This window comes from Glycine soja, chromosome 9, assembly GCF_004193775.1.
Source record: "Glycine soja cultivar W05 chromosome 9, ASM419377v2, whole genome shotgun sequence".
NCBI classification, from domain to species: Eukaryota; Viridiplantae; Streptophyta; class Magnoliopsida; order Fabales; family Fabaceae; genus Glycine; species Glycine soja.
The window spans coordinates 47,772,187-47,843,438 of NC_041010.1; the positions used below are offsets into that span (position 1 = coordinate 47,772,187).

The 71,252-nt window shown below is 32.7% G+C and overlaps 8 protein-coding genes and 1 long non-coding RNA gene across 11 annotated transcripts in view; 6 read left to right on the forward strand and 3 right to left on the reverse strand.

The window, feature by feature from the left end:
• The first annotated feature begins 6,794 nt into the window (after positions 1 to 6,794).
• LOC114367604 (WAT1-related protein At3g30340-like) lies at positions 6,795 to 12,614 on the forward strand. Its single transcript, XM_028324793.1, has 6 exons — positions 6,795 to 7,002; positions 10,062 to 10,118; positions 10,387 to 10,503; positions 11,139 to 11,541; positions 11,736 to 11,887; positions 12,164 to 12,614. Exons 1-6 carry the CDS (start codon positions 6,812 to 6,814, stop codon positions 12,393 to 12,395), a joined length of 1,152 nt encoding a protein of 383 aa, XP_028180594.1. The 5' UTR covers positions 6,795 to 6,811; the 3' UTR covers positions 12,396 to 12,614.
• Positions 12,615 to 21,430: 8,816 nt separating this feature from the next.
• LOC114425581 (sugar transport protein 10-like) lies at positions 21,431 to 23,431 on the forward strand. The gene is made up of 3 exons (XM_028392524.1): positions 21,431 to 21,964; positions 22,032 to 22,655; positions 22,755 to 23,431. The coding sequence occupies exons 1-3, from the start codon at positions 21,506 to 21,508 to the stop codon at positions 23,208 to 23,210; spliced, it is 1,539 nt and encodes a 512-aa protein (XP_028248325.1). The 5' UTR covers positions 21,431 to 21,505; the 3' UTR covers positions 23,211 to 23,431.
• A 2,782-nt stretch (positions 23,432 to 26,213) lies between these two features.
• On the reverse strand, positions 26,214 to 28,161 carry LOC114425378 (transcription factor TCP7-like). The gene has a single exon (XM_028392293.1). It carries the CDS (start codon positions 27,934 to 27,936, stop codon positions 27,214 to 27,216), a length of 723 nt encoding a protein of 240 aa, XP_028248094.1. The 5' UTR covers positions 27,937 to 28,161; the 3' UTR covers positions 26,214 to 27,213.
• Positions 28,162 to 32,354: 4,193 nt separating this feature from the next.
• Positions 32,355 to 33,658, forward strand: LOC114367561 (peroxidase 5-like). Its single transcript, XM_028324758.1, has 2 exons — positions 32,355 to 32,701; positions 32,774 to 33,658. Exons 1-2 carry the CDS (start codon positions 32,486 to 32,488, stop codon positions 33,542 to 33,544), a joined length of 987 nt encoding a protein of 328 aa, XP_028180559.1. The 5' UTR covers positions 32,355 to 32,485; the 3' UTR covers positions 33,545 to 33,658.
• Positions 33,659 to 36,512: 2,854 nt separating this feature from the next.
• Positions 36,513 to 38,021, forward strand: LOC114425381 (transcription factor TCP7-like). The gene has a single exon (XM_028392295.1). It carries the CDS (start codon positions 36,738 to 36,740, stop codon positions 37,458 to 37,460), a length of 723 nt encoding a protein of 240 aa, XP_028248096.1. The 5' UTR covers positions 36,513 to 36,737; the 3' UTR covers positions 37,461 to 38,021.
• Positions 38,022 to 41,241: 3,220 nt separating this feature from the next.
• Positions 41,242 to 43,242, reverse strand: LOC114425607 (sugar transport protein 10-like). Its single transcript, XM_028392547.1, has 3 exons — positions 42,709 to 43,242; positions 42,018 to 42,641; positions 41,242 to 41,918 (listed from the first exon to the last, which is right to left on the reverse strand). The coding sequence occupies exons 1-3, from the start codon at positions 43,165 to 43,167 to the stop codon at positions 41,463 to 41,465; spliced, it is 1,539 nt and encodes a 512-aa protein (XP_028248348.1). The 5' UTR covers positions 43,168 to 43,242; the 3' UTR covers positions 41,242 to 41,462.
• Positions 43,243 to 49,545: 6,303 nt separating this feature from the next.
• LOC114367358 (peroxidase 5-like) lies at positions 49,546 to 51,239 on the reverse strand. The gene is made up of 2 exons (XM_028324523.1): positions 50,903 to 51,239; positions 49,546 to 50,605 (listed from the first exon to the last, which is right to left on the reverse strand). The coding sequence occupies exons 1-2, from the start codon at positions 51,119 to 51,121 to the stop codon at positions 49,835 to 49,837; spliced, it is 990 nt and encodes a 329-aa protein (XP_028180324.1). The 5' UTR covers positions 51,122 to 51,239; the 3' UTR covers positions 49,546 to 49,834.
• Positions 51,240 to 54,482: 3,243 nt separating this feature from the next.
• Positions 54,483 to 56,148, forward strand: LOC114367331. The gene is made up of 2 exons (XR_003657167.1): positions 54,483 to 54,897; positions 55,666 to 56,148. It is a non-coding gene; the product is annotated as an uncharacterized LOC114367331 (long non-coding RNA).
• A 3,338-nt stretch (positions 56,149 to 59,486) lies between these two features.
• Positions 59,487 to 71,252, forward strand: part of LOC114425383 (myosin-1-like) — a 14,930-nt gene continuing 3,164 nt past the window's right edge. Inside the window, exons 1-19 of one of the 3 annotated variants that reach the window (XM_028392298.1) lie at positions 59,487 to 59,823; positions 59,897 to 59,998; positions 60,549 to 60,948; positions 62,164 to 62,265; positions 62,360 to 62,503; positions 62,598 to 62,748; positions 62,859 to 62,886; positions 64,264 to 64,429; positions 64,979 to 65,042; positions 65,176 to 65,189; positions 65,358 to 65,442; positions 65,946 to 66,049; positions 66,185 to 66,323; positions 67,101 to 67,219; positions 67,699 to 67,851; positions 67,974 to 68,063; positions 68,180 to 68,257; positions 69,042 to 69,200; positions 69,636 to 69,842. In XM_028392298.1, coding sequence (XP_028248099.1) covers positions 60,565 to 60,948; positions 62,164 to 62,265; positions 62,360 to 62,503; positions 62,598 to 62,748; positions 62,859 to 62,886; positions 64,264 to 64,429; positions 64,979 to 65,042; positions 65,176 to 65,189; positions 65,358 to 65,442; positions 65,946 to 66,049; positions 66,185 to 66,323; positions 67,101 to 67,219; positions 67,699 to 67,851; positions 67,974 to 68,063; positions 68,180 to 68,257; positions 69,042 to 69,200; positions 69,636 to 69,842 — 2,187 coding nt within the window. In that variant the 5' untranslated portion in view covers positions 59,487 to 59,823; positions 59,897 to 59,998; positions 60,549 to 60,564. Of the gene's footprint in view, positions 59,824 to 59,896; positions 59,999 to 60,253; positions 60,373 to 60,548; positions 60,949 to 62,163; positions 62,266 to 62,359; positions 62,504 to 62,597; positions 62,749 to 62,858; positions 62,887 to 64,263; positions 64,430 to 64,978; positions 65,043 to 65,175; positions 65,190 to 65,357; positions 65,443 to 65,945; positions 66,050 to 66,184; positions 66,324 to 67,100; positions 67,220 to 67,698; positions 67,852 to 67,973; positions 68,064 to 68,179; positions 68,258 to 69,041; positions 69,201 to 69,635; positions 69,843 to 71,252 lie in introns of those variants that run through there. The other 2 variants (XM_028392297.1, XM_028392300.1) reach the window with 2 other exon arrangements.

Genomic DNA, 71,252 nt, shown 5'->3' on the forward strand with positions numbered 1-71,252 from the left:
TCAAATTCTATTTTCCTATATAGATAAATTTGGTAGCATTAAAAACAACATTGTGGCTTCCTTTGTTTAATTGTTCACTTTCTGTTTGCAATTTCCTGGGCCAATTGCCTTTCAGAGAGGAATTCAGTTCCTATCTGAAGCATACTTAGTAGTTGAATTATGTAAGCAAAATTTGTAAGGGTGGTGTTGTTGAATTTTTAAGTGAAGAAATGAAGTGTTAAGATTAAGGCAACGTGACTCCAAAGGGAAAGGGATTTTGTTTGGTGAGTGATGGCCATTTATTGATTGGTATGATGTGCTGCCAAACTGATGTAGTATCAGCTATGTACAAACAAAAATTGGTATACCAACAGTACCTCATATGGAGCATGACAGAATTTGTATAGGATAATTATGTTTCGCTTTTTCAATTATTAGTTGTATGAGACAAATTATTAGAGACCACTCAACTACACAAGTTATTGAAATTCAGTATTTTTACTCATCTTTAAAGAAATGAATATTATCACCCAATTGGTTCTCAAGATCCAGAAGATGATTGGGAGAAGAATCCCATGTCAATTAATGCAGTCACCTTCTTCATCACAAGGTTAGGTTGTCTTTTTCGTTGCAACCAAAGTTAAAATTATAATACCTAAGAATTATATGTACTATAAATTGAATCTAACTCCATATTATTCTAAAAGTGGTTATTATTATTATTATTTACACTAAACCTTTTATTCATAAAATGTAAGTGGCTTTAAGTTCTAGTGACCTAAGAAAATCTTTTCTCACACTTTGGTACGTAGTAAGTCATATATATCCACTGTGCGTAAATATTGTAAAGTATTCTATAACTGACACTACTTCTCATAAAAATAAAAAAAAAAAACTGACACTACTTTTATTGTACGGTAATGTGATATCATTTTTTTAAATAGCGACTTTGGTCAATGTAGTTTGTACTGGGTGACAAGTTTTTTCCTAAACTATAGAAATCATCCATTTAGTTCACAAATGTTTACATGTATGGATAATTTAATCCAACGGTTAAGCATCTTTGTCTTCATTAATGTTTTAGGTGACATGGCATGTGAAAATCGACGTGGCACATCCATGTGTGTAAAAGTAAACAGCATGCACAGGATCAAGCAATGGTGGAGCAATTTGTCAGTTTACTCATTTTGTTTTTACATCTAAAAGTCACTACACAATCACACAAAATCACCATTCAGGTTTTTCTTCATTTTACCATTGTGAGAGAGAAGAACCTGAACCCCAACATTCTTCATTGTTCTCCTTCTTGTCATTTGCATTACTGGTAGCCAATAGCGATGACGCGATGTTAGACGGTGGCATTTCGTTTGTGGCCATCATTTGAATATGATAAGTTAAGGTAAGGTCACATTTTGTTATTCTATTGCACAACAAATGTGTTGATGAGGATGCTCTGTTTGAACCCTCTATTTCCCAACCACAATTTGAAAGAATGTATGTATTTCTTTATGCATGTTAGAAGGGATTCAAAGCTTGTTGGAGATCATTTATTGGTCTTCATAGATTTTTTTGGAGGATATTATGGGGGCGAATTACTGTGTGTTGTTGGACATTGAAATTTTTCCTATAGCATATGCTATTGTCAATGTTGAAGATAAATATAATTGGAAATGGTGTTTGACTTTGTTACATCAATATCTAGGTGAAAAAAAATAATTTGGTTTGAACTTTATGTCTAACGTTCAAAAGATAGTAGTCTCACTTATTTTTTGCATTCATGCATGCATCAATAACTATCATTTGTGCATGATTCGTGGACCAATCTATCAATATATATTATAGTATGGAGACCACTCTAACATTAAGTTTCATACATTAGGGCCCAATTTGTTAATAATGTGTTTCAATTGTAATTTATTTTGACTGTTACTTATGTTTATATGCAATCACGCAGGGTTTGGTCCCAGTAACTAGAGGTTTTTCGTAATGCTCCTCACAGGTTGTGTTATGTCTTTATGGAGGAATTTTTCCAAAAATAGAAAGATAAGGAGCTTAGGGTTTGACAATGTGAAGGGCATCAACTGTATCAGAATTTGACCAATACATGGAAGCTGTGAAGAGGAAGAATGATTAGGTTACTATGGTGTGAAGCTTTCCTTTACCTAAAAAAAATCTATTAAAATTAGTACAAAATTTAAATTTAATGTCTATAATTGATATATAAAAAAAGATATTTTAGCGAAAAATATTGATTATAAGATCACATATTTAGTTAAAATTTTATTTCATGTTGATATTTTGTATACATAAATTAATTTAAATCTTTAATTGAGTCAATTTGAAATTTGAATAATATTTAAAATACCAACTTAATTTTAAAAAAAAATTAACAAAGTGTATTAAATTAAAATTTGAGAGACCCCTTTAATATTTTCGCCTTAAGCCCCTTCCAAAATATCTGTACACTACCCTGCTCAACCTTCACATATTATATATGAACTCAACGTTAACGAAAATAAAGATAACTTAACAATTGAATTAAATTGTACGTGTCTATATCTTTATACTAGATTAAATTGATTATTTCTATAATTCAAGAACAAAATTCTCACCAAGTGCATTACATCCGCTTTACAACAAATTGTTTTGAAGGGGAAAGCGTTTAAAATTTATTGAAGATGTTTTATAACAAGTATATACCCATTTTGGTTGCTATGAGAGTGGTTTCAAGTTCACGTTGACATTGATTCCTCAAAAATGAAAATTTTAAATTTAGTTTATGAATGTAAAAAAATTGGTTGATTTTGTTTTAGGAAATTGATTGTGTAAGAAGCTTGCATGTAGAAATCAACGTCATGCGGAGTCATTAACCAAGAAAGTTTACTTTAATTGGTTGCTGTGAGAGTGGTTTCAAGTTCACGTTGACGATAATATAACAAGATTTCGAAGCACAGAAAATTGTTTTGGGATGATATTCGTATATTATCTATCAAGCATAAAATGACGATCGAGCTTTTTTCCTTCATTTTTTCTTTTTTTCTATTTCACTCTTGGTATTTGAAAATTACGCTAAACTTCAATTAATACTGTATCCGAGTCAAATCGGTATATGAGAGAAAGGTGGTATCAGCTTCCCTCCTTTAATTGCCAAAAATTGGCATCTTGTCGGAATAAAACTAATAAATAACTAGCTAGCTAAATTCAGAAGAAAAAAATTATTCTAAAGAAAATGGAGACCAAGTCATATCTGTCTCCATCTGCTTTCTAATGATGCTTGAAGCCACTTGCACAATTAATCAACTATTATGTAACAACCATTTCAAATTAAGAAGCAAATAAATTAAAATTAAACCGAGTCAAGAGAAGTTAATTCTGATATCAATCGATAATAATAAAATGAGATGCTAAACGAATTATTCCAGTGATCCAAAACCGGCAGAAATCTCATCCCAGTGTTATAAAGGCAAATGGAACCAACAAGAATGAGTAAAATATTGAAAATTGGCCCTAAAAGTATTGACACGAACTTTATGCTACATACCACAGATTTGGGTACGCTTGCAAATGGGTTCTCTGTAGTCCAACTTTCGGCTTTAATTAACAATTTCTCGTTTTTATTCATTTTTTAACATTCTTTTCATTGACTATTTTAACATCAAAAATATGATATTTTCTTTTTCTTAAACTTAACTCAATCAAGATCTGAAATATTTGAAATAAGATCATGCCGAATTGACTTTTTAAAACAATATACTTTTAGGACAAAAGTTAATATTTTCAAATAAGGCACAAATTTTTTATTTTTTTTACTGTAATAAAACTTTTATTATCAATAAAAAAGTCAAAAAAAATATTTTTTTAAGTGAATAATAGATACTAAACCATGTTAGGACAACCCAAAACATGACTCGGTCTATTTTCAAAATCAACACCTATCTAAATCATCTAGAGTCATCAAAATGGACTCAAATCTATGGGACAACCTAACTCACCAGGGGTTTAGGTTGAGTTGGGTTTGCAAAAAAAAAAAAGGAAAATTTTTTATAAGTTCAGATACTGAACTCTCTACTTATTCGGGTTGAACTTGTGGTGGACTGGATAGTCTCACCTAACCCACCTAAAAATTAACCTAGTGTTAAGCTTATTACTTTTTTGTGTTTTTGTATTATTATTTTAGTGATTTGTAATGTTATTTTAGACTTCAAAGCAACAAGTTATAAATTTCAATGTTTTTTTAGTAATTATGTTTTGTAACGTTGTTTAAGATTATTTTATTTTAGACTATCATGACTATTTTGGCTCTCATTCCATCCATAGCAAGATACTTTGATATTTTCTAGCTTAATGAAATTTAAAAACAATTCTATCATTTATTATTCATAATTTTGTTAAATATTCAAATTGATTTTTTCTAAAAAAATTGATTTTTTGCTAATCATTTCTTTATAAAAAAATAATTTTTAGTTTTAGGTGAACTACATGATGGCTCGAGGTAAGCCAAAATTTTCAAGTCTCCACAAAAAGTGAGCTAGGTTGGACTAGCTCGTTTATAAGGTGGGTCAAACCTAATGGGTCGACTTGGTCCATTTTGATAGCTCTACTCAAATCGAGCTAGATAGGCTCATGCTCACCCCTACTTATATCTAATAAATTTTAAAATTATTATTCAACAACTTTAGATTAATGATAAAAATATTAAAATATTTTTTTTAAAAAAAGTTTATCAACTCCTTGCTTTAGACTAATGTTATGAAATGATATAATAGTTATCAAAATTACACTAGTATAATTTGGTCATTCATCTTTTTATAGTATTCATTACAATTTACTAAAATAATGACATTTTTTTCTCTTTTTAGACTAATATACTATTTTTTTTTATAAATATTATTTTTCTTTTAAAGTCTTCGTCATTGAAATAATTACATTTTTTTTCCTTTTTTAAAATAATATTACTTACTTCATTTGTTAGTATCTTTTTATTTTACAATTTATTATTGTTATGTTAAAGGTTATAAATATTTACATTTGTAACCAAATTAATAACCTTTATTCTTTTTTATTATATTGATTTGGTTATAATTTATTTGAGGAATTAAATTTTATTCATAATTAATCTTTGTATATCACATAAACTTATACTACATAAGAAATTGATAGTTCTTCTAAAAAAAATTGATAATTTTAATTTTAAGACCTTTTTTTATCGGCCTTTAATTTGAGGCATACTAATAACTATTCTCCTTTTTTTTTATTGTTATTATTCTTTTTTTCCTCTTATCTCATCTTTGTTCTTGCGAATGTTAGCTCTAATTTAATTATGGTTTTAAGTGAATGAATATAATTTTAAATTTATGAAATTAAACATCATTATATAAAGTTTGAAAAAATAAACTAAATACTATTAAGTTGTACCAAACTTAATAGATTTTAGATTTATTTGTTAAAATAAATAATTAATATAATTTTTTTATTACAAAATCATCTAAGTTATATTTGGCCCCTAACTTTTTTTGTTGGGTCCACCCCTATAAATGATAATTTGAAAAATAGATTCTCTGCATTCACACATTCACGAATTAGAACCATTGAGTGAATATCGATTCTTTAAATTAGATTTGTTAAGATAAATTATGAATGATCTGGTCTTATATTTGATGGTTGCACCTAGCTAATGCCTGAATGCAACAATTTCATGGTAGTAGGGAATCTGGACTTGATTATTTGTGATAAGTGAAAAATTATTTTACGTTGTTATAGTAAAGCTTATTTTCTCATTTTTAGTATAAATATTTCTATATTATCAATGTCTTAGTGCATATTTAATTTTAAGTTCATAATTAATTTTAGATAATTTTTCACATGTTTGATTTTATGTTAGAGAAGAGACTAAAATTAATTATAGATTTAGAATTAATTTTGGATTGAAACAATTTAAGTAGCTTATGTGTTGGATAAAAAACACATTAAATACGTGTTTGATAAAAATTGATTTTGAATATAATTGATTTTACAAAATTGATCTTAATTAAAATTAATTTTAAACTAATGCAATTTATGTTTTGAATTGAATATAATTTTGTATAAATTTTTCTATTTAACACAAAAGCTACTAAAAGTTATTTCAATTTATAATTAATTTTGAACAAAATCAATTTTAAGATCTTCTGTAAAATTTGATTTAAAATCAATTATAAACACAAAATCAATTTTTTAACGCCTAATCAAACACACATTGAATTGAACTTCAAAATCAATTCTAATTAAAATCATCCTAATATGAATCATATTACTTTGAAACTTATAAGGTACAACTTAGGTGACTAGTAGTTTGAACTCTTTAAGCATGTGATAAGGGTTTAATTTTTTATTACATGAATAGAGCAATATTTATGGAAAAAAAATATTCCTTAATTGATATTCTACTTTTCTAGGAATTAATTTTATGATTTTTAACCGTAAAGATACCTTGCTTTGATAATAAAAAAAAAGAAGAGTTAATTCTAATAAAAATTAATTTTATCAACCCACCAAACAGTCCAAAAGGCAAAAGAGTGTTGGTGAGGGGCATTCATACCAAGAATGAGTAGACGTGAGTGGTCAGGCTTTAGAGATCCGATTAGTAGTTACAAGTAAAACGTATGTTCCCAATAATAGAACGAATATTGTATGCTATTTCGTAAATTCCCACCAAAGAAATAAAAATGAAAACAATTTTTGGAATGGAATATATCGTGACTTTTAATTTGTTCCTCTCTTCTTGGGAGCTAATTCCTCTATATATAGTGAAGAAACAGACAATAAACTGTAATTAAGAGAGAAAAAAATAACCATGACTTTGTTGAAGTTCCATGAAGTGTGGAAGCCAGTTTTGGTGATGATTATAGTTAATTTAGCTCTGGCTTTTGTCAATATATTTCTGAAGAAGGTTCTTAATGAAGGAGTGGACTACTTGACCATCCTAACATATCGACAAGCAATTTCAGCCATTTTCTTGACACCTATTGCTTGTTTCTATGAAAGGTACCATCTACTTCACTAAATTCTTCATTTTATTATGTATCAATGCTCTCCTTTCTCATTCTGAATCAAAGTTACTTTTCGTCCAATTCAAATTAACTTTTAATTTCTGAGGAATTTTCACCTAAAATAAGTATTTGATTCCCATCTCATGCTAAAAAAATCTTTATATGTTTATCAAGAATTTAAATGTAAAAACTACTGAAAAAAAAAATTAAGATGTTGAAGTTATTTTAAGGTTTAATTATTCTACGGTTTTATACTTTTACTAGATTTCAATTAGGTAGTTGAACTTCTTTTATTTAATTGGGTTTTTGAACTTTTCTTTTTAACTAGATTTTTCTGTTTAATTGTCCTCATGAAAAACTAATTATAAACACCTAATTAAAAGTATAAACAATAGAATGATACTTTTCGTAATGTGTTATAGTACAAATTAATCAATTAAAGAAACTTTAGGGAAAACTTAATAAAAATTCAAGGATCCAATTAAAGAAACTAATTGAAAATCCATCCAATCCGAGGACAAGTTGTTAAGGGTCCCAACTTTTCAACCTTCTTGCGACAAGTGATAATATGTGAAAAGTTCAGCTTTTTCTTTCAACATTCACCTTTCTTACTTCTTTCTTTTTGCTTACGTGGGAGAACTTTTTTAATTAATGAATGCAAATATGGAGTCCGTTCATATTATGCAAAAACATTTTGAAATTTGTGATAACATATTTGTCTGGGTAGAGAATTGTGATTTAATTTTAAAATTATAAAAATTTAAGTGATGATCTTATTTTAAACAAAAAAGTTTAAATATCGTTAAAATTTTCTGAATATTATAAAAATAGTATTGGTATTGTTATTCTGTAAAAAAAAGTTTGGGTTTGTTATCACTAATTTCATTATTTTAATATTTTTATTAAAAATAAAAATGGTTGAAAATTTTATTTGGTATTAAAATTTTAGCAATTAATGAGTGTGATTCTTAATTATTTTCTATATACACAATTATTTGATTTATAAAGATAACATAGAAAATCATTTAGTAATTCATTTACATCATTCACTGTAACAAAAGATATTACTTTATCTGTAACTTCTGATTTAACTATAACTAAAACATTAAATTGTTAGTATTTATTATTTTAAGTTTAAATATTAATTATTTATATGAGCAAAAATTATTTATGCATAAAAGAGAGATTACTGCATAAAAAAACAGAAAAGAAGTACAAAATAAAAAAATATAATATATTCTATAGATAGGAAAAATGCGTATATAATTTGCTACGAATTATAGCATATTTTATATATAGACATTAATATTTTTACTTATTTATTTTATTTAATTTGATTGATTTTTTTAAAAAAAAAATCAATGCATTACTATTTTTATACATTATAAAAAAATTTATTTTATAGATGTAATTTTAAATTATGTTGAAAAAAAAATAAAAATATGATAATTCACTCAATAAAATCTGATTGACTCAAATATTAAATATGTTTAAAATGCATAACTTTATTAAGATTTGAAAAAATATATATATATTATGTTATTTTTTTTCTACATTTTAATAATAAAGACAAAAAAGACCTAGCATGGCCGTGTTAGGAAACTAGTTTGATAAAAGTATGAGGAACCACATATTAATTTACCTTATTTTAGTTAATACAAAAATAATTTTATTTTTTTTATATTTTTATTTATATAATATTTATTTTGAATTTATCTAATTTTTTTTGTGACAAAATTATATTCTACGGGTAAATATTTATTTTTGTCTTTGAACCTGATAGACACTAATGATTAAGTTCTTAAAAGATGAAAAAAATAAAATTTTGTTCTTAAATTTTTAAAAAATGTGACAAATTAGTCATATTGTTAATTTTCTATGTTAACTCAAACGGTTGTCCCTACATGATATTTTTTATGGCTTGGCAAATGATAGTCTCCATGTGATTGTTATGTGTCATATCAACGTGGTTGTCATATGTCAAAAAGTAATTTTTCAATTTGATCTCCAAACTTAATAATTTGTTGACATTTTAATCCCTTAATTTATTTAGGTATTTTTATTTTGATTCTTGAAATTACTTTTAAAATTTTAATTAAATCTAATACTACATATAGATTATTAGCATAATGACAATAAATAACATTTATTTACATTGATAATAATTATTTATAGTGATGGAAATTGAATGAAATAATTATCAAATATAGAAATAAAAAATATTATATTTTATATTTTGAAATCACTATTAATTTATTTATTACATTTTATTAAGTTAAAATTTTATTCAAATAATATTATAACGGTGACACCAACAATAATTGACACAAGAGTATGCAAGAAAATGGTTTTAACACTTTTATTTTTGTTCCTTTTGTGATTGTCAAATTTTTTTAATTGTCTTTTCGTCATCAACATTATTCCATAAAATAGATTAATTAATTAATTAATCCAACATTTTTAGGTATATTAATAGCATATAAGATAATAACTTGATTAGGGTAGAATATCTGATTTGAAATCTTATAGAATCTTATTAGTAATGTTATAGATTTAGCACTTACTATTGCAATGTAACCATTGATAAATTAGTTTCATATTTATAGTATAATTTAAATAATAAAATTGAAAAAATAATAAAAATGAGCAAATATGATAATATTTATACTAATAATTTTATGCAACATGAGACTTAATTGAAAATTTAAAAGTGCTTTCAGTAACTCAAAAGTTAGAAGGTGATCAAGTTCAAAAACTAAAATGATAATAAGTTATTAAATTCAAAGATCAAGTTAAAAATTAAATAAATGACATGTGACAATCATGTGTATGTCACATCATCATCCAAAGTGTCATGTAGGTAAAATTGGTTGAGTTAATAGAAAAAATTAACCATGTGACTAATTTTTTATATTTTTTTTATAAATTTAAGAATAAAATTTTAATTTTTTATCTTTTAAAAACCTAACTATTAATACCCAACGAATTTGTTGTATAGTATCTCTAGAATGTAGAAAAGATATTAGATGGTCATTTTTTAATTGTACTTTACAGGAAAAGGAAGCTGGAGGGTCACATAATATGTCTGCTTTTCCTAAGTGCTGTTGTGGGGTAGGTACTCTATAATCTATACATTTGCTAGCTTTAATTGAAAAGAAATATTAGTAAGAAGTTTCTTAATATTTTGTTTCTGATATTTTTTATTAGATAAAAGTTATGTTAGTTTTATCAGATAAATAAGTTGAGTTTATTTTTATATAGTAATTTTATTTTTAAATTAATGAAACTCACATGAATTTTAATCAATAAAAGAAAATGTTGAACAAAAAAGTATTTGACATCGTACTATAGCACCCTACTTGTTTTGTTTCATTTTCAGGGTAACACTCACTCAATACCTGTACCTTATTGGACTAGAATATACATCTGCCACGTTCGCATGTGCATTCCTAAATATGGTGCCTGTATTCACCTTTATTATGGCGCTGCCACTGGGGTAAGTCAAACATAGATATTGCCTAATTACGAAATAAAATTACGTTAGGGTTCAAGTTGATAATTTAAATTTTTTTAGGTGTAATTAATGCAAAATTAGGTGATAATTTAAATTTAACATTCAGGGCAATCAAATTATATAAATAAATAGAGTTGAATGAAAAGAAGAAAAAAACTTAAATACTAACATTCAGTCCTTTAAGGTTTTTATTTTCTTTCCGTGTAAAACTTTTAAAAAAAAAGTATATAGTGCAACGACATTAATGGACAATCCATTGACTTGCTTAGTCATTAGCGAGATTGATGGAATAAACACATGTAATTTTTTTAGATTGTATTTTTATTCTCTCATCAATTAGATAAGTTTTGAATAAATGAAGATTTAAAAATACAACTTAAAAAAGATATATATGAATGTTATATCAAACTCTTTGATTACATAATAAGTTAATGAGTTGTACCTGTTAAGTTATGAGACAACATGAACTAAAACAAAGAAAAAATCTTTAAAAAAATTAAAATGGAAAATAAGGTATTTTATAGGGATAAATTAAAAACCAAAAAATGTCTTGTGACAATTTTATGAAGCAAATTTTTTATATTACTCTTATATAGATTAAAACTTTAAATTGCTAGGATAGAGAAAGTGAACATGAAAAAGCTGAGTGCTAAGGCCAAGGTGTTGGGAACTTTTGTGTGTATTGGTGGAGCTTTGATGTTGATCCTTTATAAAGGAGTGCCCTTAATCAACCAACAACCAGAGCACATAGCAGACAAAGGCACAATAAGATCATCAGCCTCCAAGTTAAAGAAATGGATCATAGGTTCACTGCTTCTAACTGCAGGATGCTTCTTGTGGTCTTCATGGTTTCTTATACAAGCAAGCATTAGCAAAAAGTATCCATGTCAATACTCTAGCACTGCCATTTTGTCCTTTTTTGCTTCCATTCAATCAGCAATATTGACTTTGGTCATCGATAGAAGTAACGCCAAATGGATTCTCAAAGGAAAGTTAGAGATAATGACTGTTGTATATGCTGTAAGTATAATATAATATCCTTTATCACAAAATTTATCATTTAGAAATGTTTATGAAAGTTTCTTTTCAAATTATCTATAGTTCAAATCTGAATATCAATTAGCATATTGTGCAAGATTAATTCAACAAGCCTGAATTAATTATCTATACAAAATTTTGCATTCAAATTTTGCTTTGTGTGTGTGTGGACATAGGGGCTGGTAGGATCAGGCTTGTGCTATGTGGCAATGTCATGGTGTGTGAAACAAAGGGGTCCAGTTTTTACTTCAGCATTTACCCCTCTTCTACAGATGTTCGTGGCTGTGCTTGATTTCTCTATATTACATGAGGAAATTTATCTTGGAAGGTTGATTTTAGTTATTTTAATTTGAGTTTAATGATATATTGACAGTGTAAAATAATTCTACATAACATTGTCATTTAATCACAAATCATCATTGTTATGATTTTTAAGATAATCTTGTAAAAGTTAACAAATTTATCATAAATAGTGATTTTTGATTGGATGATTGTAAGAGCATTGTTCTATTTTTTACCCTGTGAGTGTAAAACTATTTTGTTATTTTTTCCCCACCTTTTTACACTGCATTGCCCCTAATGCATTCCTATCTGCAATAAACAGTGTTGCAGGATCAGTCTTGGTTATATCTGGCACGTATATTCTACTTTGGGGTAAAAGTAAAGAGGAAGAACAATGTGCCGTGAAGGGTACTCAAGAAAGTCAAGAAGATGAAGAATGTAAGAATAATTTGGAGGCCAGTTCAAATGTACCTTCTAAGCTAAGGCCTAATGAGGAACAAGGATTCTCTGAATTACAAGTGAAGCAGCTAGCTATTACAGTAACTAGAAGTTGATAAAGTTTTAAGAATTTCATGCTTGAGAGGAGATTAACAAATTTAGCCTAAGGACTAATTTGTCAATTACTCATGTCAAGCATTGCATGTCAATTTCTTAATTACAAAGTTTTTATCTACCTATATGTAATGTACTAGTTTTTTTTTTTTTTTAAAAAAAAAATTCATATGTAATTTACTAGTTGATAACTTGATATGCACATGCGAAACGTGAGTTCCAAGTTCACAGGGAGAGATATTTTTTTATGAATATCCATTATAGTAATGGTTTCCATACTGTGAATTGAATACATGATTGATGGATATGTGTAGACAGCTTTTGCTTAAAAACAAGATGCAAGTGCAACAATATTGCCCTAGGAATTACGAAATCCATTTGTTGTTAAGCAAATTAGAACCTCAATATCTACTCTATAAGCAATTGTGGAAAACACCGAACATGCATTATAAATCTAAATGGTTATGCAACTCTCCAAAACTATAGGGAGTATTTCCTCTTTTTCTAATTATAAGATTTTTTTAATTAATTCGTGTCTTTTAAGAAAAATAGTTAATCACATTAACTTTATCAATGAATTGTATTATCATTAAAAAATTATCATTTTTTTTATCTCTTTATTCACTTAATTATTTCTCATTGATGTTTGAAGAGAGAATCATTAAGTAAGGGTATATAAGAAATAATAATTAATACATATAAAAATTATAAAAAAATAAACACATTTTTAAAAAAAGTCTTATAATTAGAGACAAAGGAAATATAACTGTATAACCATAAATGGTCTGCTTTGAGACACACAAGTGTAATTACTCAATCAATTACCCAATCACATGCCTAATACATGGAAGGAAAAAGAGAGATACACCATTTCGTCATTAATATCCTCAAAGATGCTCCCATCCTTAGCCTTGTAATTTTGCTGCAACTGCTATCTAAGTACTAGTTTCCATCAATTTTATCACTAGAATCTTGGGTAGCATAGAAAAGGTGCTGCTCGCGATCATGTTCCTCAATGGCATTTGCTTTTGTTATGGCATTTCTTCTCCACATGTCCAAATTTCTTGCAGTACTGACACTTTAGCTTTCCATAATGCCAATAGTCTTTCTTCATGTAACTTGTTTTCTTGCATGAGTCACATGAAAGATATTTGTTTTCATTGTTCTTAATGAAATTTCTAGAATTCTCCTTATTTTTAGAAATTTCTTCATTTTTTTCTTTCCTCCATGTTCTTTATTTTGAGACTGTAATTTGAGCTTTGATTGAAAGACATTTCTAACCAAGTCTTCATCATGCATACTCAATCTTTGCTCATATGCTTCAAGTGATCTTATTAATTCTCACTGAAAAAGTGGACAAATCTTTGTTTTTTTATTGTAGTCACAATTACATCATATTTATAAATGATGAAAATTAGAATTTTTTAATAATTTTCTTGTCAAAAGTATCATTCTGGTATGCTCTCATTCGACCTACTATTTCTTTTATCCTAGAATAGTAGTCTTTTATAGTCTCGAAATCTTTCGTTTTTATTAATTCAAACTCATGTCTTAGAGTTTGAAGTTTAACTTAGCACTTCCTTGGAAATTCTCTTCCAGAGTACTCCATGCATCATCTTTAGCAGTTGTAGCACCATTATTGTTGGAAAAATAGTATCAACTATGGCTTGTTATAAAATAAATAAAGCCTTTTTGCTATTTTTCTTCAACTTTTTTTTCTGGGCTGAACTAAGAGTTGAAGTGTCTATAGAATTATTAATCCTTCTTTTATAATATCCCATCAGAGCAAAATAATGTCTTTATTTTTGGGCTCCAAAAATCATAATTTTTTCCTGTAAAAATAGGAATAGAAATAGATAAGGGTTGAATGGTATTAGCCATAGATTAAGAAAAAAAATATTCTAAAACGGTGTAGAATATAGTAGGGTTTCCTTTTAAAATAATTGGGTAAACCTACGTCAGTATATGACCAAACGTAGCCTGCATATGACTAATAGACTAAGGGGAGTGTTTATTTTATTGTTTGTGTTGTGGTATGAGCAAAGGTTGCTATTGGGAAATAGGTAAAAGTATTTTCAGTGAGAATAATGGAATAGTATAGAGAAGGTCTTTCGTAAGAGGTGGTCTTTGGAAATGCCTCATTTGATTGATTACAAGAGCTTCACACCATGCCCATATATAGGTATAGTCCACGGAGATTTTATAATATAATTTATTATTATTATTATTATTTTGAAAGTTCTAGGACTAGTAAATGTAGAAACTTCCTGTACATAAAGGATGCTTCTTGAAAATAAAGTCTTTAGTCTGTTCTAGATATTCTCTCACTAGTAAAAGTTCGTAGCATGTTTCCGACAAAGCTGAACTTGAAAATAAGGGCTGGCTTATTTGCAAAGTCTCGTGTTAAAGTTAAAGGGCATCCAAAAAATGGAACACCAATTTCATTTGTATTACCTGAACCTTAAACTACCCAATTTATAGGGATCAATGAGCATGCTATGCACACCATCTTCCAACGAGTCAAGAGTAACTCACAAATCACATAACACACTTGTGCTCCGGTTGCGTTCTTATCACGTGCCACTTCTTCTCCTTGTTAAAGAAAGAACAATATGCCGTGAAGGTGAAGAATGTATGAATAATTTTGAGAGCACTCCAAATGTTCCCTCGAAGCTAAGGTCTAATGGGGAACAAGGATTCTCTGAATTACAAGTGAAGCACTTAGCTATTATGGTAGCTGTAGTTGATAAATTTTTCATTACTTTCATGCGAGAGATGATCAACAAATTTAGCTTGAGAACTAACTTATCAATTACTCGTGTCAAGCGGCACATGCCAATTCCTTGAATATAAAGATTTTTATGTACACATATATGTGATGTACTAGTTGATTTGCACTTGTAAAGAAACGGAATTCCAACTTCATAGGGATCTCAACATACACTTACAAATATCCAGACAACCAGAATAAAGAAACTTTTTGATTGCATCCTTTTTAATAGGGGAAAAAAAAAGGAAAGAATATTGTTGCAAATTTTGTTCTCCAAGTGCCTGGTCTATATCTTCGCTAACGCTCCTTACTAACGTTCGTCCACAGGTTCGGAGGCATGCAAAGTTAAAACACTTGAGTAAACTGGACAAAAAAAAAACTTGTATAAACAAAAGATAAGCACATTATCCATATGGATAAAAATAAGCATATAGAAAAATCATAATAACAGTATAGTTAAGTCCACCACAACAGCCATATCACACAAGGCAGAATCAGGAACAATTAACACCAAAAAGGAAGTATAAACTATAATTTTAAAGATTTCAGTTATCAATTAGATAAATAAAGACAAAGGAAACTAACGTGAAAAAAAATTCATTTTGCATGATCAGAGTCGAATGCTGAATCTTTTAAATTTTACATAAAATATCAATATATATGGCATGAACAGATCTGAAAAGAAAAAGAACTGTTAGAAAGCCACCTTATTTGAGGTTACCCCTAGCCCACCTTAATTGCAGCCTCTTTAGGCTGTCTTGATTGCAACCTTTAGCACCTTAGTTGTGCTGGTGTGAGTAGGTGTGTCTAGAGATAGGACTTAATTAGTACTCATAAGACTTCGGCAGTCCTTATGAAACAAACTGATTTTGTAGGGTTGAATTGGTCCTTATGGAAGAGGTTCACAAGTCCAAATTGCCTTAGGCATTAGATCAAACCCAATCCCACAACAAGAAGACCAGCCACTCTCCCTACATTGCAAGACTTGGACAGAGCTTGTTCATAAAATTTATCAATGTCAATCCTAAGTCCTAATCAAACTCATGCATTAGGACTTACATGACTAACCAAATTTTATATGTCCACGTCAGGAAGTGGCAATGTGGCATATATTTCTTGTATTCCATATTCCTTTTCACTGTTCTTAGTCTTTCCTCCATTCCATCCCATTCTACTAGTAGGCAGAGTTCAGCACAAAAATACTATAATGCAAAGCTTAAAACATGTTGTGGCAGTGACACAAGAATATTCAATCACTAACAATTTAACAGTTGGAAACAAAGGAAACTCAACAAAAGTTGTTCAATGGTTTAAGCATACTTAACTTCAAATTTAATAGTTATTTATTATGCCAGAGTATAGGGAACAAAAAAAAATCTCAAATAACATATTTAACTTCTACAAATGCGAACAAGCAATCAGAAATTGATATATCATAATCCACTGGAACAGGGTGAAAGGAACCTACAAAAAAGGAGGCGAAGTGCATGAGGCTCCCACTATTACAGGGTGTGGAAAGGGTGATATCTATGCAAACTTTCCCCTGAGAATGGAAAGGCGGTTTCCATGACTAAAATCCATGACTTCTAGGAGAAGAAAATAAGGAAAAATGAAATACATTTCTCAATGAGCTAAAATTAACTTATGCATAAGTTAAAACAATCATCTTTTAGAGAAGCTAATATGAGAGCTTCTACAAATTAGTTTATGCAACCTAATTTAAGCTTATGAAGAAACTCATTTCATTTTTCCTTCTTAATTTCTTCTCCTAGAAGTGTTTATGGAAAAGTTTATCCAAACAGACCCCTAGTCACAACTCAAAAGGTAGCAACCTTTGCCATTGCACTACGGCTTGCGCTCAAAAGGGAACCTATTCATCCTTCTAAGCTAAGTATATTATCAATTTATTAGAATTAATAGAAAAATAGAATTTTTCACATGAAGACAATATTTATCCTAACAAAAGCACAGCATAGATTGAGAAGAAAGTAAAGAAAAACACGTGTGCCACTTACTGTGTCCAGTTGCTTAGCAAACCACTGATTTAGCTCTTTTAGACAAGATGAATCTCCTAGCAAGAATTGATTGAAATCTGAGTATGCCAAATATATACCATCTTCTGCATTTGAAAGTAGTTAAACTCATCAGAAGAAAGATCAAAGCTTGTCATATGAGTTTTCAGCATACCATACCACACCAATCACCGTGTCTTATTTCACTAGATAGGGTTAGCTACATGTATCAAATGACACCATTGTGCATTTTGAAAACCAAATTTTCAGCAAGATGGGACTTTCAACAAAATTTATATCTCCTTGGAAGCTGTCCATTTCAAATCCCTTCCATTTAACAAATTCATAAACCAAAGCAGAAAACATAGAACAATGAAATTATCATTTGATCTCACAATGGCTGACACGGTTTAAAAACAAAGCTTCTAATAAGATAAAGCTGATAAATTTCAGACTGTCACTTGTGAATCACAAAAATGAACTTCATAAAAACGAGTAGAACGAGGAAGTAACATCCGAGAGAAACAAAGGAAGGAAATATTACCATCTCCTGAATGGTAATGAGCCAACTCATGCGCTTTGGAAGCAATTCTTTCAAGAACGCCATTCATCAAAGCAATAAAAAACAAAAAACAATAGAACACCATGAGATGATACAGATTTCTCACAACAAAATATGAATAAAAGTTCAAATTACTACTGGCTTTCATTTGTTACTCAAGCCTGCAAATGAACTACTAAGAATTATAATTGCACTTATGGCTTTCCTAAAAAGTACATGATTTCTAACAAGGAACATGTTCAGACTTCAGACAACATTATTGATAATTGAATCAAAATTACTTACATGGGAAACACAATAATGGATAACAGAGAGCATGAAAATAATTCATTATAGCTGTAAATTCCTGACAGAAAGGCTATCATCGGTGTCCATTAACAATAGAGGTTGCAGCAAGGCGTGGTCGTCTTCCTCCCTGAAAACACAAAGATCAACACAATGTCTTTCAATCCTTCCTCGGAATTCCAACAATAAAGAAGAATAGAATAAATACATGACCTCTAACAGCTTCCCTTCTTGCTTGAAATAGGGAAATAAAACATTCATATTATGATTAAGCAAAGCCAATTCAGAGAGAGTAACTGGTTGAGTTCTCCCAGAGAGAGGGCCAGTGCCTTCCTACTCAATGCTTCCCACCCCAATGCCTTTGTTCTAGTATTTATTTATTCATACTGAAAAATTAGAGTTGAATTAGTATAATGTATTAATCACGTAAAAAAACATTTTATATTATTATTTAAGGCTTAATTATTCATTTCATTTTTATAATTATAAGATATTTATTTTATATAATTTCTATAGATAAAATTTTTTTTTTTGGATCCCATTAATTTTAAGGGTCATTATGAAAAAATTCACATGGATTTTGATGAATAAATTAAATAAGAGTTTTATTAAAATTCAGTACAAAACACTTTTATATGACAAGAGATGTTACATTTAGTGGCATCAGAGCAATTCGGTCCTTGTCAAAATCTAGGGTTGTGGATTTGACTATTAACTTGCTTATTGTGTGTGTTCTTGCATTCTTTGTTGAAAAACAAAAGTGAACAGATTTATATATAGGATCTTAGGATAGAAATGGTTTAAGGATGACGACAACAACATGCATCTCGATTGAAGTGAAGACTTTGTTGAAATTGTCTAAGTCTATTTGGAGTTTTACATTTGTTAGCTATGGCACAATGATGCAAGAAGTGCATTCTAGGGAACACTTTGCCTAAGGAAAGACCTGGTATTTAAAAAGATTGGTGTGAATCACCTCTCCTTTCTAGGAGTTGATTTAGGGTGTACTAATTGTCATATGATTCTGAGTAAGGACTAAGACAATTACTCTTGCTACAGGAAAATGGCATCACAAAGGCTACTTGAGAGGATGACTACGGCGGTACTTGAGGTCGTAGCACAAAACAACCAAGTTGAATTTGCTGAATATCGAGAATTGAGCTATTCCATGTTTGTTGGAGAAGTTAAACATTGGTGGAGGAACACTAGGTAGCAATTGATTGCAAAGGAAAGGCTAATCAACTCAGAGGTATTTCGCCAAAAGTTTTTAGAAAAGTATTTTTCCAAAAGATTTTAAAAGGGGAAAGGAGATTGAGTTTCTTGAGTTGAAATAAGGAACAATGTCTGTGGGTGAATATGCCACCAAGTTTGAGGAGTTATCAAAGTATTGTCCTTATTATTGGGACATGGATGAAAGGTCCAAGTGGTTGAAGTTTGAGAATGGATTGAAGCCTCACATCAAACAAGTTGTGGAGTACTTGAAAGTTGTTCAATTTCCGGTATTGGTGAATCATTGTCGTATTTATGAAAATGACATGAAGGCAAGACAAACTCAATGGGAAAGGAAATTCTAGAAGGATAAGAAGAGAAACTTCACGAAAGTCTAGTCTTGTTTGCAAACTCAGTTAATCTCTCTATAGACTAAAACAATCTCCTCAAGCTAGGTTTGAGAAATTTATTCATATTGTTTAGAGATTTGGTCTGAAATTTAGTCAACATTGATAACAACACCATTAAGCTAGGCACTAACAAGGAAAAACAAGTTTCCTAAAAACATTGAGGACTTGCGTCCAAGCATTTTGGTTGTAGTAGAAGAAAAGAATAGGCAATCAAAACCGCAAGTAAGGAAGAGGTAAACAAGGTAAAATGGGCATTATCAAATATGCCATATTGACTTTTGTGACTTGATTCATCTTTCATTTGTATGTATACAATTGGGAAGAACTTGATAATAAATAATAAAAAAAAGGCTCCATGGAAGTCATTCCTCTAGTAATACCAAGGTCATATCCAAACAAATGACTTTAGAACAGGTGACGAACACAAAGGTAGTAGTGACCTTAATTACCTTCAAAATGTCTTTCACCCTCCTGCAGCAACAATAGCTCATCTTGCCATCTTTGTAAACAATTATATTTTAAGGTTTATTTCTTTGATCTCTTTGTTTTTATTATTTATTTCAACATTTAGATTTTATAAGTACAATGATGTCACATTATATAAGATTAAATAGCTTTCAAAAACTGATAGACCACTATAAAAAGTTTACAAGGTCTAAACTTAGAGTTTCTAGAAATGGAGTTGGTGTTTTTTTTTTTTTTTTTGGACTGAAGGATTTGGTGTTAATGCACTGGCTTATCAACTTTAATAATAATTAGTTGCTTATTGGACAGAAGGTGAATTGTTTTGAATAACATATTTAATTATGTAAACTCTATTTAGATCTCATTCATAAATGATGTGGCAAATAAAAATAATTTTTTTGGACTAGACTAAAATATAAAATATTAAAAAATTAATAAAAAAATCGCATGTGACATGTAAGTCTTTTTAATAGATGCTCATATCATAAGAAAGTTTTGTCACCTAAAGACATGTGACATAACACTCTTTGAAAATTTTAATTTTTCACCAAACTGTTAAGTTTTTCCAAAAAAATTAGCAAAAAATAAATAACTATATATATATATATATATAAGTATTACGCTAAATTAAATGTATGAATTAAAAAATAAGTTATACAAATTAATTCTACAATTTTTTGCATTAAATATTTATAAAAATGATTAATATATTAATTAATTTATGCTTTTACAAATAGAATTACATCCACTTTTATTTATTAAATGTATAAAAAATAATTATTTTAATATTTTGAAATTAATTAAAATATGAGGTGACCACTAAGGATTGGAAAAGTTAATTATTCCATTTTTAATTTTATTTTAATTAAAATCAAGGCAAGTTGCAGATATAAATGTGTGATTACCATGCAGTGTCTTAGAGTCACCCTATCATACCCGGTCTTTGAATTAAAAAAAAAAAAAAAACTATATTATGTTAGACACAAATTGAAGTGTAAGAAAAAGTTGAAAACAATATTGAGAATAGGTCAAATGCATCACAACCTTTACTAATTCTAATAAATAAAACTATTGAGAATAGGTCAAATCCTATCACAACCTTTATAAATACTAATTTGACTTCCTACTTTCTAGCAAATGCAAATGACATTAATCAATGCACACATTACTCTAACAGAAGAAAAAGTAATGGATCAGTGAGAATTGAAAGCTATTTTTGGTGGTTGCTATGACCATTTTATAACCATCAAAAGTGCATGGCTTGTACCTATATATTAAAGCACAAATAATCAGAGTACGTAAAATAAGTGACATTAATCAAAGAGGTAGTGGTGTTAGTTTGTATAGATCAGAAGTGAATTTGAGTTAATCTTTAGAAGACAAAACTACAATTTGAAAGATGGCAGGTGGAAGTTTCGTTGATTCAAATGGAGTACGGCATTATGAAGGAAAAGTCACAGGGTTTGTGCTAATTACATGTTTTGTGGCTGCCATGGGGGGTCTTCTCTTTGGATACGATCTGGGTATTACAGGAGGAGTGACTTCTATGGACCCATTTTTGATCAAGTTCTTCCCTGTCGTGTATCGACAAATGAAAGGTGAAGCAGAAAGCAAGAGTCAATATTGTAAATTTGACAATCAACTTCTTACATTATTCACCTCTTCCTTATACCTCGCGGCATTGATAGCCTGCTTTTTTGCTTCTACTACAACTAGAATGTTTGGACGTAAACCCTCAATGTTTATTGGTGGCTTGTTTTTCCTTATTGGTGCATTGTTGAATGGCTTAGCCATTAACATCGAAATGCTTATCATTGGCCGTATATTACTAGGCTTTGGTGTGGGATTTTGTAATCAGGTAAGTAAAAGTTAGCTTCAATTACTAATTATAATTTGATTTTGTAATAATTTTGTTTGTTATATAGTCTGTACCAGTGTATTTGTCTGAAATGGCTCCAGCAAAAATTAGAGGAGCACTCAATATTGGCTTTCAAATGATGATTACAATTGGTATCCTAATTGCAAACCTCATCAACTATGGTACCTCCAAGCATGAAAATGGTTGGAGAATGTCTTTGGGCATTGGAGCTGTGCCAGCAATTCTGTTGTGTATAGGATCTCTATGCTTAGATGAAACACCTAATTCTTTGATTGAAAGAGACCAACATGAAAAAGCCAAGGAAATGTTGAAGAAGATCCGTGGCACCGAGAACGTTGAAGAGGAATATCAAGATCTTGTTGATGCTAGTGAAGCAGCTAAAATGGTGGACCATCCATGGAAGAACATTGTGCAACCCAAATATAGGCCTCAACTCATTTTCTGCATTTTTATTCCAACATTTCAACAACTCACCGGCATCAATGTTATCATGTTTTATGCGCCAGTACTTTTTAAGATTTTAGGCTTCGGCAATGATGCTTCACTCATGTCTGCGGTTATAACCGGAGTTGTCAATGTTGTTGCCACACTTGTTTCTATTTTCACAGTGGACAAGTTTGGAAGAAGGGTATTATTTCTTGAAGGTGGCGCACAAATGCTTATTTGTCAGGTAAATTATCTATCTACCATAGGAAGGGAGGAGGTAGCATAATGCTTTCAAGATTTTTAAAACAATGTGATTGAGGATTAATTTATTTCTTTCTTGTAGGTTATTATTGGAATCATGATTGGTTTAAAGTTTGGATTGAATGGTGAAGGATCATTTAGCAAAGGAGAAGCAGACGTTCTTTTGTTCTTTATTTGTGCATATGTTGCAGCATTTGCTTGGTCTTGGGGGCCATTGGGTTGGTTAGTGCCCAGTGAAACATGTTCTCTTGAGATTCGACCAGCAGGTCAAGCTATCAATGTTGCAATGAACATGCTCTTCACCTTTATCATTGCTCAAGTCTTCCTTACCATGCTTTGTCATCTTAAGTTTGGCCTCTTCTTCTTATTCGCTGGCTGTGTGGTTATCATGACCCTTTTCATTGCGTTGCTTCTACCCGAGACCAAGAATGTTCCAATAGAAGAAATGAATAGAATATGGAAGGCACATTGGTTCTGGACTAAGATTGTTCCTGATGTTGCTGCTACTGTCGCTCCTGGTAAAAAGGTGGTTCCATGAATTTAATTAATTAGGAATTAGTTATGAGTGATAATCAGAACAACATCCATTAACCAAAATAAAATTTGAAGAGTGATTGAATCCACAAATAAAGTGCATGTCGTGAGATTTTCTTGTGCTTGGAATTAAACATGCGTTGTTGTTGTTGTTTAGAGTGATAGATTCTAGCCTTATATAGTACATGTTAACTTCCCAATCATATCCATCAAGTATAATAATTTAGTGAAGTTTGCTCTTCAATTTTTTCAAGTCTTGCATTAGAATCAATATGTTTTTTTTTTTTTTGGTATAAAAATATGAGTAATCATATCCATAAAGATGATGTTGACTTCTAAATAATTTCAGTTCAAGCTACGTAATTAAAAGATTATAACAATTTTCAACTTGGCTTGAATTGACTTCTAAATAATTTTCAATTTGGCTTGAACGTTCTTGAACATATAATCTATTTTCTCAGGCTACGTTCACATTCTTAACCCATTCTATTTCAGCTAAAACATGGAAACAACGATGCTATTTGGTACGAAACCAAATAGCTGAAAAATAAATTGACTTGTGATTGTTTTAAAAGAATTAATTAAAACTGAATAAAAAATAGATAAAACTGGAACGGATTAATCCTTTATAATAAAATGTCACTTATCCCGAAAACTATCCCACCAAAATTGAGATAAACAAAATTCAAAATTTGAGAGTTGCCAATTACTTATGTGTTAAACAGAAAGACTTGTTCACCAATCACTGAATGATTTCGAATTTCGATGGTGGCACCTCAATGTTTCTTTTCGTGTTTGTTATCCACCTCAATTTTCAACTTCTTATGAAGTGTGCTTTTTAATATTGCTAGCTAAATGATTCTTCTTCACCTTCACATACAATACAATTTGGCATATACTTCTAAATAATAGCCACAACAAAAAAATGGTGATGAAAATAAAAGGTGGTTCACCTTTATAGCAGTCTTCGTAACACACGAATTTGTACTGTTATAAGTGTTAAGCATTTTCCCGTTAATTTATATGAAAAAATGTGGTGTTCTATTTGAAGAATTTTTAATCAATTTAAACTCTTGTGCTCTCTGTCTCTCTAAAAAGTATCACATCAGTATCATGCAAAAACCAAAGGCAGACAGACACCAATGAGTGACATTGTGCAGATTGCAATTTTGATACGACGGACAAACTTTTTAACACGTTATGTGGCCCAAACTAACTAGCCCATGTTTTATGCCCCACAAAAACAGAACTTGAACAGGTTCTAGTTCAGGAAACAAATGATTCTAAAGTTAGTACATACATGAAGACACATCTATCCTTCGATTTTAATAATTAAAAAATCAATAAATAAAAGAATTTTATTTTTTTGTATTGAAAAAAATTGTGAAGAGAAAACTTCACACTGCCTTGAGAACCTAGCACGTTTCCACTGGCCCAAATATCCCTTTGGGTTATTTTTATCTATTATTTTTAAGACAATGATTAAAGAATTAAAGGTAAAAATCATTTATTGAAATATAATTACATCCAACAAGACGGCAATACCAACATATGATTATCTGAATTTTTAATATAAAAAAATATTTCGTTTATTAACTTCTAAAGGTGTATTATCCTTAAACTTGTTAAAATTTCCAGTAAAAATGCATTGATAGCATTAAAAGTTATACTTGTATTAAAAAAAAAATCCATTTATCTCCCCATCTAAGAATGATACCCATTATCCTAAAAAAAAAGACTAATACCCATTAATTATGATTCTAAACAAGTTTGAACTTTGAAACTTATATATCGCACAAATCATAATATGTTTCTGACTACGCCGTGTAATTTCAGGGACCCGTCAATTATTGGAACCTGCCCCTTCTGTATTGTGTTTAGCAATAATTTAAAAACCTGTCAGCATCGCAAATTTAAATACCCCACCAATAATCCATCAGCAGAAAAGTACAAAATTAATAAATAAATAAATAAAATGGGTTGGTTATACTCATCACCCTTCCGGTTTCCCCTTCACACACCACAACCATCGGGGTAACAAATCAAATATAAGTATTCACAGCTCTGCTGGACCCAGAAAAACAAAAGTATCATTTTCACAAACGTTTTCTAAAATTTGTATTGGAACGAAATCCTTTTACATACACAATTAAACCTCTCATTTTCTTGCCATGGCATCATCAAACCAATCATCTTTCTCCAATTTCCCTCAAGTTATGCCTCAAACATCCTGCAAGTGAAACCTAATTGGAGGAATATTGAAAATTTAAATACCAATATACAATACGCCCACTGTTTATGTTAGTCAGATGATCAATGATTCAGAAGATCCTTTATTTCTTTCCACAGCTATTCAGCATGGTGTGTGCTTTGGTGTTGGGAGGATAAAATGGAGAGAGAAAGGGAAAAAGGGGGGGCCAGGGCACATGGTTGTTTCAAAGGGAGAGGCAACAAAAGCCAATGACATAGCGACCAGTTTAAAATAGTCATTAATTAGATACAACAATCATACAAGTTGTATGATACAACACATGTCAGCCAGTGTTGAGTTTTAATACCACCTCCAAGACCCAGATTGAGTATGCTATGTTGAATCAGAAGCACCACAAAAGGTTTTAATTTTATTTTAACCAAGTATGAAACGTCAAAAAGGGTATCCATACCACGTAGCAGTAGGTTAGATCTTCCTAGTTACGTGTATTATATGATTTGGCCACAGGATGTACCTAACCTTATCTGTCTTTAAATACCGAAAAGCCAGAGTACAAGCTCCAAGGGAGAGAGTACCTTGGTCATGACAGCAAAACCTAAAAAGGTTTCAAAACACCCAAATGAATTATTATGGTATAGCAAGCCAAATGTTCAAATTACCAATCAATACACTATTAAAGAACAGAAAGCATACTGCAGCAAGTAAGCCACTCAATTTGAAATTTTAAATGCGTAGTAACAGAATGAGTTCATGATCATGTTAATGTGGGCAAATAAAATGACAAGAAATGCAATATAGAGAGAAATGAGCAGATGGGTCTTTATTCACTTCACTAACACCCCACGGAAATCCAGTTACATACTAGAAAAGACATTATTGTCACGCTGACGAATCTAAGAAATGGCTGAGAATTTCAGATAAAAATCTAGAAACAGAGGTCTTACATTGCAGAAGCAGGCTGTTAGGCATCCCCGAAAGTGAAGGAGAGAGCAACTAAGCAAGGTAGAATGCATAATTAGAAGGACCACAATCCTTCAATGATGCGCAATAACATGAATTCTCAATAAACATTGGAAAGAAGTTTACTCCAAGAAAATGGGAGTGACGCTTGATTGTCAAACACACAATCACTCAAACTAAGACTATGAACACTAATCACTTTTAATGAGCAAATTAGGAAAGTGAAAGAAAGTAAGTCAAGTTGATCAAAACCCACAGTGAAAGCGAGACAGAAGAAACAAGAAGAAGCTTAACCTTGAATTCATTCGCCTTGGACTCTGGTGTGATATTTTCCACAATAACATCATTAAATTAATTTTTCATTTCATTACACTTGCATCTGCGTCTGCATTTGCATTTGCATCTGCATCTGCATACCGATCAATGGATCGAGGTCCTGAAACCCACTTCCAAGCCTCAATCCCTGGTTATTCATCTCATCATCATACTCTCTGTTGTCTCTCCTCCAGCAATGTTCTAAACAAATTCATCATCATCTCCTAACAAGTAACCTAATCAGTTTTCCAAACAAGGAAAACCCTAATAATCCAATTGAATTCCTTAATTCATGGACTTGTCCACTCGAAATACTACCAAAAATTAAATAAAAAAAAAAACTAACCCTAAAAATTTCACTAAGAATCTTCAATCCTTCTCCTTGTCCACAGTAGTCCACACACAACAACAAAGTCACAGAGACAAAATACAAACTCACCCACCCACACACAATAATACATATATTTATATACGAAGAAGATCACAATCAAATCCATCATAATTTCAGAAATTGATTCATTCAGCGAGGCTCGTCGTCCCGCCGGCCGGAATTCCCGTGGCCGCCGGACAACGAGGCGAGCAAATTGAGGTGGCCGGGGAGGTAATTCCCGAGCCTTGCGGCAGAGGCCTCTCCCATGGCGGCCTGTTGCTGTTGCTGCTGGTGGTGTTGATGGTGATGGTGAAACATTGAATTCTGCGGCGACACCGACACGAGTTCGGGCGCGGCGGCGAAGCTCCAGACCTGGCCGAAGTCGGGGCGGGGAGGTAGGGCCCAGAGGGCGGGCGGCGTGGGGGGGGCGACGAGCGAGACGGCGTCGTCTTTGGCGGCGGAGTCGTCGTCAGGGCGAATGCGTTTGCCGAGGATGAAGGGGGTAGGGGGAGGGAGGAGGGGCTTGTGGTCGGAGACAGTGGAGAAGCTCGCCGGAGTGGTGCCGGAGCCGGTAGCGGCGATGATGGAGGGTTCCGCCTGGCGGAGGAGCCACTCGATGGTCTGGCCGTCGGACTTGTGGCCGAGCTCGCGCGTGAGCTGGAAGACGCGGGCGGCGCAGATGATCGGCATGCGAATGCGGCGCCCGCGGCCGTCGACCTTGCTGTGGCGGTCCTTGGAAGGCGGTTTCTTGACGGCGAGGGCGGCGGCGGCGGCGGTGGTGGTGGTGGTGGTTCGCTGCTGGTACTCAACGATTGTGTTGTTGTTGGCGTCGTTGGGAGGGACGGCGTTAGTGGCTCCATCAGAGTTGGACATGTTTTAGTATTATTATTGCGGCGCGAGAGAAGAAGAAGAAGAAGAAGAAGGGGTTTTGGGTTTGACGTTGAGAATAAGAGAGTAGAGAGACGGAGAATAGAGGGGTAATGATTGAGTGAGAAACAGGAGGTGGTGGAGACTGAAGAGGGGCACATGGGCAGTGGGGCCCAGTACTCACACCCCCACAGCTCACACCCCTCTATCTATTCTGCTTCACTTCTCCCCCCACACGCGCCTTCCTTCACAAATGCTCCATTACATAACATTCTTAGTAATTTGCAATATAATTCATTTTGAATTCAACTAAAATGTATACAAATTACTTTCATAATCTTGCTTTGAGTAATGTTTGTTTACTTCTCCATGATGCGTATCTCTATCAACATTAGAAACACTCATAGAGAGACCAATTCATGTTAAAATTAACAAGTGACACAACCAATATAAAGCCACTTCAAGTTGCACATCTTTTGCTCCTGCACATCAAAACAAAAATATAGTACTTAAATACGTTGAGGCGAAGAAGGTGGAACTGGGCTGTGGTGGGTGGCACGATGGCTGCGACGACGATCGCTAAGCTTGTCCTTCTAGAGTTTAGCGAGATCCATGGCTTGCGGCCAACACATCGGTTGTAATGCTTGCACCTCGCAGCGCAGGTCTGGTGACAAACCAGAGATGAAATAACTCAACAGAAGAGGAGGAGCGAGGCCGACGATGCGATTAGTGAGGAGCTCGAACTCGGAGAGGTATTCATTAACGGTGTCGCGCTGTTGGAGTTTGAAAAGTGCCCCATAAGGGTCGTCGTAGTATGACGGAGCGAATCTCGACTCCAGGGCCTGGAGCATAGCCTGCCAGGATGTCAGGAAACCGTTCCTGGATATCCATTGATACCAACACAACGCGGGACCTTCCATGTAGAAAGAGGCCACAGTGAGGCGTTCGGCATCGAAGACCCCTGATAATCAAAGAATTGCTGGATTTTGAAGATCCAGCCGAGTGGATCTTGTCCATCAAATCGCGGGACATCAAGCTTCATATGTGGGGAGGACTGTGGCTGTGAGGGTGGCTAGTCGGTCAAGGACTGAATCGAGTTTGCAGTTGAGGTCTGCATTGGCTTGGGTAAGTGTTTGGTGATTTTGGGCTAATGTGGCTTGGTGTTGGGTGAGCTTGTTCACCGCTTCTTCCAAACACTCCAGAGAGGTTTGGCGCGTCGAATGTTCAGGCATGGTAGCAGGCCGGACCATATTTGTTAAGAGCTGGATTAACTACTAAGCACTATAAGGCTATGAGTTTAGGGTTTAGGGTTTTGCGCAAATTATGTTAATATCAAGATTGGCTCAAATAAAAAAATGGACTAACTATTAATTAGATTAAGGAGATGTTGTAGTGGGATAACATGAGATACTCTCTTGTGACGCGCCATAGTGGAGGAGGGTAATTGAAGAAGGGGACCCCATTCACTTTCCGTACTTCTTCGTTAGAAAGTGGCAACTTTCTTGTTATCTCCAGCTACGTTTCATTATCCACTCTTGTTTTGCCACCTCGGCTTCCTGCAAACTTCAACTCCCTCATTGGCACCTCATAAGTCATAACTGTTCATTTCAAAATTCACCGTGCCCTCATGCACCATGCACTATTTGCACCACTGCGAAGTCACAACAATTTTACCCTCATAGTTACTACTATTTATCGACCAGAGTTTTAACCATGTATCTTTCGATTTGTTTTAAAAGTTAAAAAGAATTAAAATGAATGAATACACGGTGAGAGGATTTGATTCTGGAGGTAAAATAAATAAAACTTAATTTAATAGTTTTTTTTACATTTTTTAATTATAATAAATGAATATATTTAAATTTAACTTACATATGACTGGAGACATAAATATTATTTTTTCAATTAGATACAATGATTATTTTGTCAAGTTTTTGCTTTCATATAATGCTAATATTAATTCATATGATTGATATATTTTTATTTAATTTTTTTATCTTTAATTATATATAAAGAGAATGGGATGTTTTTATGTATACATTTTTATACCCATTTTATTTCTATAACTACTTTTTTTTCTTTTTGATCATGGTGGTATTGGTACAAAATAGTTTTGATGATGGTATTAGTATAAAATAGCTTTCATTCACAGCATATAAGATAAATATTTTGGTTGAATCTAATAAATGAAATCTAATACTGGAGGAAGGTTAGACGGAGTGGAACGAAGGAGACCAAATATAATATGGAGGGTGTATCATAATTAGTCTAACAGTTAATAAAAGTGATTCACAATGGGTCACTTACATTATTTTAATACATCCTCATATGAAGTTTCTTTTATCTCTATCGCTCTGTTTGTTTTTGAAGACGGAAACAAGTTAGCCATGATGAAAATAACACGCATGTGTTTGTTTTAACTAATGTTAAGAGCAAAAAGTCTGGTTTATTCCTATTCAGTCATCGTCTGCTCACACCCCATATATATACTTGTGTATTTTGCCTTAAAAACTTTAGTAGACAAATAGACTTATGACCTTTCAACCTCGCATCCAACATCCAATTGATTCGTGAATAAACCAGTTAATTGATTTTTAAATATTGATAATGGATTAAATGGCTTACATCGAACCAATTTTTTGGTCTGTCACAAATAATTTATAGTTTGAGTTATATAATCGATTAGGTTCATCAATTTATAATTAATTGTATATGAATTTTAGATTATTTATGGTCTGCTGCCACAACTATAATAAGGGCAAAACAGTAATTTCATAATTTATTTAAATTCTTCCTTTCCATTTTATTCATATACCAAACAACTTTACTATTTATTTTTCCTCTATTTCTCACCTATTTTATTCTCTTCAACTAAACAACCCAACATTAGACTTTATTTTTTACTCCTTTTGTATTTTTTCTTCTTCAAACTATCTATCTTCTATTTCTATTTACTCTATTTCTTTCCTTACAACCTAACAGAGCATACGTGGTTTATGTATTAATATTCTTTCGCGTGGAGTTTCTATTTACATATGATGTATTACGCTATAAGAAAACCAACGATTGAAAAATGTTGTAAAATCAAATACTGTTACGTTGAAATCCCTTATATATTATACTAACACTCCCTACAAGGAAAGTTACTATAATGGTTGAAAAAGCATGTGGTGTTTATGTAATTTTATGAAACCTCAAGAATGGTTAGTATAATTTAAAGTCTTAGGAGAGTTTTACATTATTTCAAAATTACAATAGTAGACCGTAACATAGAAAGGAACAAGTAGGTTTTTGCTAAGCACTGTAATTAGGGCCTTTGGCTCCGGGGTGAAATCCTGAACTATCCCTACACGCTTTAGTCTTTTTGGTCGACTATGAAACTAATCATCGGCTTTAAGACTTTGTCACACTTAAAGTTTCTCGTTCCTCCCTGCGGAGATTGAACCCAACTCCTCTCCCACAAACTCAGGGTGTGTGTTACCAACAGAGAATAACGAGTTTGATTCTTCCTTAAGTGATGATTCTAAGTTTCAAATTTAAATACTGTAAGTAAGAAAATCAGGTCTTAGGAGAGTTTTACCTTGTTGGGCCACAAATAGATCCATTAGATTCAACTTATATTAGTTGAGGCCCAACAACTTTCAGATACGAAAGACCTCAGACAGGAAAAGAAAGTAGCAAAGGTTAGATCCATATGGTTCTATAATCAAGAAGATTAAAAAATTAATTTTAAGGTTTATGATTGGGAGCTTGATTTCCAAAACACTTTTCGTGAAGGAAACATGTGTGCTGATGAGTGATGAGCTAGCAAATCAAAGATCCTCCTTGCAATTTGAATTTCAGGTCCTGGATAACTCCCCCCCAGTCCTTGGTTCAGCTTGTTTTAGCTGATATAGCAGGTGTTCAGCACCTGAGAGTTTAGTTTTGCTCTTTGGTTGTCTTTAATTTTCCTATGTTCCAAAAAAATATAAAAAGTAAACAATGTTGTGGACTTGTTCATGCAACATACAGTGGCTAGCTAGCGGTTAATTACCAAGTCTTACCTTAATTAATTGGAATTAAATGTGAAGACTTGCTCAAATTGTACTAATTAAATGCCATCAGTCACACAGATGCAGACACCGAAAGGAAGAAAAATTCCCGCAGGACTCAGTTAAGCTGGTATTGTCATCTCACTTTAGTTTAGTATTTTGCTAGTGGTCAATATGACATGTTTGTCATATAAAATTGAGCCTCCAGAGAAGTGTTCAACAGCAGACAAGACAACTTCAACTACTTGCTATTTTAATTTAATTTGATTGACAAAACACACGTTTTAGTTAATTGTTTGCCAAACCAAAACTTCATCACTAGTCACCTCTTTCAAAACGAACCTATAAATAGATTCGCTTGAGCTCAGGCTCTCTCCACCTCGTCCTTCATACTCAACAACATATATACAACTACACTTACATATATAGCAACTCTCTTCCTTGTCTCTTGTCCTTAATTTACACACAACCTCCAAATTCCAATCATATATATACTATAGGCGTGTGCCGATCTTCCCACAGCAATGGATAATACTAGCATGCTTCAAATGGTTTCAAGCTTGGTTCTGATTCTAAGTGTTTCATCATTGGCTTCGGCATCTCTGAAAGTGGGTTTCTACAGCTCCACGTGCCCATCTGCCGAGGAAATAGTGAGAAGCACAGTAAACAAAGCAATTTCACACAAGGCCGGCATAGCTGCGGGTCTCATAAGAATGCATTTCCATGATTGCTTTGTCAGGGTAGGTTCACTTTCCTACAACCATGTTAAAATTATTATTTCTGATTGCAAATTAACTGCTATGTATATACAGGGTTGCGATGGTTCCGTGTTACTAGCATCTACCCCAGGTAACCCAGTAGCCGAGAGAGACAATTTTGCCAACAATCCAAGCTTACGTGGCTTCGAGGTGATTGAGGAGGCCAAGACCCAATTAGAGGCTGCATGCCCTCAAACGGTATCGTGTGCAGACATTTTGGCATTCGCAGCAAGAGACAGTGCTCTCAAAGTTGGTGGCATAAACTACGACGTACCATCTGGACGCAGAGACGGACGCATCTCCATTGCTGATGAAGTGCCACGTAATCTGCCTGCGCCAACCTCCACTGCCGATGAACTTGTTAGTAATTTTTCTCGAAAGGGCTTGTCAGCAGATGAAATGGTGACACTTTCTGGAGCGCATTCAATTGGTGTGTCGCATTGTTCTGCCTTCTCCAAGCGCTTGTACTCTTTCAATGACACAGTCACACAAGATCCCTCTATGGACTCTTCATATGCTGAAACGTTGAAAAGCATTTGTCCTGCACCACCTTCCACCACAGATTCTACAGTGTCTCTTGATCCTTCCACACCCATTCGTTTGGACAACAAATACTATGAGGGATTGATCAACCACCGTGGCCTCTTGACATCAGATCAGACGTTGCACACCAGTCAAACCACAAGGGAAATGGTTCAAAGCAATGCCAACAATGGTGCAAGTTGGGCTGAGAAGTTTGCCAAGGCAATGGTGCAAATGGGTTCCATCGAAGTGCTTACGGGATCCGATGGTGAGATAAGGAGACATTGCAGCCTTGTTAATTAATTAATTCACAGCTGATGCATTCTTCTTGAAACCAAACTCAATTGTTTCTTATATATTGCATTCTTTTCATTATTTTTGGACAAAAACAAAATGGTGAATTTGCCGATTGTTTCATTCTTTGAATTTTTTAATACTTGTTTATGTTGGCGTGAATCATGGCTGTAATTATGTTTTAATTGGTAGCAATATATAATGTAGTTATGGGAACAGAATATGTGCATCGATTTATTCTTCCTTTCCTTATTTATGTTTTTGATCCTGTATTGTAATTATATAGTCTTTGACCACAGTGAATAAGATACAGCCAACATTATACCATATTTGAGTTGGTATCAGAGCGGGAATTTTTCCCTTTGGCGGCTGCCATGAGTAACCTATGTGAATCCGGAACCCCTATTTCCAATGTTCAAACCCTGAGTTTTGCACCAGAACCTACAGCTATTCTGTATGGTGTGAAGCTTAATGGTGCAAATTATCCCCTTTGGTCCCAAGTTGTCGAGATGTTTGTTGCTGGTCGTGGCAAATTGGGTTATTTAACTGGAAAAACTCAAGGCCCCTCTACGAATGATGCTTCATATGAGAGATGGACTGTGGAAAATCCTATTGTTAAAGGTTGGCTCATCGGTGCCATGGAAACCGATGTAATGAATCTGTTTGTTTGTCTTCGCACGACAAAGAGTATTTGGACTGATGTCTCTCAAACCTACTATGAAGGAGCTGATAGATCAGTTATATATCTATGATCTCTCTCGCCGAGTTATGCAGGTGAAGTATGATAGTAAATCATCAGTTTGAAAATATTGTGAGAAGCGATGCACCTCCGAAAAATGCCTTTGCTACTGTTAGAAGCGAGGAGTAGAGAACGACTAACATGCTCAATAGTCATGCACCTCCGAGTATGGCCATTGTTAGAAAAGTAAAATAAAATGAAAGAAATAAATAAGAAGAAAATGCAAAGCCTTAGAATTAAATAACAAAATAACTTTAATTGACACCACATGAATCAACAATGTATTATATTATACAATAAGCACAAGGAAAAAATAAATTAGGGGAAAAAATAATTAGCCTGGATTGAAGCACACAGCTATCCTTAGAGAGAAAACGTCTCCATTGCACTGGTAAGAAAATCTGATTGCGCTCTGTTCCGCCCCTGTACTACTTGTTATTATGGATGCGAAATCTTATCGGTAAGTGTACCGAGTCGTGCAAGTAATAATAAAACGATAAGAAATCGAATATGGAACTCAGGGAACTTGTTTCATTTAGTGAAACATCATTCAATAAGCAGACATTTGTATAAAAAGACAATGAACATGAATAAAACTATGGTGTTTGCTATTCTAATTACTAATTACATAAAATATGAGCAAGTGGGTGTTAAAACAAATAATTAAAAGCGTTGGGTCCTTCTACTGATTACTTGATGCAATTAAAAGTTTTTATCTATTCAAAGATGTTCATGTGTTCTATACTGAGGATAACATTCCCAAACATCGATGTCTCGCATGAATGGGTTAATTCTAATTAAACTTCTTTCTCGGATGTCTCGTCAAACTTAGCTTAACTGAACAACATTAGGGTCACAGCATAATAAAACTAAATTACCGCACTCGGTGTCCAGAAATACAATAACCTAGCCCTAATGTTGTGACCCTAATGCTGAACATGATTTCAAACGTAGCAGGAGATAACAAGAAAGTTGCCACTTTCTAACGAAGAAGTACGGAAAGTGAATGGGGTCCCCTTCTTCAATTACCCTCCTCCACTATGGCGCGTCACAAGAGAGTATCTCATGTTATCCCACTACAACATCTCCTTAATCTAATTAATAGTTAGTCCATTTTTTTATTTGAGCCAATCTTGATATTAACATAATTTGCGCAAAACCCTAAACCCTAAACTCATAGCCTTATAGTGCTTAGTAGTTAATCCAGCTCTTAACAAATATGGTCCGGCCTGCTACCATGCCTGAACATTCGACGCGCCAAACCTCTCTGGAGTGTTTGGAAGAAGCAGTGAACAAGCTCACCCAACACCAAGCCACATTAGCCCAAAATCACCAAACACTTACCCAAGCCAATGCAGACCTCAACTGCAAACTCGATTCAGTCCTTGACCGACTAGCCACCCTCACAGCCACAGTCCTCCCCACATATGAAGCTTGATGTCCCGCGATTTGATGGACAAGATCCACTCGGCTGGATCTTCAAAATCCAGCAATTCTTTGATTATCAGGGGTCTTCGATGCCGAACGCCTCACTGTGGCCTCTTTCTACATGGAAGGTCCCGCGTTGTGTTGGTATCAATGGATATCCAGGAACGGTTTCCTGACATCCTGGCAGGCTATGCTCCAGGCCCTGGAGTCGAGATTCGCTCCGTCATACTACGACGACCCTTATGGGGCACTTTTCAAACTCCAACAGCGCGACACCGTTAATGAATACCTCTCCGAGTTCGAGCTCCTCACTAATCGCATCGTCGGCCTCGCTCCTCCTCTTCTGTTGAGTTATTTCATCTCTGGTTTGTCACCAGACCTGCGCTGCGAGGTGCAAGCATTACAACCGATGTGTTGGCCGCAAGCCATGGATCTCGCTAAACTCTAGAAGGACAAGCTTAGCGATCGTCGTCGCAGCCATCGTGCCACCCACCACAGCCCAGTTCCACCTTCTTCGCCTCAACGTATTTAAGTACTATATTTTTGTTTTGATGTGCAGGAGCAAAAGATGTGCAACTTGAAGTGGCTTTATATTGGTTGTGTCACTTGTTAATTTTAACATGAATTGGTCTCTCTATGAGTGTTTCTAATGTTGATAGAGATACGCATCATGGAGAAGTAAACAAACATTACTCAAAGCAAGATTATGAAAGTAATTTGTATACATTTTAGTTGAATTCAAAATGAATTATATTGCAAATTACTAAGAATGTTATGTAATGGAGCATTTGTGAAGGAAGGCGCGTGTGGGGGGAGAAGTGAAGCAGAATAGATAGAGGGGTGTGAGCTGTGGGGGTGTGAGTACTGGGCCCCACTGCCCATGTGCCCCTCTTCAGTCTCCACCACCTCCTGTTTCTCACTCAATCATTACCCCTCTATTCTCCGTCTCTCTACTCTCTTATTCTCAACGTCAAACCCAAAACCCCTTCTTCTTCTTCTTCTTCTTCTCTCGCGCCGCAATAATAATACTAAAACATGTCCAACTCTGATGGAGCCACTAACGCCGTCCCTCCCAACGACGCCAACAACAACACAATCGTTGAGTACCAGCAGCGAACCACCACCACCACCACCGCCGCCGCCGCCGCCCTCGCCGTCAAGAAACCGCCTTCCAAGGACCGCCACAGCAAGGTCGACGGCCGCGGGCGCCGCATTCGCATGCCGATCATCTGCGCCGCCCGCGTCTTCCAGCTCACGCGCGAGCTCGGCCACAAGTCCGACGGCCAGACCATCGAGTGGCTCCTCCGCCAGGCGGAACCCTCCATCATCGCCGCTACCGGCTCCGGCACCACTCCGGCGAGCTTCTCCACTGTCTCCGACCACAAGCCCCTCCTCCCTCCCCCTACCCCCTTCATCCTCGGCAAACGCATTCGCCCTGACGACGACTCCGCCGCCAAAGACGACGCCGTCTCGCTCGTCGCCCCCCCCACGCCGCCCGCCCTCTGGGCCCTACCTCCCCGCCCCGACTTCGGCCAGGTCTGGAGCTTCGCCGCCGCGCCCGAACTCGTGTCGGTGTCGCCGCAGAATTCAATGTTTCACCATCACCATCAACACCACCAGCAGCAACAGCAACAGGCCGCCATGGGAGAGGCCTCTGCCGCAAGGCTCGGGAATTACCTCCCCGGCCACCTCAATTTGCTCGCCTCGTTGTCCGGCGGCCACGGGAATTCCGGCCGGCGGGACGACGAGCCTCGCTGAATGAATCAATTTCTGAAATTATGATGGATTTGATTGTGATCTTCTTCGTATATAAATATATGTATTATTGTGTGTGGGTGGGTGAGTTTGTATTTTGTCTCTGTGACTTTGTTGTTGTGTGTGGACTACTGTGGACAAGGAGAAGGATTGAAGATTCTTAGTGAAATTTTTAGGGTTAGTTTTTTTTTTTATTTAATTTTTGGTAGTATTTCGAGTGGACAAGTCCATGAATTAAGGAATTCAATTGGATTATTAGGGTTTTCCTTGTTTGGAAAACTGATTAGGTTACTTGTTAGGAGATGATGATGAATTTGTTTAGAACATTGCTGGAGGAGAGACAACAGAGAGTATGATGATGAGATGAATAACCAGGGATTGAGGCTTGGAAGTGGGTTTCAGGACCTCGATCCATTGATCGGTATGCAGATGCAGATGCAAATGCAAATGCAGACGCAGATGCAAGTGTAATGAAATGAAAAATTAATTTAATGATGTTATTGTGGAAAATATCACACCAGAGTCCAAGGCGAATGAATTCAAGGTTAAGCTTCTTCTTGTTTCTTCTGTCTCGCTTTCACTGTGGGTTTTGATCAACTTGACTTACTTTCTTTCACTTTCCTAATTTGCTCATTAAAAGTGATTAGTGTTCATAGTCTTAGTTTGAGTGATTGTGTGTTTGACAATCAAGCGTCACTCCCATTTTCTTGGAGTAAACTTCTTTCCAATGTTTATTGAGAATTCATGTTATTGCGCATCATTGAAGGATTGTGGTCCTTCTAATTATGCATTCTACCTTGCTTAGTTGCTCTCTCCTTCACTTTCGGGGATGCCTAACAGCCTGCTTCTGCAATGTAAGACCTCTGTTTCTAGATTTTTATCTGAAATTCTCAGCCATTTCTTAGATTCGTCAGCGTGACAATAATGTCTTTTCTAGTATGTAACTGGATTTCCGTGGGGTGTTAGTGAAGTGAATAAAGACCCATCTGCTCATTTCTCTCTATATTGCATTTCTTGTCATTTTATTTGCCCACATTAACATGATCATGAACTCATTCTGTTACTACGCATTTAAAATTTCAAATTGAGTGGCTTACTTGCTGCAGTATGCTTTCTGTTCTTTAATAGTGTATTGATTGGTAATTTGAACATTTGGCTTGCTATACCATAATAATTCATTTGGGTGTTTTGAAACCTTTTTAGGTTTTGCTGTCATGACCAAGGTACTCTCTCCCTTGGAGCTTGTACTCTGGCTTTTCGGTATTTAAAGACAGATAAGGTTAGGTACATCCTGTGGCCAAATCATATAATACACGTAACTAGGAAGATCTAACCTACTGCTACGTGGTATGGATACCCTTTTTGACGTTTCATACTTGGTTAAAATAAAATTAAAACCTTTTGTGGTGCTTCTGATTCAACATAGCATACTCAATCTGGGTCTTGGAGGTGGTATTAAAACTCAACACTGGCTGACATGTGTTGTATCATACAACTTGTATGATTGTTGTATCTAATTAATGACTATTTTAAACTGGTCGCTATGTCATTGGCTTTTGTTGCCTCTCCCTTTGAAACAACCATGTGCCCTGGCCCCCCTTTTTCCCTTTCTCTCTCCATTTTATCCTCCCAACACCAAAGCACACACCATGCTGAATAGCTGTGGAAAGAAATAAAGGATCTTCTGAATCATTGATCATCTGACTAACATAAACAGTGGGCGTATTGTATATTGGTATTTAAATTTTCAATATTCCTCCAATTAGGTTTCACTTGCAGGATGTTTGAGGCATAACTTGAGGGAAATTGGAGAAAGATGATTGGTTTGATGATGCCATGGCAAGAAAATGAGAGGTTTAATTGTGTATGTAAAAGGATTTCGTTCCAATACAAATTTTAGAAAACGTTTGTGAAAATGATACTTTTGTTTTTCTGGGTCCAGCAGAGCTGTGAATACTTATATTTGATTTGTTACCCCGATGGTTGTGGTGTGTGAAGGGGAAACCGGAAGGGTGATGAGTATAACCAACCCATTTTATTTATTTATTTATTAATTTTGTACTTTTCTGCTGATGGATTATTGGTGGGGTATTTAAATTTGCGATGCTGACAGGTTTTTAAATTATTGCTAAACACAATACAGAAGGGGCAGGTTCCAATAATTGACGGGTCCCTGAAATTACACGGCGTAGTCAGAAACATATTATGATTTGTGCGATATATAAGTTTCAAAGTTCAAACTTGTTTAGAATCATAATTAATGGGTATTAGTCTTTTTTTTTAGGATAATGGGTATCATTCTTAGATGGGGAGATAAATGGATTTTTTTTTTAATACAAGTATAACTTTTAATGCTATCAATGCATTTTTACTGGAAATTTTAACAAGTTTAAGGATAATACACCTTTAGAAGTTAATAAACGAAATATTTTTTTATATTAAAAATTCAGATAATCATATGTTGGTATTGCCGTCTTGTTGGATGTAATTATATTTCAATAAATGATTTTTACCTTTAATTCTTTAATCATTGTCTTAAAAATAATAGATAAAAATAACCCAAAGGGATATTTGGGCCAGTGGAAACGTGCTAGGTTCTCAAGGCAGTGTGAAGTTTTCTCTTCACAATTTTTTTCAATACAAAAAAATAAAATTCTTTTATTTATTGATTTTTTAATTATTAAAATCGAAGGATAGATGTGTCTTCATGTATGTACTAACTTTAGAATCATTTGTTTCCTGAACTAGAACCTGTTCAAGTTCTGTTTTTGTGGGGCATAAAACATGGGCTAGTTAGTTTGGGCCACATAACGTGTTAAAAAGTTTGTCCGTCGTATCAAAATTGCAATCTGCACAATGTCACTCATTGGTGTCTGTCTGCCTTTGGTTTTTGCATGATACTGATGTGATACTTTTTAGAGAGACAGAGAGCACAAGAGTTTAAATTGATTAAAAATTCTTCAAATAGAACACCACATTTTTTCATATAAATTAACGGGAAAATGCTTAACACTTATAACAGTACAAATTCGTGTGTTACGAAGACTGCTATAAAGGTGAACCACCTTTTATTTTCATCACCATTTTTTTGTTGTGGCTATTATTTAGAAGTATATGCCAAATTGTATTGTATGTGAAGGTGAAGAAGAATCATTTAGCTAGCAATATTAAAAAGCACACTTCATAAGAAGTTGAAAATTGAGGTGGATAACAAACACGAAAAGAAACATTGAGGTGCCACCATCGAAATTCGAAATCATTCAGTGATTGGTGAACAAGTCTTTCTGTTTAACACATAAGTAATTGGCAACTCTCAAATTTTGAATTTTGTTTATCTCAATTTTGGTGGGATAGTTTTCGGGATAAGTGACATTTTATTATAAAGGATTAATCCGTTCCAGTTTTATCTATTTTTTATTCAGTTTTAATTAATTCTTTTAAAACAATCACAAGTCAATTTATTTTTCAGCTATTTGGTTTCGTACCAAATAGCATCGTTGTTTCCATGTTTTAGCTGAAATAGAATGGGTTAAGAATGTGAACGTAGCCTGAGAAAATAGATTATATGTTCAAGAACGTTCAAGCCAAATTGAAAATTATTTAGAAGTCAATTCAAGCCAAGTTGAAAATTGTTATAATCTTTTAATTACGTAGCTTGAACTGAAATTATTTAGAAGTCAACATCATCTTTATGGATATGATTACTCATATTTTTATACCAAAAAAAAAAAAAACATATTGATTCTAATGCAAGACTTGAAAAAATTGAAGAGCAAACTTCACTAAATTATTATACTTGATGGATATGATTGGGAAGTTAACATGTACTATATAAGGCTAGAATCTATCACTCTAAACAACAACAACAACGCATGTTTAATTCCAAGCACAAGAAAATCTCACGACATGCACTTTATTTGTGGATTCAATCACTCTTCAAATTTTATTTTGGTTAATGGATGTTGTTCTGATTATCACTCATAACTAATTCCTAATTAATTAAATTCATGGAACCACCTTTTTACCAGGAGCGACAGTAGCAGCAACATCAGGAACAATCTTAGTCCAGAACCAATGTGCCTTCCATATTCTATTCATTTCTTCTATTGGAACATTCTTGGTCTCGGGTAGAAGCAACGCAATGAAAAGGGTCATGATAACCACACAGCCAGCGAATAAGAAGAAGAGGCCAAACTTAAGATGACAAAGCATGGTAAGGAAGACTTGAGCAATGATAAAGGTGAAGAGCATGTTCATTGCAACATTGATAGCTTGACCTGCTGGTCGAATCTCAAGAGAACATGTTTCACTGGGCACTAACCAACCCAATGGCCCCCAAGACCAAGCAAATGCTGCAACATATGCACAAATAAAGAACAAAAGAACGTCTGCTTCTCCTTTGCTAAATGATCCTTCACCATTCAATCCAAACTTTAAACCAATCATGATTCCAATAATAACCTACAAGAAAGAAATAAATTAATCCTCAATCACATTGTTTTAAAAATCTTGAAAGCATTATGCTACCTCCTCCCTTCCTATGGTAGATAGATAATTTACCTGACAAATAAGCATTTGTGCGCCACCTTCAAGAAATAATACCCTTCTTCCAAACTTGTCCACTGTGAAAATAGAAACAAGTGTGGCAACAACATTGACAACTCCGGTTATAACCGCAGACATGAGTGAAGCATCATTGCCGAAGCCTAAAATCTTAAAAAGTACTGGCGCATAAAACATGATAACATTGATGCCGGTGAGTTGTTGAAATGTTGGAATAAAAATGCAGAAAATGAGTTGAGGCCTATATTTGGGTTGCACAATGTTCTTCCATGGATGGTCCACCATTTTAGCTGCTTCACTAGCATCAACAAGATCTTGATATTCCTCTTCAACGTTCTCGGTGCCACGGATCTTCTTCAACATTTCCTTGGCTTTTTCATGTTGGTCTCTTTCAATCAAAGAATTAGGTGTTTCATCTAAGCATAGAGATCCTATACACAACAGAATTGCTGGCACAGCTCCAATGCCCAAAGACATTCTCCAACCATTTTCATGCTTGGAGGTACCATAGTTGATGAGGTTTGCAATTAGGATACCAATTGTAATCATCATTTGAAAGCCAATATTGAGTGCTCCTCTAATTTTTGCTGGAGCCATTTCAGACAAATACACTGGTACAGACTATATAACAAACAAAATTATTACAAAATCAAATTATAATTAGTAATTGAAGCTAACTTTTACTTACCTGATTACAAAATCCCACACCAAAGCCTAGTAATATACGGCCAATGATAAGCATTTCGATGTTAATGGCTAAGCCATTCAACAATGCACCAATAAGGAAAAACAAGCCACCAATAAACATTGAGGGTTTACGTCCAAACATTCTAGTTGTAGTAGAAGCAAAAAAGCAGGCTATCAATGCCGCGAGGTATAAGGAAGAGGTGAATAATGTAAGAAGTTGATTGTCAAATTTACAATATTGACTCTTGCTTTCTGCTTCACCTTTCATTTGTCGATACACGACAGGGAAGAACTTGATCAAAAATGGGTCCATAGAAGTCACTCCTCCTGTAATACCCAGATCGTATCCAAAGAGAAGACCCCCCATGGCAGCCACAAAACATGTAATTAGCACAAACCCTGTGACTTTTCCTTCATAATGCCGTACTCCATTTGAATCAACGAAACTTCCACCTGCCATCTTTCAAATTGTAGTTTTGTCTTCTAAAGATTAACTCAAATTCACTTCTGATCTATACAAACTAACACCACTACCTCTTTGATTAATGTCACTTATTTTACGTACTCTGATTATTTGTGCTTTAATATATAGGTACAAGCCATGCACTTTTGATGGTTATAAAATGGTCATAGCAACCACCAAAAATAGCTTTCAATTCTCACTGATCCATTACTTTTTCTTCTGTTAGAGTAATGTGTGCATTGATTAATGTCATTTGCATTTGCTAGAAAGTAGGAAGTCAAATTAGTATTTATAAAGGTTGTGATAGGATTTGACCTATTCTCAATAGTTTTATTTATTAGAATTAGTAAAGGTTAAAAAACTAGTTTGAGATATAAGAGTTTCTAACAAAAAGTTGAATATTCAGTAAAATATGTTAAAACAAATTTGAATATCTAACAAAGTTGAATATGTTGAAAATAATGAGTTTTTCTTTTTATACTTAACTAATTTATTTGAAGTGATCGAACATAAAACAATGATCCCATTTCTCTGATAAACAAATGATAGTATATTGAAGAGTTTTGTAAAAAAAAAGTACTCGACTCAATAAAGTTTGATAGATCGATAAGAATCATGCATAGGAACCGAATATGGAAGCGATGCTTTAAAATATAAGAGCACCAAATTTGTTGAAGCCAATCAGGACCGTCGACAGGAACTGAACAAGTGAACATGCATGGAAGCAATGTTTCTAAACATATGACCAACAAAGTCCCATACAAAACTTAATAACACTAAGAAGATGTAAAATCCAACAAGCACAGAGTTAAGTTAAGTAAATGCATAATCATCCAAACAGAAGTCTTGTAGGCACAATACAACCATAGCTAGTCATACCCACATACATGTCACTCATTAGCTTTCTTCTACCACCACCTCAATTACTCCATTATCTGACGTGAGTATTCCTTATTGTTATGAACACATGTTTATGTTTTCACCAAACAACTCAAAGTAAAGAGTTTTCAGGTGTTTGGATTGTCAAAGGATGTCATAAAGGAGTGGAGTAGGTTAATTTCCATGGGAAAATGTGATTTCAGAAGGATGTTCTAATTAAGATGGCCAGAGTTTAGTGTGATGCATGGGAGGAAATGAGTTTCTGGATCTTGTGTTGAAGAGTGCTGTCTGTTGTGTACGTGTTAGTCAGAGCCAAAACAAGCAAAAGGATGATACGCAAGTAAAGGGCAAGCATCTAAAGCATGATATTCCTTAACCTCCTCAGTCCCCACTTCATAATATTTGTATACATAGCTTCACTTTTCTTTCCAAAATGTTTTTCGACACCGAATGAGAAAGATATAATTATAAACAAGAAAATAACCAGTTCATGTGTTATGATAGGTAAAAAGAGATTGAAAAACTAATTAATGTTGATTACGTATTTTAAAAAATTAGGATATTCAAATACTATTACATTTTCGCTTATTTCTTTGCCACTCTTCCATGAACACTCCCACAACAAAATCCAATTTGATTTCATGCCCAGCACATAACGTCAGGTAGCACCATCAAGGACAGATATAAATTAATATATAAATTGTTATAATTAACTTTGAAAGAAATTCATACTTTTGAATATGGTTTTTGTAGAATTTATGATGAATAATGTATATTATAATATCAGTTTATTTTTAACTATTTGATAATTTCTTTTAAAAATATTTGTATTCTATTTAAAAGTAAAGATGAAAATGATAAATTAAAAGAGATAAATATTTAAGAAAATAAAAACAACTCTTAAAAGGCTCTCGTTTAAGATAAATTCCAAAAACACTTTCATTGAAAAATAGTTCCTAAAATTATTGGATTAACCTGCACAAATTATTCCAACTTAACCGGTTTTCAAGTTAAGTCTTATATATGCAGTTTCATTAAATATTTAGATAATTTTAATTTTTCGCCTATAATACTCTTATGGTCTTACTCGATTCAAATTAGATTCTTTTCAATGTCAATGGAACATAAATCTGATCTACACCAAAATAGAACAACTCTTAAAAATGTTTCCATTGAATATATATATATATATATATATATATATATATATATATAATTCTTTTTATTTTAATATAATTTTAAAATTATAATAAAATAATGCATTGATAAATTAGAAAAAAATATCTATACAAGAATTTAAATTTCTTCTTATCTACTAGTATTCACATGACATTTTTATTTTATTTTAAATTAAAATAATAAAATAAATAATCAATTAAAAGGCCAATGCTTTTATTTAAATTTTAAAATGCATAATAAGTAATTTAAAAAATAAAAATACAAAATGAAAAATACATTTAATGAGTAGTGTAAAAGAAGAAAAGGAAAAAAAAAAAAAAAGTAGTGCAGTGTTTTCTTTTCTGGATGATGTGTTCCTTTCCACGACCTTTGTTATTTGTAACAGTACAAGTCTTTCTACTTTCATACAAGAGCTAGCCATGCATGCTTGAGTTTACAATTAATATCTCAGCCTTGCATTGCAACCAACAGCTGGCAGGGAATCAGTTCAGTTCCCCAAACAATTTCAAAGTTGCAAATTATTTTTCTGTGTTTGGATAATCTTTAAAATTATGATAAACCATTGATATTCGTAATAAATTAACATTTGCTGATAAAAAGAAATGATATATAATTTGGCAAGTGATAACATGGATCAGCTGATTAAATAAATGTTTCCTTGCCCTTTGAGTACTATACTCCTTCTGTCTTCTGTTGTGTACGTTTGTGAGTGAGCTGAGCGTGTGAATAAAACAATAAAGTGCATGCGGTGTGTTGTGTACTGTGTGGATCAAAAGGAGAATACGCGAATCCCTTAATAAAGTTAACCTCATTTGTCCCATTTGAATCTTGAAACCTCTATATATGCAAAATTCATTACAAAAAACCAAGATTCATACATTGTGAGTGTGAAAAAATGTGTCTTGTTATTAATTTTTCATTTGTTTGAATGCTATTAATTTTATATATGATGATTCACTTCGCGAGCCTCTCAAATGACAAGGTGGGTTACACTTCCGAGTCATATTTTCGCATAGAAAAGCCACCGAACAGGAACTTGTTACATACCAAGGATCGATCGGAAGTTTTTTTCTCTGCGAAAATGTGATTTCGGAACTGTTCCTGAGCTCTCTTTCTGAGTTCTAAGCATGGAAATCATGGCCATGGACATCATCCTTAACGTATGTTCACTTTCTTTCTTTTTGTATCTGCATGCTGCTATTCTTCCGTGTGTATGATGAAATCACCTTCATTTACCATGCAAGGTCTCTTCTTTTGGTTAAACCCAACAAATAGCTAGGAAATTGCGTCTTTTTGCATCTTTTCTAATTAAGTTATACACCCCGCTTTTATGTTTATTCTTTTAATTATTTCAGAAATTAAGTTTTGGCTTTTGATATTTATGTTGGTATATGGGTAGATATTTCGAAAATTAATTTTGAATTTAATATTTTAAAATTAACTTTTTGAATATGTTTAATACATGCTTGTTCGTTTGTGGTATATGGGTAGATTTTAACATTTTTTATAATAACATTTTAAATTTTTATAAATAAAGATGGATAAAATAAATAGAATAAAGAAAGAAAGTAGAAGAAGAAATTTAGGTAAAATTAAGTATTTACATGTGATTATTTTTTAACGAGACTAATTATAATTTGATTTTTATGGCCTTGGTCTATAAATTCGCTATAGTATTTGAATTAATGTTGTAGTTAACCCGCTTAACCATTTGACTTTGTCTTAAGAGTTGGAGTACTTCTCATACTCCTTTAATATATTATGTTTTGTGTTGTTCACCTCAAGTATTAATATACATCTTACAACTTTGTGTTGGGGTGGGATGTAGTGTTGATGGTTGTTAATTTCAATTTCCAATTTAATTTGTAATTCTCTATTCTTAATTTTGAACATCGGTAGTTAATTATATTATGTGTTTTTTTAGAGGTGTAAGCAGGTTGCTAGTGGCGGAACTTGAACAATTTATTGGCCAAAATAATAAGTGATAGTGAAAAGAGATCAAACACTTTTTTATATAAAAAACAAAAAACAAAAAATAGTTACTATATTCTATTTAAACACCATTCGTTATCACTCCTACTTATATAACAAGTAATTAACGAGCATAAAATAACATCCAAAATTAAGTTTTTAAAATTGATCAAAGTCAACCAAATTCGATCAGTATATATAATGCTTTCATGTGGAAATCCATCTCAGCTCAAGAGAAAAAATTAATGCATATAAAATAAAATAATGAGATTTGATGGTGACTGATACATCACATTATCACTCACGAAACAACAAAACAATTTCAGTTTTATGGCTTTTTATTATTATTAGAGAGTGAGCCATGATACTGTAATAAAGTTGTATCTTGGTGACTAATTGATCATAAAATTAAATTTGGAAATAATCTCTTTGCAAATAAAGCTATGTATAATGATCATTCCATGTAGCTTTGCATAGCAGAGAGCCTCTGAGCACTAGGATATATAATTTTTTTTTACGTTTTTTACTAAATATTAATAAAATTAAGGAATGAAGCATAGATGAAAAACTAACACTAATGCAGTTACATTAATATGAGCAGATAACAACATATATACTCGCTTATTAGCCTTGTTAAATTGTAGGTGCTTGCTGCTTTATATATATATATATATATATATATATATATATATATATATATATATATATATATATATATATATATATATATATATATATATATATAGTTAAGTTGTAAATTTCTTCAAAGAATCATGTATTAACATAAGTTTGAGTTGTGTTGTTCCTCGTAATGTATCAATGCAACAATGATCTGTTTGGAAATCTTATCTGATTTAGATGATGGTTGCAAATGATATGTATGCTTATTTTTGTTTGATTTTTCATCATTTCCTAATTCTATATCTAACTACATATCGTTGCTTCATGTATAGCAAAATCATTTAAACCCACTAGGGGCAATAAAAAATGGTTGTTCATATTATTATATATATTAACGAGGGGGCCATGTATTTATTTAAAATATATGTAGGTATATTTATCACTAAAAAAAATTGATAGGATGCAATTCTGCCAAATATAAGACAAACAAAGTGAAAGCAAAACATGAGAATCAACATGAATTGAATATGTAAGCTGTAACGCATGGGAGTATATAAGTAACTTTCCTTCTTGCTTAAGTCGGTGATCTCCTTCCTTTACAAAATGGTATTGGGTAATCCAAAATGGAAGTACTTGATGATCAACAATTATGAGAGAATAATGATATCAACTCAGATGTCACCATCACACACTCCCTAATAAACAGGGGATAGATTTATTCCATGGATTACTAGTCATCACATAAGGAAACTTGACATCACACTTTAATCCAAAATCTTAAGACTCAGATTTATGGGTTTTCTCCTCACTTATATGGTGCTCAATTTTTTTATTTTTGTCCGATGTGAGACTTCACCTCACACTTGTAACCCAACAATCTCCTCCTCAAGTGTGAGTCTTTTCCACATGGTAGTCTTCCCCTCGAGCGGGAGTCATCCACGAGTATAGTCATTAGAGCCCACATACTATAGTTACTTGCGATACTTGCACAATTGCTCCATCTGCGGGACATGTTACCTGAACTAACCGTCAGAAAGACTTTCGATATAAGGGATCTCCAAGGCTAAGATCCATCGCTGTCATCTTACTCATCTGAGCCGGTCACCAAGTCAAACCATCGGCTCGGATACCAGTTGTTGGGAAATTCGAAGGGAGGAAATAACGGATAGATTTAGCCTTAAGATTTTTGGTTAAAATATGGTGTCAAGTTTCTTTATGTGGTGACTCATGTTCCATCGGTGCAAATCTATCCGGTGTTTATTCCTCTTGAATCTTCCTAACAAACTTAGTTAAGGTTGCTATTGTTTATGCTAGTCTTGCCTGCTTTAATCACATTCCGTGCTGTATTTTGAAAGCTATCATTAATGAAATGATATAAGTTGATTTCCTGTATAAAAAAAATGTTTTGACTCCACTTTAAGCTCTTTTTGTAGCTTCTTAGTCCTCTATCAATCTTGTTATAATAACCAACATTCAAATTAAACAGGCAGTTAGTTAACTTATAATGGATCCAACATAATTCAATTTTTATTTTGAAAAGCAAATGAGTTTTATTAGTTATAATATAAGGTGTAGTCTAACCCATATACCAAACATTATGAAAATTCTATCCAAAACTATTGAACAGACTGAGAAATACAAACACACCATCTCTTTGTTAGCCTATAATTAAAAAAACACGCGATCTGTTCAAAATATTAAAAAGGAGAGAGAAATACAAAACAATTGATACACAGTTCAGCCAACAAACAACTAGATTTATTAGATTTGGCCAATGACCATCTAAACATAATACAAATATAGAAGGGGAAAATTTTATCCATTAGGAAACATATAAATAATAAAAGGAGGGGATATACACTAGGTTGAATTGTTGGCCATCCTGGTGAATGGCAGGTATGGATCAAATTCAAAACAGACGAACAATCGCAAACTAATTCAATTAATGTAAAGAAAAGAAACAAATTAAGGTTGAATTATTTTCAGGAAAAGAGTGTTGCTGCTGTTGAATAATTTAATTAACAAAGCTGCACTGCTTCCTGATCTCACCATCGGAGCCAGTAAGCACTTCTATAGAACCCATGCGCACCATTGCTAGGGCAAATTTCTCAGCCCAACTTGCAGCATTGTATGCGTTGCTTTCAACCATTGCCCTTGTGGACTGGCTCGTGTACAACGTCTGATCCGACGTCAACAAGCCACGGTGGTTGATTAATGCCTCATAGTATTTACTGTCCAAACGAATAGGCGTGGAAGGTTCAAGAGACACTGTTGGGTCTGAGGTGGGGGGTGGTGGGGGACACTTTCCTTTCAACGTTTCAGCATATGAAGAGTCCAATGAGGGATCTTGTGTAGCTGTGTCACTGAAAGAGTATAAGCGATTTGAGAAGGAGCCACAATGGGATACACCGATTGAATGCGCTCCTGAGAGTGTCACCATTTCATCTGCTGACAACCCCTTTCGAGAAAAACTACTAACAAGTTCATCAGCACTGAAGGATGGTCCTGGAAGATTGCCTATTACTTCACCGCCGATTGAGACGCCACCATCTCTGCGTCCGGATGGAACGTCGTAGTTTATGCCACCAACCTTCGAAACACTGTCTCGTGCTGCGAATGCCAATATGTCTGCACATGATACTGTTTGAGGACATGCATCCTCTATTTGATTTTTGGCTTCCTCAATCACCTCGAAGCCACGCAAGCTTGGGTTGTTAACCAAATTGTCTCTTTCGGATATTGGATTACCCGGTCTAGATGCTAGTAACACAGAACCATCACAACCCTGTGGAAGATAACAATTTTAGAATCCGATATTGAAATGTTTTTATTAAACATGCATGTATATATAGGAAAGTATGAAGGTGAAATTTGGGTCTGTTTCAATAAGCTCATCGAGAACCACTTATGCATAAGTTAAAAATCATCTTTTAAAGAAGTTATATATATATAGGAAAATCTCTACAAATTAGTTTATTTATAATCTAATTTTAGTTCATGAAGAAATTCAATCATTTTATTTATTTCTTCCATTAAACGTGTTTCTGCAGAAGTTTATCCAACCATATCCTTAGTAACTTACCCTGACAAAGCAATCATGGAAATGCATTCTGATGAGACCAGCAGCTATGCCTGGGTTGGCAGATATTGCTTTCTCTACTGCGCTTCTCACTATTGCCTCAGCAGATGGACACGTTGAGCTATAGAAACCCACTTTCAGAGATGCTGAGGCCAATGATGAAATGCTTAGAATCAGAATCAAGCTTGAAACCGATTGAAGCAATCTGGGAGTATTATCCATTGCTGCTATTATTACTATATATATATGATGGAGCAGATTGAGGATTGAAAGTTGTTGTAATTTAAGGACAAGACTAGGAAGAGAATTATGTTTGTTGACTAGTAATTAAGGAAGAGATGGAGAGAACTTGAGCTCAAGGGAATGTATTTATAGGCTCATTTTTGCAATAGGGAGATGACTCGTCATGAAGTTTTGCTTTGGCAAAGAACTAATTAAAATAAGTAGCAGTACGTTGAAGTTGTCTGCCGTTGAAAACTTCTCTTCAGGTTCAACTTTAATTTATCTCTTATTTTAGGTTAACATAACTAACAAAAGGAAAAAGTGTGATGACAATGTCAGCTTGAGTCCAGTGGGAATTTTTCCACGCTTTGGTGGCTGCATGTGGCATTTAACTAAGTACAAATTGATCAAGTGTTGGCATTTATTTACAAGTATGGTACTGACTTCGTAACCACTGGCCACTGCATTTTGCTTATATAAAAACAAGTTCGAATGATGGACATTTTTAGTTATCAAATTAAGGGCAACTATGTATGGAAGCCTTCTAATAATGATTGATTAATATATAATTGAACCTGTTGTTCAACAACAATTGGGAAGAGTTCAAAGTAACGAACATAGCCCCATTACAAGACCATTTCTGTTTTCAGATTCATGATATTCAATTCTGTTTTTTCATTATTATTTCAATTTCGATGCCACCATGATTTTCTTTTTTTCAAACAGCCAAATATATATATATAGAAAACCTTTAAATAGACCAAAGCCATGATCTATGCCAACGCCACCATCGTAATGATCTTTGTTTGCGTCCAATCCGAACTTATTAAAACAAGTGAAGATTTTCGCGCGGAAAAAATCAAATCTTACATCCAATCTATCCTCAAATCATATTATATTATATCCAAACTTATGTCAAAACTTAATTAAATGAATAAAATATTTAAAACTTTCGAAACAAACCAATTAATTATGTCAAACTTAATTACATATCCAATAATATCTAGGGTACTGTCTAAGGTGAATCCATAAAAAATATGGTTCATTGATGGACCGTGAATTTATCAGCGTTGGATATAATAACATTAAAAAAAATGAATGGTTAAGATAATGATATTGGTTACTTTTATTTGACACCGGATAAGATTTGATTAAATTTAATATATATATATATATATATATATATATATATATATGATGCATTGTTCATTTTGACCCTATCTATAAAAAAATAAAATTAAGGATTCAATGTAGGTGTTGTTTCTCAATCCTGAAACATCATTGTTTCAGTGTAAGAGGGTAAAAAGTCATAGATTTAATTATAAAATTCTTTCTCTTATTTTGTTTATTTCTTTGGTATATTTTCTTAAAAATAATTTTAAAAAAATATTTGAGAAAAAACTAGAATTATGATCCTTAAAGGATAACATATACTTTTTTACTTTACCACTATACCAAAGTATAAGTACTTATTTAAATATTTGATAAAATAATACTATTAATATAAGTTTTATGTGAAAATAATTTAAAATTTAAAATTTATTCTTTTTAATTTATTATATTTTTATAATCTTATATATTATTTTTTAATATATAAAATTAAATTCTATTTTTAGAATATGCATATTTATATAATTTTTATTTTTATTTTATATATTATATTTATCTTTTAAAATAATGTTTGTGATTTACTAATAATATTTTGTATCTACAATAAAATATTCATGTTATTTATTGTAACAGACAAAAAAATAATATCAATAAATCACATACATAAATATTTTTAAAAATATTATTATAATAAATAATAATAATATCTTAATATAGGTAAAAATACTATCATTAAATTCTATATATAAATATTTTAAAAGATAATAAAATACTTTCATTTTATGAAATTATAATTTATATAAAAAATATACACTAAAGATAAAATTTATATTATATATTTATTGTATAAAATAAGTTTTAAATGATGTGATAAAAATACATAATATTATAAAAATATAATATATAATATATAAAATAAAAATAAAGCTTATATAAGTATATATATTCTAATTTATGCAAAATTAAAATTTAATCTTATATATTATATTTTAAAATATAATATATAATATTATAAAAAATAATAAATAAAAATAAATTTAAATTTAAATTTTAAATTATTTTTACATAAAACTTATATTAATATTATATTTTGCATCCAATATCTAAATGGTCATGTAAATGTAATGAAAACAGTTAAAATTAACTCTAGATATTAAGATAACAAATTTTAAAATATAAAATAACTCAAATTGTAAATTAAAAAAAAAAAAAGAGTAACGCCTACCTAGAACCCAATCTCTTCGACTCTCTAAAAAAAGATTACTTATTTTCTTAACAAGAAATAATAATTTCTGATATTTTTTTGGGGTCGGAGTCGGAGAAGCAAAAGGGGGCGGCAACGTAGTGGAAGTCAAGGAAGAAAGGAAATCAATTCCTATTTTTTCATATATTTTCAAAAGGGTGTAATTGAGATTTCACGTTTTCTAAATAAAAATACCATTTACCTGATAAATTATTTTTCACCTACTATATCCGGTTATCTTGCTGATCCTATGGTGAACCATATGAATTACATCTTCACCCTAGCTTTCACCAATATCTAACCTCAATTTTTTTAAACATGTTTCAGGGGTAAAGTATCACCCATTTTATCAATAATTATTTTCAAATAGAAAATCTCATTATCCATTATTTTATAACTTTTAATTAAATAATATTTTTTAAAAATTTATTATTGGATTGAAAGTTCATTTTATATAAATCACATATACAATATTTATATTAATCTAAAATCATTGTTATCTCGTTCATATAGACTAAAATCGATTTAATATAAATATTTTGAACTATACTAAAATATGAGTCATTTGAATACCTTCTTATTGTTCTTCAATTTTGAAGAAATTTGAAACAACCAATCTTAGTAATATGCAAATATAATTCAACAATTATATTAATAAAAATCACATTTTATATTAAATTATATAAATGATGTAATAATTATCAAAATTACACCAATATAAGTTGATCCATCTTCTCTATATATATATATATATAACAACTCCAATATTGATCAAGTCTTGTCTCCAGAAATATTACTTCAAACTATAAAAATAATATTTATTTTTGACGGAAATTTTTCCTTGAAAAATAATCCATAAAAAATTTTGAATTTTCTCACAGAATTTATCGAAGGAAAATTTTCCGTCAAAAATTTTTTAAAAACGGATTGATTTTACCCACGGCCAATTATTCCGTCGAAAAGTTAAAATTTCTGATAGATTTTATCAACAGAATAGAAATCCGTGCGAAATTAAAATTTTCCAATTTATATCCCACTCAGTAGATTTTTCCGCGCATCTCCCTCTTCTCCCCCATTTGTGCCCTTCAGAGAACGTTGTCTTCCTCCCTCACTCCTATCCAAATCCTCTCCCTCCGCCGCCACCGCCTCTGCTTCCTCTCAACTCACCATCCTTCCCTCCTTTCAACACTTTTGCTCCCTCTCCATTCTTTGCCGCATGTTCGTGTCTCTCTCTCACATTTTGGGTTTGTAATTTATTTTTGTTAGAGCTAGGAGAAAGTTTGAGTGTTCATATATGAGTGATGCTAGGAGATAGGCCATCAAAGTTTTTGATTAGCAAGAATCAGATCATGGGAGGGAAGGATTTTGAGTATGATGATGAGGCCATGGAATGAAAAGTTTAGATTTTTATGCTTTTGATAAGGTGATTTTTTGTGGTTAGGCAGTTTTTAAGCATGTTGTAGCTACCTTAATCGTCCTTTCTCATAGCATGAGAAATATGCAGTTGCTTTAATAAGGAAAAAAAATTATTGGAAGACATTTGGGTATGTTAAACTATACTATGTATTATTGTGTAAACTAAATTTGTAGGCAACTTATATATGTTAATGGAGAAAGGCAATGATTATAGTTTTCAGCTTGTGATTTCTTTGCACATTCTTGCCAACCTTTGCATCATGACTATAATCACCTTACTACCTTAGAAATGCTCTATGTTTTTACTTTTGTTAATGTCTTTCTTCTTCTAGCAGCAGTACTTGATTAATAAAAGAGAAAATACGCCATTTCAGACCTCAAGCACCTTAGAACATAGTTATATATGGATTGTTGTATGTGACATGTTAAGTTCTAGGGAATTGTCCAAGACAAGAAAAGGGTTGTTTGGATAAAATCCAACCAATGTGCTCCAATAGCTAAAAATAGACTGGAGCTAAATTTGGTGTAAATTGAAAACCTAAGGAAGGACTTTTTTCTTGTTATTATCACTGAGTTTGTATTTTTCTTCTTCATTCATCTTTCATGTTTGAATTACGGTATGGAATATAATTTTTTTCATTATTGAAGCAACTGAATATTTCTCATGTGAGTTTATGGTTGAAATCATATAACAGAAATAAATAAATTTTCATTATCGGGTAACCCACTTGTGTGTTGCAGTTGACTTTTCTTTTCTGATTAATTTGTTGAATAGATTACTTGTTGCACGTCATCTTCTGTTTAACTGTGGTTGAGTGTGGACCTTGTAAGCTTCTGTGGTTGGCTTTTCTTAAAGGTTAGATGTTTAACTTCATGTGGCTTTCAAATTCCAGCTCTCAGGGTGGGAAGATTTGTGATAATTTTTTACTTTATCTTAATACCATGTACTTACTGTAACCTTGGAGTCGTAGGGGAAAAGGAAGACATTGCAGGCTTCTTAGTTCTTACTTCAGAGCTATGTAAAAGGATAGGTGAATATGAATTAGGATTGACTTGCAACAACAAATTAAGAAGCTAATTCAAGGGGGAGTTTAGGTGTGGTTTTATAGGCTTTTGGCTCCAAGGAGAGGGACAAAACACAGAGAGAAGAGAGGAAGACCCTGTAATTTGGTTCTCTCTCTTTCCTCTCCATCCTAGTTGGTGAGGTTTTTTTAGTGTTGCTTCTATATTTTCATCAATGATATAACTATTTAAAAAACATTAACTATGGGTAACCTTCAGGTTGGTGGTAGAGTAGATTAAAGTACGAGTAAAGTAAGAAAAGATGTGATCTATTGCTCCTTTTTTAGAATAACAGAGTAGTACCTGAGCATGAATAATCAAATTTGTATCATTAGATAATTATTAGCAGTATTATATCCTCTTGAGAGTACATAAACTTATGGCTGAGTCTTAACAGAAAATAAAGAAGGACTTGAATTTGTGCATGAATAATGAAACTTGTACATCAGAATTAGTAGCATTATTATATCCTAGTAATACTTGAGAGTTGAGAGAATATATCCTAGCATTATTATACTGGACTTTAATGTATGATGTATAATACAAAGAATAATTTAAAACCAACTTGGTTGATTGTCTAATTAACTTCAACTTTAAGATACTCTATCAGATTAAGTTGGTAGTAGCAGATACGATATGCATCCTTTAGGACAAGTCTTCGGAGTTTCTTACCACCTTCAACATTTTTCATTAATATTTCATACTTAATCATATCAACTAATGTACCAAAAATATAGAGTATTTTTAATATGAAATCTTGCTATGATATTTTAATCTAAGGTCTCATATTGTTAAGATCTATGATCAAATAAGGTTGTTAGATCTCCACCTAGATATTTAGTTATTCTGTAATATTTATCAGTCGGATAAAATCCGTGACAAATTTGCGACAGACATTTTTCACAGAAAATCCGTCGGAAATAATCCGTGGCAAAATTCCGACGGATTACAAAAAATTCATCGGTTAAAATTTTCTACAACCATTTTTTCGACGAATTTTTGTTCGTTGAAAATCCGTCAGAAATTTATAATTAGCGACGGAATTTTAACATTTTCGACGAATTTTGATCATCGCAAAAATGCTTTTTTTTGTAGTGTTAATATTCAACTTTATTTTGCTTTTGTTGAAATATTCTAATAACTAATTTTTGAAATTTTTGGGTCTATTAAGTTTGAATGTGACCTTTTTTTTAATATGTTATAGGTGGAGAGTATCATCGACTTTATCAACAATTATTTTTTAATGGACAACTTGTTTATTGAATTTTTCTCTTTCAAATATTTTTTTTAATTTTCATTTTCATGACTTAAGTTTGAGATCTTATTTAAAATACATAAGCCTAAATCTATTCATATCAATCAAATATTAATAGCCTCAAATCATATAATACAAGAAAGATGTGTCTAAAGTGAAGTGAAAAAATAATATGAAATTTGTAATAAAACACCATACAGTTATAACTTTTTAAATTATTTAGTTAAAGGAAAAATTGAAAAAAAAAACTATTCCTGAAGTTTTTGTGTAGAGAGAAAAAAAAAGATCTGATTTTTTTTTTCTTTTCTCCCTTGCTTTCATTTCAAACAAAGGTAAGACCACTACCCAAAAAACCAAGGGTAAGACTAAGGGATACACCAAATTAATGAACTTAACATTATTATTACGATGACCATATTTTTCGTAGCATGTCATATTATGGTTGGTTATGAAATACAGTATTTCTTTTAGGTTTTGGGTGATTAAGATTTTCCTTTTATAAAGACATGTATTTTGAAAGAATTCCACTTTATTTAACACAAGTATAAATAAAGTGAAAGAATATTTAACAATAAGATAAGATAATTATAAATTGAAAATATTTAACACTAGAACTTAAATCTAAACCTCTAATTAAGTTGAAAGAATTCCACTTTATTTAATCTAATGCTGTGATTGGGTGGTATAAACTGTGTTGAGCATTCAGCTAATGCACAGATCTGAAAGCGAAAATGAGAAGAGGACATTACACCTTACGCAGGCGTTAGGCTTCTATAGCCGCCACCTTTTGTAATTGTGTTAGTGAAACCTATAATCATCTTTCTCATTAAAATAATATTCATTCATTCATAACAATAAATTAATCCTTTTCCTTTTGCTATGGCCAATTGGCCACATTACCTTATTTATCCGTCAACATGTTGCTTTTTACGTTTCTTTCTTTTACAATAAATTGTTTATTTTTAAATAAAATTATTTTTAATTTTTTTAAAAAAAATAACATCTAAACAACAGGTTTGATAAGAGGGAAGTCCTACCAAATTATTGATTAAATCTAAAAATAAGTCTGACACAAGCAAACAACAGCCGATATAATTACAAATTTTAGGAACAAATAATTCATTTAGCCTACTTGCCTTGCCTAGCTTGATACTAATAATTTAGTACTAATATTTTATATTTCATTTGATTAATTAGTGATTTTTTTTTTGTCATTTAACGTAGGACGGTATCTGTGTGGCACTATTACTAACTAACAACTTTCCCAAAATCCCAAATCCCAAATTAAAAGTCAAGCTCCATAGGGTTAGTTTCGTCAATGCACTCGTGGCTCTAACCATTAGACACTATGCATGCAATGAATTTTTGTTTCAAAATTCAAAACTGGTTGGCAAAAAGAAAAAGCCCCGCAAATTTTAAATTGCTACAAAAATCCCATATATAAAAGATAGCGTCAGCATACAACTCCATCAAATTATAATTCATTTAGGCTTAATTTCATTTTGTTTCATCTTATTGTCTTTGAAATTTAATTGCTATTATTTTAAGAGAAACGCTAACACCAAAATTTTTTAAACACACTCCTTTTTATTAATTAAAATTTATTAGAAAAATTACTAATTTATGTGAGCTCTATTTTATATTTAACAACTCTCTTATCTAATTTTATAATTTTCAATAACTTTTATTCAATAACAAAGTATGCTTAAAAATAATATATTAAAAAAGTGATGCTAACACTTTTCTTATTTTTTTTATATCATATTATTATTAGAACGAAATATTTATCAATTTTATCGATAATTAATTTTCGTCAAAAAATCTGATTAAACACCTTTAAATTACTTTTTTTTTTTCGTCTAGAAGGTTTAAATACAAAATTTTACTTAAAAGAATTAAACTTAATATCACTCCAACTAACAAAATTTTGATAAACTTCTCTCATTTTAATTGTATGATTTTGATATATATTTAATATTTAATACTTGATATCTAATATTTATTAAGCATTGGATATTAAAGTTAATAAAAGTTAAATGGATAAACAAAAATTATACGATTAAACCAGTAACATGAAATTTGAAAAAAAATTATGATCGGATTTAAATTTCAATGATTGAGCTGATAAAAAAACGAGTTACTACTATTTTACCACGCCACATTTATTAGACTGGTTTATATTCAAAGGAAAATTCCACGTACTATTACTATCATATAATCTAATACTAACTTGTTTTTTTTTGCTTACTTTATGTATTTTTATTTATTTGTGATGATTATGTTGAATTTTAAAAGCAAAGGAAAGCAGAAAAGCTGGTTCCTCTCCACACGGCGTGGATTATTTTCATTTTTCTCCGTCAACTTTCTCGGAAACCAAACATCCCTTTTGTCAGACTCCTTTATTTTTTGTTTAGAACTTGAGATTGTTCTGTAAACTGAAACTTCTTACTCACTTCCTCAGTTCTTCTTCTTCGTTAATCATATTATTATTCTGCAACACAACACAAGATCTTCTTCTGCTTCTTCATTCAGACGTTCATCAAAAACTTCATCTGCTTAATTATCTGACAGAGCATGTGCTGTTTGGCTTCTGGATCGTTCAAGAAACTTCACTAGGTGCTTTTTCCAAGCTTCGTTTTTTTCCTTCTTGGTTGCGTGTTTGTTTTGCTTTACTCAATTGCTTTCACAGCGTGAAATGAATTCGGAATTGCGATGCTGAATTGTTGAGTGAGGCATTTGAGTTTATTTTCAAGTTCCTGTGTTTTCTGCTGGTTTCTCAAGTCAAGAATTGGGAAGTAACACATTCCTATTTTCGGTATTTATTATTATTTTATTATTATTATTATTATTATTATTATTATTATTATTAAGTCATGTTTCAGGAAATTGGAGGATCTGCTGGTGCAACTTTTCCAGCAGCAATTTTAGTTTTTAAATTTTGAATTTTTGAGCTTTGAAAGGGGTGTTTGAGTGTCAGATCGGGAAGGTTTTAGGTTGTGCTAAATTGATGGTTTAGCTTTGTTAAATTGATGGTTTTTGAATTTTACAGCATAGGTGTTAGGATGAGGTTGAAAGTGTGAACGACAAATTTTAAGGAATGAGCACAACACAACACTAGAGAGTAGAGTCCGTGTCTTGAGCTTTGGTCCCCCTCCATTATGTTATGTATGTTTATCTGATATAGTCATTCAATGGGGCCTTTCTTAAAAGTTTGAGAGACACTTTTGGTTGAAAAAGAGAACCCTTTTTATTTATTTATTTGAAAGAGAATCTATCTATTTGTATGCCCCAGAAATTTGTAAATCTATCTTATTCTTGGTTGTGTTGTGGGCTTGTGGCAGAGCTATTTAAGGGAAAATGTCTGGGACATCCAAGGTTCTGCCTGCTCTCCACTCTATCAAATCGTTGCCTCCCAAGTTCAAGATTACCACTGGTAATCCGACTTCTGGTCTAATGGAAAACCACGGAGTTGCTAAGCTGAGAAGCAGTGATGTGATCGGATCAGGTAGTCCAGAAAACGATGCTTTGATAGGGGAGGTTGCTGAGGAAGCTCGGGACTGTGTTGCTGACGTGGGTGTTTACGATGAGGACTTGGTGTACAGCAGAAAATGTGTGTCGTTAGAAGACAGGCCATCAATTGCTGATGAAGACTTAGAATCTGTTCCTCTGTCCTTCCCATCAATTTCAATCTCCTCTGGGGAACGCAGGTGGAGTGATACGACACCTTATGCTTCAAAGAAGGTACTTTTGGCTACTAATTTCAATTTAATCTCATGTTGGATTTTGAAAGTGCTTAAGGATATTGTGATATACTTATTCAGTTGTATAAATAACTTGATTTTTCTAGAAGAATGTTCAAGAAGTTGCTGTATTTTTCTAAAATCTTTTTATTTGGAAGTTTGGAGTTTGGACATTAAAGTTTTGTCTGGGTTTGTTGCAGGTTATTATTTATATTGTTTATTATTATTATTTTTTATATGGTCCCTTACAATTACGTTCAGGAGCTTCAAAGTACTCATAACTTTGTGAATTAGTTTCATATTTCCTTTAGTATAGATGTACCATAACCACTAAAGAGTGTGCTTCCAAAGTCATGAGTGCTGGCTTGCAACAGTAGCAGAACATCTTATTGAAATTTGGCATTAGTTTGTAAAAGAGATACTTAATACAAGATTATCTAAGATGGAGAGACAATGGTAGGAAAGTTCATATTCTGTAGTTCAAGTTTTGGTTGGTCCAGATTTAGATTATGATCAAAATCAATTGAATGTCGAAAGTACATCTTAAACAAAGACAGGTCAAAAGGGATGAAAGATGGGGCTAGATATTGATCTAAGCATCTAACAGGGAACTAAGATTCCATGGGTACCACTGTACCAGGAAGCAAAAAAAGTCCTAGTAACACACTGGTCTACTGGATGCACCTTACTGTCTAGTAAAATAACTAAATAAAACCTCTAAACAATTCCTTATAAACATGTTTGTCCTGCATAAACATGTTTCTTAGGTAAGACTATTATTTTCAAACTATTTGACATTTTTTCGGTGCCTGTATCATTGGGCCGTGAAGCTTTTTACTTCTAAATGTTCCATCAGATTGACTCAACTCCTTATATCTCTTGTCAGTTGACTGCTGAGAGTGTCTTGGTAATGAGTAATTTATTGTAAATTTAAATATTTGCCACTGTTTGTTGTTTGTCTCTGTTCTATTTGCTAACAAAAGCATCCATGAGTTGTTATTTCTATTTTTGTTTGTTTAATGATTTTCCATGTATTTGTTTTATGGGGAAATGCCGTGTAATTCTATCAGTGCTTCTATAAAAATGTCAAAACAGTGAAGAATGGCATGTAAACAATTCAAGACAATTCTTTTTAGTTTATTTGAGTTATAGATCATTACTACATAATTTATAATTTGTTTTGTCTTATCCTTACTGATAAAATTCACTATTTCAGAAGCTTCAGTCTTGGTTTCAACTTCCAAATGGGAATTGGGAGCTGGGGAAGATAATAACAACTTCTGGAAATGAATCCATCATTTCACTGCCTGACAGGAAGGTGAGATAAATTACAATATTTCTCAGGAGTGGTGCACTTCATTTTTGGCTTTACTAACTATGCAGTCTCTCCCCACCTGTGGGCCTAATTATAGGTTTTGAAAGTGAAAGAAGAAAGTTTAGTACCAGCAAATCCTGATATCCTTGATGGGGTGGATGACCTCATGCAACTTAGTTATTTAAATGAACCGTCAGTTTTATACAACCTGCAATATAGATACAATCAAAACATGATTTATGTAAGTCTTTATGTCTCTTTAAAGTTTTTCTCATCAATTAGTTTCTTGATCATAACTTTGAATGTATTTATGTGTATAACTATGTACAATTCAGACAAAAGCAGGGCCTGTTTTGGTTGCTATAAATCCCTTTAAGAAAGTTCCTCTATATGGTAATGATTATATTGAAGCCTACAAGCGTAAAGCAATTGAAAGCCCTCATGTATATGCAATAGCAGACACGGCCATCCGGGAAATGATACGAGGTAACTTTTTATTTCCTTATATTTACATTTATAGTTGAAACTTTAGAGTTTAAGACCACTTTCATTTGTTTTAAGCAAGAACTTGCTCTGACTCTTGCTCTGTTTTCCAGATGAAGTTAATCAATCTATAATTATAAGGTCAGTAATTTTTTTGTTGAATTTTTTATGAGCAGCTGTAAGTCAAACTGTAGTTAATTTCTTTTCTATTAGCTGCTTTAATTTAAAAAATTTCTTATTACATTTATTGTAAGAATACTGGTCTCAAGTTTCACTCTTATATTTAAATTCTGAACTAAAAATTCCCATGCTTATTTCATTCATTCTTGTCTGCAGTTTAATTCTGGATAATTAACTAAATAATTTCATTTTTTAAAAGCTACTCTGAATCTCGTATTGGTAATTTCCCTAGGAAGTTATTCTGGATCAAGTGAGGGGATAAGCCCACAAATTTGTATGGAACATATAAAAACGGAAATTTTGGTGAAAATATTTCCAACAATTTAGCAACAATTAACTACTAAATCCGTTAGGAATATTTATAGTTGTTAATAAGTAACCACTTGGGTGGTTAATTGTTTTAATTCCATTTCTTTAATCTTCATTTTTCTGAAAAGTTTATCTGTCCATATTAAATAATATTCTAGTTTCCATGTAGGAAATCCCGCCCATTGGGGTGAGCAAGGGATGGGATTATGTTTGTCTCTACCCGACCCGTAAATTTGATTGGGGTCTTTTATTTGAACGTGAACCCTCCCCATCCCCGATCAAGACCAAATATATGGGACAAGATTGGGTCAACCCAGCTTTTTAACATAATATAATTTTAACATTATGTATAGTTAAATCTTAGAATAAAAGAAGTATAAAACTTAAATTAAGATATATTTTTAAAATAAAATAATATTATAAATATAATATATTATACAAAATATTGCTTGTTAAATAAAAAGGTTTTATTATTAATACACAATTGTTCAAAAAATTTATACTTTTTTAGAAGAATATAGGTACTAAAACGGGTTAGAGTGACTTGAAGCATAACACGAATCCTTCCTCAAAATGCAATGGGTCTAATTTTAAAATACAAACTCATCAAAATTAACCTTGAGCTGGGCTGAGTTTTAAGTTCCAAGATACATATGCATTTTGTTTTGACTTTTAAATGCCTGAGTTGCAGAATTTTTCTTTAATATAGTAGACCCACTCTTTGTGTCTATTATTTGGGGTGTTGCTTGCTTCAATTCTTCTGTCTTTCTTTTCATCTATTATTGTTGATGTTTTAACTTTTGTATAATGAAGGTACTTTCCAGATTTACTGGATAGTGACAAAAAAACTTCCTCGTTTTTCCATCCTGGGTTAATATTTTTATGGATGTAAATGCTTCTTCGTGCTGTCTGCAGATTTTTTCATTAATGACAAGCTCTTTTTTGGTTTCCTTTAATCTTGTGTGCCCCTTAATCGTTTATTGTGTTTGAATTGGGACCTATAATAATAATTATCATGTACATATTCAGTGGTGAGAGTGGAGCAGGGAAGACTGAGACAGCAAAAATAGCAATGCAGTACTTGGCTGCCCTTGGTGGTGGAAGTGGAATAGAGTATGAGATTTTAAAGACTAATCCAATACTAGAAGCCTTTGGTAATGCAAAAACATTGAGAAATGACAACTCAAGTCGTTTTGTAAGATTCCTGACATGTGATGCTAATTCTTTAAATTGTCATTCTTGTGAATTGCTGCTACATTCCCCCACTTTCAGTCACAGAAATATTTTATATATGTGAATGTGTGTAGTATTATTCAAGTATGATAATGAGAAAACAGAGAATGGATGACCCTCAGAAGATAAAAATTCACCCTGAAACTTAAGCTTCATGCAGAGACACTCCATTGTCATGATTTAACTAACAGAGTGAATTCATACAATCCCCTATAAGATTTCCCCCTATATTCCTCAACTCAATTCTCTCTCCTACATGTCTAACTGACTAGCACTCTCCCGCTTCCTTCACGTACTTCTGTCCTTTCCGTTTTGACCAAATACCTCTAGCACTTTTTACACTTTCCCAAACTTAGGCCAAGGCCAATTACCTACTTTGGCTCTTTATGTTTAATCCATTTAGTAATATGGGTTGCTGTCAGTTTCTAGTTGTGATTCTCTTTATATTAAGCTGTGATCCCATATTGTTTTGATGCTGAAAGTTCTCATAATTTGGTTGAATATGTGACAGGGAAAGCTCATTGAGATTCACTTCAGTGAAACTGGAAAAATCTCCGGTGCTAATATTCAAACATGTAAGTTTTATTCTGCTTAATGGTTGAAACCATGTGTCCTTGTTCCCACCAAAAGTTTGCAACTAACCAGAATGTTAAATGTTTGCATCTCTGTGTTGAAACTATGTGATTCTCCTGGCATGACCATAAACAGTTTTGCTTGAGAAGGTAAACATTCTTCCTCAGAGCTAATTTTTGTGCATTATATATCCCAAAAGCTTAAACTTTTAGGTGGAGACACATGAATGATTTTGTATTACAATTCTAACTGTTTTATGTTCTAGATTGTGATCATGTTACATCAGTTGACACTAATTTTATTTGGTATGTGAACAGTCTAGAGTAGTCCAATGCAATGAAGGGGAAAGATCATATCACATATTTTATCAGCTATGTGCTGGTGCACCTCCATCTCTCAGGGGTAATTACTAGCTTATAACCTACTATTTCACTTCTGCTAATATATCTGTTGCATATTGTGGATAATTGTTAAGTCTCTATATTGTTTCTATGAATGGTGAAAATCTTCCAATTGAACCCACACACAATGGCAGATGTACAATGTGGCCAATATCATTCCAAGCGCAAAACTTTAGAAGTTCTCTTTTGTAATTAATTTGTTTGACAATAATCATTTTATAATAAACGTTTTTACTACCAAACCCAAACATCTACCTAGTTCCCTATTGCTTAATTGTTAATTCAATAACTTTTATTTTATGTTTTCAATTAGGCATTTTGATCTCGTTAGTTACAAGAATACTGATAACATTAACTAACAAATTAATCAAAATACTTGGAAATTAGAGCATAGCCTTACATAAGTTTTGTATTCTTGTGTTTGTCTTGTCCGTAACATTAATGTTCTGTGTTCTTGTCTATATTTGATTTTCTATTTCATTGTTTGTTTGATTTATAATTTAGGAAAGCTAAACCTACAAAATGCAGAAGACTATAAATATCTGAGGCAGAGCAATTGTTATTCAATTAGTGGTGTTAATGATGCAGACGAATTTCGCACAGTCATGGTACACTATCTTTGTAGTTTAAAGATGATCTGCTTTCATAGACTCTTAAATGATTTCTTACTTCTGCTTGATTGACTGATTGATTTTGAAATGATAGTTTGATACAAAAATGAATATACTATTGCCAACTTCCAGGAAGCTCTAGATGTTGTCCACATCAGAAAAGAAGACCAGGAGAATGTATTTGCAATGCTTGCTGCAGTATTATGGTTAGGAAACATATCATTTACTGTGATTGATAATGAAAATCATGTTCAAGCTGTAGAAGATGAGGGTAAGTAATTTCCAGAGCCTCTACTGAACACGTCTACCTAATTGTATTACGAACATATTATTGAACACATCAACATATTAACTATGGGTTAGTGCTCTTGAACATATTATTGAACACATCAACATATCAACACATTTTCATACATCTCAGTTAAAATCAATTCAGCTTTTCATTCTCTTTTATCTCGCTTCCTCTCTCTATACCTAAAACCCCATAATTTCAACAATAACAATATAAAGTAGGCTCTTTATCAATATGATATCATTACACTATCAATTTGATATCTTATTATTTAGAGTCTCTATCTCCTCTTTTCTTTGTTCCTCTTCTAAATCATATGATTTTAACATAGTATCAGAGAGTCTATGATCAAGTGGTTAGGATCAGGAGTTTGATCCTTGCCACCCCTATTCTTCTAAATAAAATTTGAATTTCAGCACAAGATAAGGTGGACTTGTGCATTGCCCAAGCTTCTAGCTTGTAGGGTCATGCGTGAGGGAGCTTGTTAGATACAAGTTATAAAGAAATTCCTGATCCATTACCTTACATCTTAAGGTTTTAGGTGAATCAGTCCTTCACACTGAACTTATCATTTAAAATTTGTCGTAATTGTGACTTGTTTTCATTTTCATCTGATAACTTTTATTTACATATGGTGTGCTTGATGTCTAATTTTTTATACATACGTTTTGAACATGTTTTAGAATTTAGACACCTTCTTGTGTTTCAAGTTATTCAATACCTTATTTAAAAATGATTTTTTTTGGCTTCTTATAGGTCTGTTCCATGTAGCCAAATTGATTGGCTGTGACATCGAAGATCTCAAGTTGATACTATCAACTCGCAAAATGAAAGTTGGTAATGATAATATTGTCCAAAAGTTGACGCTATCACAGGTAAAATGACCTCTCTGTTAAGTTTACATTGGTCTGAAATTAAGGATGGAAAAATTGCAACTTTCTAGTTACTAGAAATATTGGGAAAATGAAGGTGTATTGCATTCCTCAGTGTGCATATGCCAATTTGTCATTTGAAGAAAAGGAAATGAAAAGAAGGTTGTTGGCGATGAACATCATCTTGTTTTACTTTTCTTCTTGGGAGTTCTATTCAGCATTTAAATATGAACAATTCATGCATACATGGGGGCATTAGTCTTGTTATAATGAAGCCCATTGGTTATTTACTTCAAACACATGGATCATGTTTAGGGTCTTGGTATTGCTCTTGTGCATTTACACCACTTGTAAGATAGTGATTTTATTCTAGAGTCTGTATTGGTAGAATGTAGGTTCAATACCTTGAATGATTTGGAAATAGATGTTTATAATGATTTTTTTTCTTTCCAAATATCTTAAATATTTTTTTTTTCTTGCAGGCAATTGATGCAAGAGATGCTTTGGCAAAGTCAATATATGCATGCCTGTTTGATTGGTTGGTTGAACAGATAAATAAATCACTTGCTGTTGGCAAAAGACGTACCGGCAGATCAATCAGTATTCTAGATATCTATGGCTTTGAATCTTTCAATGTATGTTTATATTAAACTTTATCTACATCTTTCTATATATTTATGATTTATCTCACCATCTTCATCCTGTTTGATATTAAAATATTTTGGCTCTACTGATGCTATGCATTTTATGCCTGCAGAGGAACAGTTTTGAGCAGTTCTGCATAAATTATGCAAATGAGAGATTACAGCAACACTTTAATCGTCATTTATTCAAGTTAGAACAGGAGGTATGGATCCTGCAGAGTCTGAATGCTTCAACAAGTATTGATGTCCTTTTAAATGAAGGAAAATATTGAATACCTCTGAAAGCTAAATATCTGCCTATGCACGCGGTTGATTTCAGGAATATATTCAAGATGGCATTGACTGGGCTAAAGTTGAATTTGAAGACAACCAAGACTGCCTTAATCTTTTTGAGAAGGTACACTATTTCTGTGTTCCCCCTGACTCCTTTTCTGCATAATCTCTAGTGTGCTTGTTAATTGAATGATTTCAGTGGGAAAATGTTAGTTAATCAGTTAAGCCCTGGTAGGATATGTAGTGCTCATATACTCAATGAAATTTTTGTCATGTCTTCCATGTATCGACATTATGCAGTGCAAAAGAATCACAAGTTTGGATTTTCAAAGGGAAATATATGATTAGTTTTCATACATTGGTTTTAATAAGCACTATTTATTCTGAAGCTTGATTGAAAATTCCTTAAGTCTAATTGATGACTGTTTGGTAAATTTGTGACGAATTGGTAATGTAGCTGTTAGATGTAGCATATGTAATACATGCATGCATCACATGTTTATATTAGATTTATCACATGTAGAATTAGTCTTTCTGTATTTTATGGATTTGATTAATTACCTTTATTACTGTACCATTGTAATAATTATTCTGTAATTGTAAACACACGTATGTGTACTGTTCTGGACACACAATTCCTAAAACCTAATATGGTATCGATAGTCTGAGGCTCTGAACCAGTTTTTGAGCCAACAGAAGCCTTTTTTTTTCCACTGGAACAGTATCAGCACCTTCCCTGGCCTATTTCTCCTCCACCACTGCACCCTTTCACCAGTGTGACCCCATGACCAGGAGCACCCTTCTTGTTGTGGCAACTACACTTTTATTCCTTGCTTTGGATATTCTGACATATATGATTAGAAACTAGAATTATTGTGACTTATACTTGACTTCTGGTATATTTGCAGAGGCCACTGGGGTTATTATCCTTGTTAGATGAAGAGTCCACTTTCCCAAATGGCACAGATTTAACATTTGCTAACAAGCTTAAACAGCATTTGAATTCTAATTCATGTTTCAAAGGAGAAAGAGACCAAGCCTTTACTGTACACCATTATGCTGGGCAGGTATTAATCTGACCATGTTCTACAGTTATGAGAAATGCTAGCAACTAGCAACCTAATCTTTGGTACACACTTGCCAACACACTCTTTACTATAGGTTGAAATTCATGCATGACATACTTATTTAGTGGTCCTATTCCCAACTTGGTGGGTCCCACTAGAATTTCAAAGTCAACCAATAGTAAAGAATGTGTTGCTAGCATTCCTCTCTGTATATTAGTTTATATCTCTATCCAAACTGATTGTTAATTGCCATAAGATTTAAACTCTGTTGATATGTTTACAGTGGCATTCAATTTGACCTTATGATCTTTATAATGTGACATGTCACATGACTAGTTTTTATGGAGGATAAGCAGGGGGTTACTCATTTCTTATTAATTTTAATTTGCTGATCTGACCTGACTGTTTGATAGTTCTACTTGTTCCTCCACTCAGGTAACCTATGATACAACTGGATTTCTGGAGAAAAACAGAGACCTATTGCACTTGGATTCCATCCAACTTCTATCCTCTTGCACGTGTCCTCTTCCTCAAATATTTGCATCTCATATGCTCACTCAGTCTGATAAGCCGGCAGTTGGTCCCTTACACAAGTCAGGTGGGGCAGATTCCCAAAAGCTAAGTGTTGCAACAAAATTCAAGGTACGCTAGCTTAATTATAAAGTGATCCAAAACTTCATTTATCACAAAAGGATTTAACTGATGTGTGATCTGTAAGTATATGGAATTGCAACATGTAATATAGAGACATGTATCATTCACATGAGGATTATAACTTGAGTACCGAGTTCACAATTGAATCTCTATTTGAACTAACAAATTCAGAAGAATATGGATGAGTATCCACTAAGTGAGAAACTAAAATTACCAATGAACAATGAGAAAATTCACACAACACAAGTGAAGTTCAGAAAAAAGGTAAAAACTATTTATGGTTAATTTGGTTCCATCCAGTTCATCTCAATCTCACATCATGCAATCAGTCCTGCTCTTAATTCAGATTTCAAATTTTCAATGCCCAAGTGATGATCAAATTCACAAAATTAGGTCAATTCCAATCCCTTGGTAATTATACCTATCTCTTAATCGAAAGTCCTATTTCCTTAGGTGAGTTCAATTGAGGCATGCAGTAGGTTTAGGAATTAAAAAGATCACATAACAATCAATCGCAATCCTTATTTTCTTTTGAAACATCCCCAATCCTTTGATAATCAATCATTGTGTTGTTTACTTCAGATCCAAACAATTCACCAATTTTTCTATTGTGAGAAAAATCCTAAAATCACTTTATGAATGACCAAAATGAATCAAATTGAACATAAAAAAACCATAGATTGAAATTGCAAGAATTGGATTACACGATTTCAACTTCAATTTGGTAGTCTTCTTCCCTTAACCTAATAATTTAGCAAAACATAGCAAAAAGAGAAGAATTAACAGAAGAGAAGTGGAAATCCAGAACATGAATTGAAGATAAAATTTCTTATTTTCACAAGGTCTCAGCCCAAAAATTAGAGAGAATGAGTCTCTTGATTCCTGTTAAAGAAAATGACATAGGTGCCAAAATTTGAGGAAGACATCTATTTATAGGCACCGGGCATGTACAAAATGAAAATAGGGTGTGTACACATGGTGATATAACAGTAACACTTCATGATTCAAGATTGATGCACAGTGAAGAAAAGGTGTGCTAATGCTATTACTCCAATAGCTATTTTACGTTTACTTAATTGGAACATGCACACACCAAATAATAATCGTGTACAGTACACACTGAAGTAGCAGAAGCAAAATCGTCTGGAAACAACTCCATGTTGGGCACATAAGACTATTGGTGTGCACGTGCTAATACTCCAATAACCAGTTCCATCACTTTGCTTCCTTTCTTTCCCTAAGGAACTTCCTACATCAACCAAACCAAAATACAGATTTTGATGTAATCAAAGATAGAAAATCACTGAAATCTAAACTAATCTATATGGTTATGGATATTATACAAAGGAACTAGTATTTACTGTGAATCTTCATAAAATATTAAAATGTGGGAGAAAT

Bases quoted from the DNA above. Each gene is read 5' to 3' on its own strand.
- LOC114367561 (XM_028324758.1), top strand. From the start codon at position 32,486: ATGGATAATACTAGCATGCTTCAAATGGTTTCAAGCTTGGTTCTGATT. The intron at 32,702-32,773 runs GTAGGTTCACTT...ATGTATATACAG, and splicing joins TCCATGATTGCTTTGTCAGG to GGTTGCGATGGTTCCGTGTT.
- LOC114425581 (XM_028392524.1), top strand. From the start codon at position 21,506: ATGGCAGGTGGAAGTTTCGTTGATTCAAATGGAGTACGGCATTATGAA. The intron at 21,965-22,031 runs GTAAGTAAAAGT...TTTGTTATATAG, and splicing joins GTGTGGGATTTTGTAATCAG to TCTGTACCAGTGTATTTGTC. The intron at 22,656-22,754 runs GTAAATTATCTA...TCTTTCTTGTAG, and splicing joins CACAAATGCTTATTTGTCAG to GTTATTATTGGAATCATGAT.
- LOC114367358 (XM_028324523.1), bottom strand. From the start codon at position 51,121: ATGGATAATACTCCCAGATTGCTTCAATCGGTTTCAAGCTTGATTCTG. The intron at 50,606-50,902 runs GTAAGTTACTAA...TATCTTCCACAG, and splicing joins TCCATGATTGCTTTGTCAGG to GGTTGTGATGGTTCTGTGTT.
- LOC114425378 (XM_028392293.1), bottom strand. From the start codon at position 27,936: ATGTCCAACTCTGATGGAGCCACTAACGCCGTCCCTCCCAACGACGCC.
- LOC114425607 (XM_028392547.1), bottom strand. From the start codon at position 43,167: ATGGCAGGTGGAAGTTTCGTTGATTCAAATGGAGTACGGCATTATGAA. The intron at 42,642-42,708 runs GTAAGTAAAAGT...TTTGTTATATAG, and splicing joins GTGTGGGATTTTGTAATCAG to TCTGTACCAGTGTATTTGTC. The intron at 41,919-42,017 runs GTAAATTATCTA...TCTTTCTTGTAG, and splicing joins CACAAATGCTTATTTGTCAG to GTTATTATTGGAATCATGAT.
- LOC114367604 (XM_028324793.1), top strand. From the start codon at position 6,812: ATGACTTTGTTGAAGTTCCATGAAGTGTGGAAGCCAGTTTTGGTGATG. The intron at 7,003-10,061 runs GTACCATCTACT...TGTACTTTACAG, and splicing joins ATTGCTTGTTTCTATGAAAG to GAAAAGGAAGCTGGAGGGTC. The intron at 11,888-12,163 runs GTTGATTTTAGT...TGCAATAAACAG, and splicing joins GAGGAAATTTATCTTGGAAG to TGTTGCAGGATCAGTCTTGG.
- LOC114425381 (XM_028392295.1), top strand. From the start codon at position 36,738: ATGTCCAACTCTGATGGAGCCACTAACGCCGTCCCTCCCAACGACGCC.